General features: G+C 36.4%; 3 protein-coding genes, 2 long non-coding RNA genes and 1 pseudogene across 5 annotated transcripts in view; 1 reads left to right on the forward strand and 5 right to left on the reverse strand.

Annotated features, from left to right (window-relative positions):
• Positions 1-429, reverse strand: part of LOC148802631 (uncharacterized) — a 1,176-nt gene extending 747 nt beyond the window's left edge. The window contains exon 1 of the long non-coding RNA XR_016082819.1: positions 1-429. This exon is cut by the window's left edge and continues 196 nt beyond it. This is a non-coding gene — a long non-coding RNA (uncharacterized LOC148802631).
• A 19,679-nt stretch (positions 430-20,108) lies between these two features.
• On the reverse strand, positions 20,109-21,062 carry LOC148802632 (uncharacterized). Its single transcript, XM_088897951.1, has one exon. It carries the CDS (start codon positions 21,060-21,062, stop codon positions 20,109-20,111), a length of 954 nt encoding a protein of 317 aa, XP_088754077.1.
• A 4,466-nt stretch (positions 21,063-25,528) lies between these two features.
• Positions 25,529-26,258, forward strand: LOC148802633 (uncharacterized). The gene is made up of 2 exons (XM_088897952.1): positions 25,529-25,624; positions 25,755-26,258. The coding sequence occupies exons 1-2, from the start codon at positions 25,529-25,531 to the stop codon at positions 26,256-26,258; spliced, it is 600 nt and encodes a 199-aa protein (XP_088754078.1).
• Positions 26,259-28,635: 2,377 nt separating this feature from the next.
• Positions 28,636-30,595, reverse strand: LOC104611201 (plasmodesmata-located protein 8 pseudogene; annotated as a pseudogene).
• A 206-nt stretch (positions 30,596-30,801) lies between these two features.
• On the reverse strand, positions 30,802-32,105 carry LOC148802634 (uncharacterized). Its single transcript, XR_016083000.1, has 2 exons — positions 31,814-32,105; positions 30,802-31,725 (listed from the first exon to the last, which is right to left on the reverse strand). It is a non-coding gene; the product is annotated as an uncharacterized LOC148802634 (long non-coding RNA).
• Positions 32,106-36,522: 4,417 nt separating this feature from the next.
• LOC104611112 (uncharacterized) lies at positions 36,523-48,364 on the reverse strand. The gene is made up of 6 exons (XM_010278038.2): positions 48,231-48,364; positions 47,839-47,914; positions 44,712-44,846; positions 37,282-37,355; positions 37,084-37,170; positions 36,523-36,992 (listed from the first exon to the last, which is right to left on the reverse strand). Exons 3-6 carry the CDS (start codon positions 44,824-44,826, stop codon positions 36,735-36,737), a joined length of 534 nt encoding a protein of 177 aa, XP_010276340.1. The 5' UTR covers positions 44,827-44,846; positions 47,839-47,914; positions 48,231-48,364; the 3' UTR covers positions 36,523-36,734.
• Between the last annotated feature and the right edge of the window lie 14,619 nt (positions 48,365-62,983).

Raw genomic sequence — 62,983 nt, forward strand, 5'->3', positions numbered from 1 at the left:
GTATAAATTTATTAGTGGTCAGAGATCAAAACCCATCTTCACCGTCTGGTTTAGCTGAAGGGATTGTTGACTGACCCACTCCTCACCAATCAGAAATAAGCGTGTTTTTGAAAAGTCAAAAGTGATGTCTCAGTCTAAGTCTTGTGGTCAGCAGATTGGAAGTTCTTGATGATTTGACGATTTCAATTTTGATCCAAGAGTAAGAAAAAGCTACCAGATCAATATGTCCGAATCATGTAAATATATGCAATCTCTTGTTGTTCTTTCTCTCTCTCTCTCTTTTTTTTTTGTTATTTTGTATTTTCTGTTATAATGGTTATTTTGTTTTTTCTCATTCAAGTAAGGTTGTGATAACAGATCAGATCAGGTCTATTATTAAAAAAACTTCAAATCAGGTCTAATGTTCCATGTGGTTAAGATAGGAAAGGATTAAGGTAAACTAACGATTATCATCGTATACTACTTTGGAGTAGTGATACTTATTATGTGCTTGGCTTCGTGTGCGTTTATGGATAGGTTGTTTATTTGTATTTTTTTTATGTTAAACATTTTTTTATATTTTTTTATTTTAAATGTTTTCCGTTTTTGTTAATACTCATTAAAGCGTGCCACATCAGTATTTGGTTTTAAGAAATGTTGGGACATTGGGGGAAACAAGAATTTGACGTTTCCCCCTTTATGTACAAAAATCAAAGAGTTTTAATTTTTTGTCATTTATTTGATAAACAGTGAAACCAAAGGGTTATTTTATTTTGCTTTATCTGCATTAAACACCATGTGGCAGCAATTTTTCAATAAAAGCTTACAAAATCAAACACAACTTTAGTCTCCTAAACTTTCATTTGTCACAAAGACCCCTGAATTTTTAGATACTAACCCTTTGCCCTTATTGACAAAAGAAGTACAATTATTCCGATGGAATTATACACCAGTCAATTTAAAGTTACAGACGGTGTAAATGAAAGTGGGATTATCAATGCAATGTTTAGGTGGTTTCTTTTTTAAGTTATAGTTTACGTCATGTTTTTAAAAGGTAAAGTATCTTTTATTAAAAAAGAAAATAAAAAGAATATAGAAGAAGTACACAATGAAACAAAGCCATCCAATCCCAAAGGAATCTGCTTTTTTTGGCAAAGCTCCAAACTTTACACCAGGTGGTGGAGGAGCTTATTAATAAAATCATTATAATTATAAAAACATGAGAGGACATAGCCCACCATGCCCCAAACCCAAGATACAAAATATCTCATCCTGCTCAAATCCACCCAAAAAAGAAAAATACAATTAACCATACCAAGGTATTAGCAATCCAATGCAATCATCAAGGGCAAGAGCTTTGGCCTCTCTATATATATGTGGTGGAAAGAAATTCTCATATGTGAGGCAATTTGCATAATTTCTTGACATTCATAGCAAATTTTGAATTGAACTGGTAATATTGGTTTTTTGAAAATCGATAATCGGAATTGAATTGAAACTAATCGGTTCAATTAATTGTCAGCTCAGTTTGTCGGCTTTTTGGTTTTTAGTTTTTAAAATATAAATATATAATAAAAATTGTAAATATATATAAAATATTATATTTTAAATAATAAAAAATAAAAAATAAAAAATATATATAATATACATAAATATGTATAAAATATATAGAAATATATATATATATGCTGATTGGTTTGATTAATTGTCGATTTTTATATTGATTAACCGAAACTGAATCGATACCTTCAACTTTTTAAAAATAACAAATCAAAACCGAACCGATCGATTGAATTAATTGATTTTTCAGTTCGGTTTCAATCAGTTCAGTTTTTCGATTTGTTTTGCTCACCCCCTATATTCCAGGGGGCGGTTTTCCTTCGTCAATTATAGAAATAATGACTTGATTATCACATTTCACCGTTATGCTCGTCTCATTTAAATTCAAGCAAAGGGTGAGACCTTCATGGATTGCTTTTATTTCAGTCTGGATAGACGTGCACTGACCATAGAAGGAGAAGAAACCTTCTATAATAATTCCTTGGCTATCACGAATAATCCCTCCTCTACAGGCCCATCGGTGTTAAGCTTCAAACACTCTTGAGAAGGGAGAATCCATTTCACCCATTTTATCTTTTTGTGAACAATTGTTTTTATAGGCAGGTGAAGACAAAAAACCCATCTTGTATCAAAGTCTACAATTTTAGGATCTGGGAGCAGACTATTTAGATCAACAATCCAAGTTTGTATTAAAGAAATCTACTTACACCCCAAACAACACAAGGACCAAAACCAAACACGACAAAAGCTCACGAGGAAAATTGGAACTAGATCCTTGATTAGAACCTAAACACCAAAAGCCTAAAGCTAGAGAATACCCCAAAAAACCAGAAATAAAGGCCCACAAGTTAATCAGCTGAACTGTTTCTTCCTTTGCCTTTTCAGCCCCTTCCCCTGATCCTGCAAATAGGGGTGGTCATGAGTCGAGCTTTTTATGAGCTATTCGAGCTCGGCTCAATTCGATTTAAATCAAGCTTCGAGCCTGATATATAGGCTTATTTGTTAATCGAGTCGAGCTCAAGCCTAGTGAGCTCAAGCCTGATATATCAGGTTCACGCGAGCCTGATATAAATATATAAATATATAAATATGTATAAAAAATAATTTTTATTGTATATAATAATATTTTTATTTTTTTATGTATAATAGTAAATAATTTTTATTTGTTTATATGTAAAACAAAATAAAATAAAATTATATGTATAATTTTTATTTTTTAGAAAAAACTTGACTTGTAGTCAAGTTCGAACCGAGCTTGAGATCAAGTCTCTAGCTCGAATTGAGATTGAACTCGAGCTCAGTCAAGCCTAACACAATTTTAGCGAGTTAGTCTCGAATAGCCGAATATCTGGCTTGGCTCGAATCCACCCCTAGCTGTGAGTGCCTTAGAATGGTGGAGTAGCCATCGGACGAAGGTCATAACAATGAGCAAAGTTTAACTGAACACTTTAGCTATTTAGCGGCCTATGGAACCAATGATAAGGTTCCATGGCAATATTAAATACATGGTGCCCACATCTTTGATAGTGGGGCCCATGAATTTATTACTAGCATGGAACCTCATCATTGATTCCACAACCCGTTGAATAACTAAAGTGTTCAACTAATCCAAATTCCATAACAATCCCTTAACAGCTTGGATTTTCTACTCCCGATCGGCAACACCGAAGGTGTAGTAGAGACATCTAACCAAGAAGATTCTATCTCCATCTCTGTTTCCATCTTGAGGCACCTATGGTTACATGGGGTGTAAGCCTTCACTTCTCTTGCGAGTGAAGATCTAAACCAGTCTCTTAACTGGGGTTCTCGCTGCACTATATAGTTTACATCAATTATACTCCATCCAAATGGGTACAAACCCAGAGGGTAGCACGGATACTTAAAAATGTTTAACAAGCACAAATAAGTCAAATGAGAATTTCGTTTGAAGTTAAAACCAGCATAATACTAACGAAAGGGGCAAAATATTGGAATTTAAAAGTTCAGGGGTTCTTTGTCACAGATGAAAGCTCACGAGTCTAAATGTAGTTGAACTTATTCACGCAACTTTGTTCTGATTAATCAATAAACCAAAATCCTAACTAAAATTATTTAAATTGAGCAACCCATGAAACCTTTGGAAGAAAGCAACTGATATGAAAAAAAAAAAAAAGATTTCCACTAGGATAACTGAAATAATGACGCTTAGCAAAGTAAAACGAAGCTTACAGAACTGTTGATCCATGAATAGAGGAGGCAATAAGAGCGAGAAACGCAGATGCTTTTTGCAAGAATTGTTCATGGAAAAAGACAAGGTTAAAGAATTGTAGTTTGGTGCTTGGTGGGGCTCAATTGCCTGGTCACCTGGAATCTATATTCCCTAGATGTTGACCAAAACTAACATTTCACACTAATTCTAAGATGGCGCTCAAAACCAAACAAGAACGACTCTCAGGTCGATTCGAGTATATATCATGTTTCTTTAGGAGGCGTTCTTTTTTTTTCGATTTTGAGAGGGGGAAAGTTGGTCAATGGAATTTTGGTTTTCACTGATCAAGAATCCTATGTTCTTTTTTTATATTTATGTGGGGACTAGGGAAAGTTTATTTTCCTGGGTATCATCTCCTAGGTGGGTAAATAACACTTGATTGAGACAAAAATGTTTTTTTTTTTAATAATAGATTTTTATGGCTAAAATGGTCATTGCCTTATTTACATGAGAAATAAAAGAACATGGATAAATACACTTACCCGGATAAGTGTTTCCTAAGAAAAACTTACCCAAGTAACTATGTTTACTCGGGTAAATAACTTACCGAAAAGCAAATGGGGCCTTATTGTTTTTTATATTACCAAAGATGCTAATGAGGATGATTTGGGAATTCATGAGCTGTCTTGGCCGAGGGTCTCACTTGTAAGCATAAAAAAGATGTCAAAGGCTAGCTCTAGGGTGTAAACCAAGCTAGGGGCGTTGATTCTGACTATTAAGTATACGTTTGGCATGAATGCTGCAGATACAACACCTTGCTGATGTGTGCGTTGGAAGCACCATTTTCTAAGAAAACAGTGTCTTTTTTTTTTTCTGTTTGAAAACATTGTTGCTAGGTAGGACGTTTCCTGGAACAACAACAACACTTTCTGTTTGGTACCAGTGTTCCATGTCTATTTTCAGCATTGGTACCCATTATAGGAAGTCCACATCACTACCACATCACGTCCTCATTGGTAGCAACGTGCTACAATTTGAGAAAATACCAAATTCGGCATTGCTCCAAACCACGCCTTTTTGATTTTTAAGGCATGGCTTGGAGCACTATTTTTATGGAAAAACAATTCCAAACAAACAGGCGTTTCCTAGAGCACCGTTTTTTCCGAAGTGGCATTTCCTGGAGCAACGACGTTGATGCCAAACAGATGCTAAGTTAGCTAAAGTGAGCCGAGGTGTCCTAGTGAGCAAATAAGAGCAAGAGAGGAAGAGTGCATAAGAGAAATACTTATAATGGCTCCAATTTTTAGGCAAGGCTACATTAATGGTGGTGTTATGGTTATCTTGTAACGGCACCACATGTAGGTGTTTGGCATCGTTGTTGAGAACACAACACTGTTTCTAGGAGAAAACAATACTTATTTTTTGTTTGGAAACAATACTACTACATAGGCTGTTTTTTGGGAAAACAACATTGGTTTTGTATGGTACTAATGCTATAGAATCATTTTTAGCATTGGTCTATATTATCCAATGTCCAAGATGATGTCACATTGATGCCATATCATTGCACCACCGGTAGCACGAGTTGTTTTATGATAAAACATTGAATTTGGCATTTCTTTATACCACATTTCCCGATTTCCAATGCATGGTCTGGAGCAACTTTTTTTCTGGAAAATAGTACCAAACAAAAGGTCATTTTCTGAAGCACTGGTTTTTTTGATGATGTGGCACCTACATGGCACCATTCTCTGAGAAAACGATATGAATGCCAAACATCGACTATGATGGTGTTTGGTTCCATAGGCATTTATTCAATAAACACTACCACATAAACACCATTTCAATAGCTCCCCTCTCATGCTCTTTCTTATGCATTGAGAATGATAAAAGTGGATTTCATTTTTTGTACACACCTACTGTTTAGGAAAATTATTTTTTAAAACTTTCACAGATTAATAGTGGCATGCCTAATTGTTATAAACGGTTGTAGTTATTACTTTTCTCCATTTTATAAACAAATAAATTACTCTTGCATTTAGTGAGCTAAAGGGCTCGGCCTTGGTTGTAATGCCTCGGCATGGGTCCCGTCATTGAGGCCATTGGTGAAATATCGAAAATACCCCCTCGAGTCCTATGAAAAGATAAGGAATTAAGGATACCCTCTGTGGACCGAGGTGACTACATGTGAGATGCAGATTGGTGTGGATGATATTTGCTGTATCCACTTTCTTTGGTACTGTAATTGCTTATTAATTGCGGTATCAACGATTACATCTACTTATTCAAATTTCAAACAAGCTAGAGTGCAGTTCTCCTAATAATACATGCAGCTAAGAGAAAACAGTTGAATAAATGAGGAAAATTATTCTCATAAAGCAGAGAATAGAATCTCATCAATTCACTGCAACTCAACTGTCATCCCTACTTCGTGATGATCCATCTGCTTGCTAATCGCAGCGTGAGCTTCCTCACTGCTAGCTGCTTCCCTCGATAATAGCGTTATGCTGGGAAGGGTTGCCTTTATCTATCTCCGGCTTGTTGGGTTTGGCCATGAGAACACTGTTCGTCTGAGGAGGGTCACCTTTACTTATCGGCGGTGCAGACCTGGAAAGAATATTGATCCCGGACGATTTGCCGGAACCTGTTTTCTTTGTCACCTTTTTGGCCATGAGAGTGGAGTTGGTCTGAGGGGGATCGCCTCTGTCGATTGGTGGCTTCCTGGGTCTCTTCCTCCTGTCAAAACAATGAGAAAAAGCAAGCTGATCAGAACAAAAGACTAGTTTTAATGATTCATATTCAGAAAACTAAACGTTTAGAATAATAAACTTACCTAAGTAGAGAGCTTTGTTGATTTGTGGTTTTCAGGTTTGGCATTTGAGACGGGTTTCTGGTAATCACAATTGGAGCCGTGAGAGGGAGTACTCTTGTCTGCGTGCACAGTGATGATGATGATTGATCGTCTTAATTTCAAAGTCTTGCCGGGTGCTAGCTTCTCAATCAGGTAGAGTTATATATAGATGAATAATGGGTTCTTCGAGTCAGTGAAACCGTGTTTGATTAATTGATTCTACTTTCTGTTTCGATGTATTGGAGTTTGTGGGCTTGAAATTTGATTCAAGACTGGAGTTACAGAGTCAATTCAAAGAAGGAGAAAAGGTTGATTTGGACAAACTAGTGGAAGAGATGAATCAGTCTAACACCCTGCAACTTGCATATAAAGTAATAAAACGACAAATGATGAGAATTTGCAATTCATTAGAGAGTTTTTGATTTGGTGACGTTCATCATGATCAGTTGTTTTTTATTAATTAATAAAAGTTAATCTATCTGGACTTGGTAATTTATTAATGCTGACTAATCCATGTCGTAAAATGATAGGTTTTTAATATAATGGTGGAATTTTAACGGTCATAACGGTGGACCTAAAAGTGTAAATTGGGGCGGCAGATTGGTCCGACACGATCATCTGGGCCGTGCTGGGCATGGAGTTTTAAGTTTATAGGCGGATAGACTGTCAATGAATCGAGACTAGGGCATGGGGTTTTAGGTCCATAAGCCGGGTTAAACTGTCAATGAATCGAGACTGGGTCGAAACAGGGTAAAATCAGTTCGAACTGACAAGAAATGTCAAGGTCCTAGAAATGAAGGGTGTAATTTTAGATTCAAAACCGACCCAATCAGTTCTTGGGTCTATTTAGTCTAATCTGATCGACCAAATGATAATAAACTTGCTGAAAATGCTATATATTTATATTATATATGTATATAATATCAATATATATTTATCTAACAAATGTGATGAACGAAATCAAATATTGGAACATACAGTTTTTTTCATTATTTTAAAATATCTGTGTGTGTGAGAGTGAAAGGATATGGCATTTCTACAACGCATACCGGTACGGGATATGGTATTAGGCTAAATCCAATCCTCCTCGACCCAAATATTGTTAGAAAGCATATGAATTCTATCTAATTGTTAAATTTAACAATATTTTAAATTTTATGTGTGAAGAATAATTGATAGTTTGTGTTTTTATATGTCTAATTAATCAATGATTGGAAATTTGGTTGTTTGTTTATATAATTTTACTTATTTATTGGTTATATATAGAAAGAAATAATAAGAAATTATATATTTATAGGGTCGAGGAAAGTTTTGCATTTTCATGTGCAAGAGGATTTGAATTCTTAAAATCCAACCCGCTACGAGTTATGGAAAAAGTATGGGTTGAGAGGTTTAGGGAGGCAAGTAGGACACAGTTGATATGTCACATGCCATGTACTTTATTCTTTCTGATGTTACCGAAGATGATAGAGAGGATGATTTGAGAATTTCTGAGATATCTTGGCCAAGGTCCCACTTATAAGCACCAAAAGATGTCAAAGTCTAACTCCAGGGTGTGAACCTAGGGGCCAGAGACTTAGACGGTTAACTTAACCAAGGTAACGAGGGAGCCAAGGTGCCAATGTGAGCAAACAAGAGCAAGGGAGTGAGAAAGCAAGAATACATAAGAGAATATGGTCATCAGTCCCAATTTATAGATGAGGCTCCATTCATGATGACATTATGCTCAAAGTGTAACGGCTCCAAATGTTGGGTCGATGTTAGGCTTATAAATGGTATTCGAAAATTTAAATTAGTTCTAGCGGGAACCCATGTGAGCACAAGATTTGTCAAGGAAAAGTGAAACAATGAAAACTAATAATCATATTAATAAATAGTTATTTTTTCATATCTGTTAGTGTTTTATTTTTTATTTTATTTTATTAATCATTAAATATTATAATTAAATTAATCTATAAATTAACTTGTTTAGTCATAATTAAATTAATTTAAGTCCAAGCTCAAGGTTTAAGATTATGAAATAAATCCTCATCTCCAATATTTCTACCCCCATCCTTGGTTGGATATCATTATCAATCCCCATCCCTACCAAACCAATACCCATCCTCAATTCCATCGGGTTAGGGAAGTTGAGTATCCGATGGGATGGGGAACATTGCCGTCCCTATTCACATTTAAATCTTATTAATTGGTTAATTGTCATGAAACTATAATTCAAAACCTAAAAAATTAAATTAAATTTTAGCAAATTTTTATCTAGAAACTATTAAAATTTAAGAAAATTAATAAAAATTAGTAGTTTATAAAATAATAATAAAAAGTAAAAAAATACTAAAAAAATAAAATAAACCATTTGTGTTCCATATAAAGCTATAAAATTTAATTAAAACATTAAAATTAATAATGACCTAATTATAAATGTCTTACGACTCCTACTCAGGGATGATCATTTATAACTTAGCCTACACCTGACTAAACCAACAAATTTTTTGGCTCAAGCAACTATTTTCTTCTGAGCTAGGTATAGCTTAAATCTACCTGAACCCCATACAATGTAGATAGTAGGATCATAAACGGATTGGATTTTGATTAGAACCAACTGCATCCGCATCCGAATTCGATTATGAAATCTATATCCACATTTGCATCTTCACATTTAATCTGCAACCATCTTATTGTGTTTAAAATGACAATAAAAATAAAAAAGTTAAAAAAAACAATTATTTTTAAAAGTATATATGTATAATAAATGTATATAAGTATAAAATATTATTTTTGGTTCATTTGGAGTTGGAATTGGAATCAACTAACCGTTTTTTATTTTATTAGTACTTTTTAATTTTAATTTTATTAGTATTTAATATTTAATATCTTAGTATTTAGAATGAATATTTTATATTAATATTTCATTTATAATTATTAATATTTTTATTTTTATTTTATTATTTATTTATTACTTAGTTAGTAGTAATATTATTATAACAAATTATTATTAATAATTAATTAATATCATTGTTTTCTATTATTATTTTAGTAATACTTTATTATAGTACTATTATTTTATCATTATCTTATTATTAAGGTAATAATATTTATTATTATGTTAATATTACAGTTTTAGGGGTTTTGAATCATGAGTTCTTTACTCCCTAAGGGTGGCCTAAAATACCCAAACGTCCTTACATCACCCATCTCTCTCTTTAATAATATAAATGCTCTCTCTCTCTCTCTCTCACACACACACACACACACATTAATACTCTTTCTTAATTGTTTCTCTTTTGTAATATAATCTCTCTCTAGCTATCCCTGTTTCTCTCTCTCTTTAATAATATAATATCTTGGTAATAGTGTGCAACTTTAAATATTAATGATATACAACTTTGTTAATGGCATAATTATTATTATTTTATATTTTAAAACAAAAATAAGAAAAAATACAAAAAAGGAGAAAATATATAAATTTATAATAAATTGTTATTTTATTATTTTTATAATTTTATAATTCTTATTATTAATTATCCTATTAATATTAATTATACTAATTTTTATAAATGGCCATCCCTAAGTACAAATTAATACTAACTTTTAATAGTTGCTAGTTAAGAACTTGCTAAATTTTAATATTTGTATTAACTTTAGCAACTTTTATTAATTATAGTTATTAGGTTTCAAATTATATAATAATAATAATAATAGTAATAATAATAATAATAATAATAATAATAATAATAATAATAATAATAATAATAATAATAATAATAATAATAATAATAATAATAATAATAATAATAATTGTTGTTGTTGTTGTTGTTGTTGTATGTCGTGTGTCACACTTTACAGGTTTCTAGATAGACTCGTTTGGCTTGTTTTCTTCATATTAGTGATAAAATAGGTTCTACATTTTAAAATTTTATTAACTTTTTATTTTTATTTCAACTTTAACAGGCCTTCTATTTTATATAAGTCTCTTGTGTAGTATGGGCACTATGCATAATAAAGGTCTCAACTCATAAAAATTATTAATCTTAATAATATTAATTAATTAATTAAAAATATATTAATATAAAGTTATCTAATAAAATAAAAATGAATAACAAAACAAAGTACAACATTAGAACATGGGTTCTATTTGCAATATATCAAACCCATATTTCAATCATAATATGGTTAAAACTATCAATTAGTATTATTAGTATTTAAATTTCTTATTTTTATTATTGTTTATTAAGTTTGGTTTTTAAGTGAAATTGAAATGTTTTTAATTTTATTGATGGGATTTTATTTAAATTTCTTATTGAGTTTGATTTTTATCAGTGTTTTTAATTTTTACTAAGTTTTGTTAATATTTACTAGTTTTAAGTGGAAGTTTAGTGGATTTTTAAATTAATTTTTTTAAATAATATTTTCTTTTGTTGTTTGATGTTTTATCATTTAACCTCAACCTATTTATATTATTTGACTTATTAATATTTTACTTTATTATATTGTATTTGTATTATCATTCTCTCTATTAGTCTATTCAAAATAAACAATGATTACTTATATTTTTAAAACAAAAGAAAATAGGGAAAATGCAAAAAAAAAGAGAGATTTTTGGACTGCAATCCCCCTCAGAAATATTTTTTGCAGCCCCCTCCTAGTCTACTAGTAGCCCCCCTATAAACCACATCCAACCCATGAATTTGGCATCAATCCATGGGCAGGGTTCAGTCCACCCCTAGGAAATCCTAGCTTCACCTAGAGGTGGACTGAAAGATAAAACAATATTCATTTCACTGCAGAGCCTAACCCCAATGCAGATTTCTGAGTTCGATGCTGAGCTATAAACATTCAAAATGTCAAAAAGCCCCACTTTATACACCAATGCTTGCTCGTGAATTGGCATCAATGCCGAGACTGTACTTTGGTCTCTAGGCCTAGAAATTCTGACTTGGGCTGAACTAAATTTTAAATTTTAAAGATGGTTAAAAAATAAAATAATATTCATTTCATTCTCTTGATTGAGTCTTGAATCTCACCATCTCTCATCTCTCTCGTTTTCTCACTTTCAACTTCAAGTTTCAAACCTTAACCTAGTTAAAGAATAAATAAAGGATAGAAAACTAAACTGATTGAGAATGATCCGATGGGGTAAAGAACCATTCGAACCTAGTGTATTTATAGATGAAGAAGTACAGTTTGAGTACAATACTTAGTTGGAGAGAGTCAGATAACATTGAACTCTATCAGATAAAGTTTATCCTATGTTTGAACTCTATCTAATAGGATTTATCTTAATCTAGATAGAGTTAGATGTATAGATGGAGATCTATCTGATGATGTGGCAGTAGGGTTATCCTCAATACGCCCCCTCAAGTGAATGGGCATTGGGAGCACATGCAGTTTGTGCATAATGGATGAAAACCGAGGAGAAGCCAACAGTTTGGTGAAGATGTTAGCTAGCTGATCCAATGATTGAACGTGGTGAAGTTGGAGAGACTTCTTGAGAAGATGACCCCGCAGGAAGTGAAAATCAACTTCCAAGCATGAAAGATCGGATGAGCAACAAGATAACATGCTTTGACATTATCATAGTAAAGTGATGGAGCTGATGGAAGTCGGATTCCGAGATCCTTTAAGAGAGATTGCAACCAAATTAATTCGGTAGCAATAATTGCAAGAGACCTGAACTCTGCTTCTGTACTTGATCTAGCAATTTTCTGCTGCTTTTTAGCACTCCAGCTCACTAGATGAGAACCAAGATAAGCATAGTAGCTACTAGAGGACCGACAGTCATTAGGGCACCCAGCCCAATCAACATCGAAGAAAGCCATTAAACTGGAAGTGGACTGAGAGGAAAAGAATAAAGTGTGATCTAGGGTATACTTGAGATACCAAAGAATACGCTTAACTGCCACCCAATGTTCATCTGTGGGATTATGTAAGAACTGACAAGCCTTGTTAACTACAAAATTGATGTCAGGGTGAGTGAGAGTGAGATACTGCAACCCTCCCACAATACTCCTGTACTAAGACAGGTTAGAGAGAGGTGACCCATGAAGTGTAGAAAGTTTAACACTCACCGCCATAGGAGTAGAGAGAGTGTTTCGCACCATCAAGACCAGCACGATGAAAAAGATCAATAACATACCGGTGTTGATAGAGATAAAGTTCAGTGTGATCCCTATGAGCTTCAATACCCAAAAAATAGTGTAGGTCACCAAGGTCCTTGAGTTGAAACATTTGACTTAGTTTGGTAATCACAGATTTGATAATATCCGAGGAAGTGTCGGTGAGTATAACATCATCCACATACAATAACAAGTATATACGGTGAGCACCATGAAAATAAATAAAAGAGAGGGATCACATCTAGAAGTACGAAGTCCCAGTTCAACTTCAACAATCTTAGAGCTAAGGCATGAGAACCAAGCTCGAGGAGCCTATCGATGCCCACAGAGGGCTTTGGATAACTTACACACATGATTGGGCCGATCTGCATCCTCAAAGCCCTCAGGCTGTTGCATATAAATGTTCTCAGTGACAAGACCATTGAGAAAGGCATTATCGAAGTCTAGTTTTCGAATAACCCACTGATGGAGAACTACAAGGGAGAGGATAGTACGAATGGTGGTGGTTTAACAATTGGGCTAAAAGTGTCAGAAAAATCCACGCCCAGGATTTGCGTAAAACCCTGAACAATAAGCCGAACTTTATAGTGATCTACAGATCTATTGGGTTTCTGTTTGATCTTATACACCCATTTAGAACTGACCACATTCATCGGAGAAAGATATGGAACGAGATCCCAAGTCTTGTTCTGAACAAGAGCTTGAAACTCTTTGGACATCACATCACACCAATGATGATGTTTAGAGGCTTGGGAATAAGTTATGGGTTCATATTCAGTAGCAGCAACAAAAGCAATATAGCAAAGGGGAAGATGGTATCGAGTAGCCAGAGAGGCTTCAGAGCGCATGGACCTGGTAACCATAGTATGAGTGCGTCAAACTGGAGCAGAAGCAGGTTGTGTGGAGTCCAACAGATCCTGAACCAACCAAGTCCGAGGTCGGGTGTGGGGAAGTTCATCTGAAGTAGAAGTAAGGCCAACACTTTCAACCACATTATTATTGCTGGTATCTGATCTGGATACGTCAGTCCCGGAAGGCATCTAAGATGACGTCGGAGCTGCAGGAATAGATTCTGGAGATGATATCGGTGGTGGCAACCCAAGAAACAATTCTTCATAAAAAATAACATGGCGACAAATGTAGAGTCGACCTGCCTTGATATCATAGCAGTGATAACTCTTGTGAGAGGAGTTGTACCCCAAAAACATGCAGAGAGAGGATTTGTACTCCACTTTATGTCTATTGTACGGTCATAAGAAAGGATAACATGCATAGCCAAAGGTGCGAAGCAGAGAATAATCTAGTGTGTGTTGAAACATAATTTCATATGGTGACTTGCCTTGAAGAGTCAGAGAAGGGATGCGGTTAATCAAGAAAACCGCAGTTTCAACTGCACTAGACCAAAATTTTGGGAAAGAAAGGCGGCGGCCAGTAAGGTGAGTGTGGCTGAGAGTCAAGATATTGTGAAAGTCTCTGGTATTCCCCTCCCCAATCAGATTGTACATATTTAAATTTTTTATCAAATAAAAGTTCAATATGCCGTTTAAATTTGAGAAAAATATCAAATACATCAGATTTTCGTCACATAGGGAAAATCCAAGAAAATTTAGAAAAGGCATAAAAAATTAACACATAATATTTAAAACCACTATTTGACTCAACCAGGGCTGGCCCCAATACATCTAAATAAATCAGTTCTAAAGGATGTTTGTAAGAGGATGACGAACTAGGGAGGGGAAGACGATGGCTTTTTCCTAACTGACATTAATGACAAACTGAAAAATTAAACGAACCATTGTAGGGAAGACCAAACTGAGACAACACTTACCGAACTACCTTAATTGAAGGATGCCCAAGCCGATGATGCTAAACTCAAACTGATGTTTTCTTGCCAAGAAACGCAATACTTCTGGAGGATGAAGAAATGGATGCTGGAGTAGGAAATTGATAGAGTCCACCTTTACTAGGCTCGCGGAGTAGAACTCTACCCGTATGGTCCTTCAAGAGAAAATAAGAAGGATGAAATTCAAAGACAACATTGTTATCTTTGGTAAATTTGCTGACAGAAAGCAGATTCTTTATAATGGAGGGAACATGATAAATATCCTCAAGATAAAATTTATTGTCATTATAAGAAATAATTGAAGAACCAATATTTTTTTTATTTCTAAACTTGCGCCATTACCAACTTTCACATGGTCAGACTCTCCATAGTCTGATCGAATCTACAGATTGTCTAGAGTGGACGTGATATGGTGTGTTTCTCCAGAGTCTAGATACTAGGCCATATCAAATTGTGATGAAGAACTAGTGTGAAAAGCAATAGCTGGATCAGGAGTAGGGTTCTAAGCAAGCTGTTGATCAGGACCAAGATAGAAGATATCAAACCAACGCTTGCATTTCCAAACACCATGGCCAGGGATGTTGCATAATTGACAAATAATAGTACTCGTCCGTGACCATCATTCTGATTCCTGCGGCCGCCTCTGCCTCTTTTGCATTGTGAATTATTGCGCGACTGCTAGGAGTGCTATGAGTTATTTTTATTGCTTGAAACAAAATTGGCAAAAGCTCCATCGTCAAATTTAACATAATGATTTTCCTTGAGCCAAGATCCATGATTGAGTAATTAGCCAATAACATTAGCAATTCGTTGTCTATCAAAATCAGGTCTATTAGCAATAGCAGTAATAATTGACTCATATTCAAATCCGAGTCTGCTCAAAATACACATAACAAGATCTTGTCAACAAATAGGTTCAAAGACAACGAAAAGGTTGTCAACAATACCTTTAGCTTTCTGTATGTATTCAGAAATAGAAAGGGTACCTTTCTTGATATTCTGGAGTTGTCTCTTCAATTGTAAAATTCTAGAGCGATAGTGGGAAGCAAATGACTCCTCCAATGCACTCCAAACTTCAGAGGATGAGGACATACCTACGACCCGAGCATGTATACTCTTAGTAAGGGATGAAACGATCCGACTGAGTACTAGTTGATCCAATTGGTACCAATGGTCGAATGCTGGGTTGATAATCTTCCTTGATGGATCCTCAGGATCATCAATTTCTTTAGGAGGGGAAGGGGTTTTTCCTTCCACTATTCCCATGAGTTTGTGAGTATGGAGAGTGGGAAGAATTTGTGCACGCCATAAGAGGTAGTTGTCATTGTTCAACTTGATTGGGAGATAGTGAGAGACATTTGGAATTGATCCTGGCATACCAGTTGTAGATGCTGGTGTCAACGACCCTAAGTTGTTGATCTCTCCTCTTGTCGAGCTGTTGAATGAAGCCATGAGAATGTGGGTCTGATACCAAGTTAAAGAATAAATAAAGGATAGAAAACTAAACTAATTGCGAATGACTCGGTGGGGTAGAGAATCATTCGAACCCTGTGCATTTATAGATGAAGAAGTACAGTTTGAGTACAACACTGGAGAGAGTCAGATAACATTGAACTCTACCAGATAAAGTTTATCTTAGGTTTGAACTCTATCCGATAAGATTTGTCTTAATCTAGATAGAGTTACATCTATAGATGGAGATCTATCTGATGGCATGGTAGTATATGATGATGTGGTAGTAGGGTTATCTTCAATAAACCCTAACCCTTCCTTTTTCGCTGCGCCCGAGCAACCACCATCACCGATTCGACATTCAAATACTGGTCACCGGCCAAGTGGCCACCACCTCTGCCTCTCATAGTCTCATCCTCTACTATGTCTCTCCTTATCGGTACCTTCGCCGCCACCCGAACAACCATCATCACCGACGACAACGTTAGTGATTTAGTGCTCGAGCACCGGTCACCGACCACTACATCTCAAGTCTCATCTCATCCTCTGTTTCTTCTCTGTAACTCAGCACATTCGCCGTGCTAAAGAATAATTGCAAGGATCGTCGTTCAAAAGAATGGTAATTCTTTGCCTTTCAATGGAGCAAACTGCCCATATATATACAAATACATCAAGAATAAAAATTAGTAAGACTAAAAATTAGCAACTTCCTAAAAGTCTATATGCACAAAATTAGCAACTTCCTGAAACTCTATCTTTCTAAATATCTTACAATATCTCTATTACTCCCCCTTAAGTTGGAGCATGTAGGCCACGTATGCCTAACTTGCGAAGAAGAAAATCAAATTGTCATCGGCCAAGTGCCTTTGTCAAAATGTCTGCTAACTGATTATAAGTTCGTACATGAGCAGTCTCAATAGTCCGGTCTTGCAAGGCATCACGAACAAAGTGACAATCAACCTCTATATGTTTGGTGCACTCATGAAACACCAGATTAGCTGCAATATAAATAGCGGAACAACTATCACAATGCAATTTCATAGGTCTGGGATGTTCCACCCCAAGGTCACGTAGAACACTCTTCAACCACTTCAGTTCACACGTCGCAGCAGCCAGGGACCTGTACTCTGCTTCTACAGATGAACGTGAGACGGTATGATGCTTTTTGGTTTTCCAGGAAATAGGAGACCGTCCAAGCATCACAAAGTACGCAGTCAAAGAGCGTTGTGTCAAAGGACAACTAGCCCAGTCGGAGTCACAATAAGCATACAGTCTGAGATCACTGTTTTTGCCCAAAATGATACCCTGGCCCGAATTCCCTTTGAGGTGTCAGACCACCCGTAGAGCTGCACCCCAATGTTCTTGTCATGGTTGTTGCATAAATTGAGCCAATATATGCACAGAATAGCAAAGCTTTGGTCGTGTTATAGTAAGATAGATTAATCTCCCGACTAGACGTCGATATTTTTCTGGGTCATCAACCAACTTCCCGTTGGCCAGTGCGAGTTGATGATTTTGTTCCATGGGCAAATGAACCGGTTTAGCTCCTAGCAATCATGTTTCTGAAATAATATCTAGTGCATACTTTCGTTGACAGAGATAGATGCCCTCATCTCCTCTGGAAACTTCAATGCCAAGAAAATACTTCAGCATCCCAAAGTCCTTCATGTGAAAGCACCGACTCAGATACTGTTTGAATTGATGTATCATCTCTCCATTGTTTCTTCCCACAACAAGATCATCCACATACACCAAAACACATAGTGTAGCTCCGTCCTTATGGTAAGTGAATAAAGAATAATCTGAGTGTGATTGAGTAAATCCATACGTCTTCAAGGTCATGCCCAATTTGGAAAACCAGTTTTTGGGTGCCTGTCGTAATCCGTATAAAGATTTGCGCAAGCGACATACCTTTCCTGAATGTGAACATGAGAAACCGGGCGGCAATCACATGTACACCTCTTCTGCCAAGTCACCATGCAAAAAAGCATTATGCACATCCATCTGATGAAGCTCCCACTTTCGTGTTGCCACTACAGCAAAAAACAACCGAACAGTCACCATCTTTGCCACTGGAGCGAAAGTCTCATTATAATCTATCCCAACCTTCTGATTGTTCCCTAAAATCACCAATCTAGCCTTGTGTCTTTCGATCGTTCCATTTGAGTTATACTTGGTCTTGTACACCCAATCGCTTGCTTCCCGGGGGGCAACGGTTCAAGAGTCCAGGTGCCATTACGCTCAAGAGCTTCAATTTCCTCCTTCATTTCTTGTCTCCAATGTGGCTCACGAATTGCTTCTGAAAAATATGTGGATCTTTCCCTGCAGTTATATCTGCCAAGAACTGTCTATGTCTCAAAGAAAAATTAGTACAAGTCACATAACATGTAATAGGATAAGACACACCTGAGGAGTGGCATGATGTGGCATGATCAGCGAGGGGGTCGTTGATGCGTTGTGCTGTGTGGCATACATAGTCCTTCAACTTCTCAGGAGGACGCCTTTCCCTACATCCTCGGCCAAGGTTTTCACCTTCACTATTACTTTCCAAGTTCACGTCTCCCTCTCTCTGTTTATTAAGAACCTCACCACTCCCCCTTGCTTCCGGAGCCAAGTCTTCTTCAGGAGTTGGTTCATCATTCGAAGTATCTGCACTATCCAGCTCACGATCATCAAAGCATTGCACATCATCATTACAAATAGATGGTTGCTTGGTCACACCGGTGCTGAGTGATTCAAAGATAGCAACCTTATAAGGAAAAATATGTTTAGAGAATACAACATCACGAGATACAAAGAACTCATTTGTATCTAAGTCATAGAGTCTCCATCCTTTCTTGCCGAAAGGGTACCCAACAAATATGCACCTTCGACTTTGAGAACCAAACTTGTCTTTGTCACGCATTTGATAATGATCATGACATAAACATCCAAAAACACAAATATGTTTGTAAGTTGGTTCCTTCCCAAACAACAATTCACAATGACTCTTTCCATCAAGTAAAGGCCTTGGAGTACAGTTAATCAGATATCCTGCAGTCAACACACATTCACCCCAAAAACTCACCGGTAAATTTGCCTGAAAACGCAAAGCGCATGCAACATTCAGGATATGGCGATGCTTGCGTTCCACCCTGCCATTTTGCTGAGGTGTCCCAACACATGATGTTTGGTGAATAATGCCATGAATATCACAATAATTACTCAAGGCTATAAATTCCAACCCATTATCACTCCTTATTACCCGAACCTTACTGTCAAATTGGGTCATTACCATGGCACAAAATTTCACAATGTTAGCACTAACTTTACTCTTTTTTGCCATCAAATAAATCCACACTGCCCGTGAGTAATCATCAATGATGGTCAAAAAGTATATAGCACCACATGAAGCATGAGTACAGTATGGTCCCCAAACATCACAATGAATCAAGGCAAAAGGTGTAGAAGCTTTATTATGGCTCAAAGGAAACACATCATGGGTTTGTTTAGCTCTTAAACGAATATCACATAACTCACTGTGTGTTTCTTGACTAGCAATTTTATTTTTAAAAGTAGGAAGTAGACTAACAACTTATTTTGAGGGGTGTCCCATTCGCCTATGCCACAGTTCATATGAGTCCATCTTCGCTAGCCTGCATGCACCAGTCCTTGCCACACAACGTCAAAGATAAACCCCATCATGCTTCTCACCCGCATCAATCACTGTCCTCGAAGTGGGGTCCTACATTACACATAATTTGTCAGAAAACGTGACTGTACATTTTAATTCATCAATAAATTAAGACAGATATCAAATTGCAACTCAAGTTGGGAACATATAAAACATGTTTTAAGATCAATCTTTTCCCAAGCTGCACTTCTCCTTCTTGCAACGCCATCATATTCTTTCCATCAGGAAGTCCAACGGCACAAGGAGGAATTTCATGCATATTCTTCAATAGCTCCAAATTCCCGATCATATTGTGAGAGCATCCCAAATCTATCAACCACATGTTCTTACCCGTCAATTTCTCTGAAGTGGATTCCTTGTGTGAATTGATCATTGCCATTAGCGTTGCCCACTGTTCATCATTAAGTCCGGGAAAACCAGCTTTATCGTTGGTCCGAACAGCCGCAATTTCATGCATATCCTTGTGTCTGGACAGCATTGGCAGCCACAGTACCAGACCCTCCTCGACCCCTTCCGGTTCCTGTGCCTCGACCTCCTCGTCCCCCACGACCACCAAAGCGACCTCCTTTGCTTGCAAACCACCAATCTGGGTAGCCTACAAGCTGAAAACATTCGAGCACCTCATGTCCAGTCTTTCCACAGTGAGAGCACATCTTCTCATCCTTGTTCGTAGCTTTGGTTCTATTTCCAGTTTGGAGAGCAAATCCAACAACCTGTCCTCGTTCTTCACGTGCTCGAGCCACCGTTTTGTGTCGTTCCTCTTGCACAATTATTGCATATATTCGATTCAATGAAGGTAAAGGATCTGTACTTAAAATATTTGACCTAACAGTGCCATAAACTGCACTGTCAAGGCCCATGAGAAATTGATGAATTTTCTCCTTTTCCCACTCCAACGCTAACTCGGTTTCCGCTCCACACTTGCATCCACTACACGTGCATTGTGGGTTCTTCACATACCCAACCAACTCCTCCCACATGGTCTTCATCTTCCCATAATATGCAGATATGGTCATGCCTTCTTGTTTGCAATTGGCCAAGTCACTCTTTAATTGGTGAATTCGCAGATCATTCCCAATGGCGAACCATTCCGGAAGATCCTCCCAAAGTTCCTTTGCCGTCTCCATATAGGAGATCGTAGACCGGAGTCTAGGTTCTATGGTATTGAATATCCATGCTACCAACATGGAATTCACACTATACAAATCTTCTAATTCGTTGGAATCATCACCAGGTTTCGTCACATTACCTTCAAGAAAAGCCAATTTCTTCTTTGCCCGAAACACGTTCTTCATGGCTTTGGCCCATTCATCATAGTTATCGCCTTTCAAGATGATAGGTGTCACGACCAAGCCGGGGTTGTCCTGCGAACCAAGATAGTAAGGAGATTTCGAATCAACCATAGTGTAAGTATGGCTCTAATACTATAAAGAATAATTGCAAGGATCGTCGTTCAAAAGAATGGTAATTCTCTGCCTTTCAATAGAGCAAACTGCCCATATATATACAAATACATCAAGAATAAAAATTAGCAACTTCTAAAAGTCTATATACACAAAATTAGCAACTTCCAGCTTCCTAAAACTCCATATGGACAAAATCTTTCTAAATATCTTACAATATCTTACGATATCTTACAACAGTCACTGTGAGAGTGAGTGTTGACCAGCATCACCGGTCACCACTGTTGTGTCAGTCGCATTAGCTGAACACACCGTCGTTGCACTTGGCCCACCTCCGGATTCAAATTAATCAAATGAAATATTCGATTTAATAATTGAAATCGAATTCAAATAGGGATTTTTGATATCCATCGAATATCAAATATTCGATTTAATAGTTGTTTTAAGGATGCTAAGACCACATATATGACTCAACACTGGTCCGCACGGGTTGGTCATTGAGCTCAAAACTACACCTCTGAGGTGATCACCACATGTAAGATGAAGATTGATGTGGATGATATTTGCTATATCACTTTCTTTGGTACTGTAATTGCACTTATTAATTGCGCAGTATCAACGATTACAGCTAATTCTTCAAATTCCAAACAAACTAGAGTACAGTTCTCTTGATAATACATGCACCTTTGAAGCAGAAAAGGAGAAAACAGTTGAATAAACGAGGGAAATTCTCAAAAAGCAGGGAATAGAATCTCATCAATTAATTCACTCAACACTCAGCAACTCAACTGTCATCCCTACTTCGTGATGATCCATCGGCTTGCTAATCGCAGCGTGAGCTTCCTCACTGCTGCTTCCCTCGATAATAGCGTTATGCTGGGAAGCGTTGCCTTTATCTATCTCAGGCTTGTTGGGTTTGGCCATGAGAACACTGTTCGTCTGAGGAGGGTCACCTTTACTTATCGGCGGTGGTGCAGCCCTGGAAAGAATATTGATTCCGGAAGGTGTGCCGGAATCTGTCTTCTTTGTCACCTGTTTGGCCTTGAGAGTAGAGTTGGTCTGAGGGGGATCGCCTCTGTCGATTGGTGGCTTCCTGGGTCTCTTCCTCCTGTCAAAACAATGGGAAAGAGAGCTGATCAGAACAAAAGACCAGTTTTAATGATTCATATTTAGAAAACTGAAGTATAGAGAATAATGAACTTACGTAAGTAGAGAGCTTTGTTGATTCGTGGTTTTCAGGTTTGGCATTTGAGGCGAGTTTCTGGCCATCACCATTGGAGCCGTGAGAGGGAGTACTCTTGTCTGCATGCACAGTGATGAAGATGATCGATCGTCTTAATTTCAAAGTCTTGCTGGGTGCTAGCTTCTCAATCAGGTAGAGTTATATATAGATGAATAATGGGTTCTTTCCTGAGTCAGTGAAACCGTGTTTGATTAATTGATTCTACTTTCAAAGTCTTGTGGGCTTGAATTACAGATTAACAGAGTCAATACAAAGGAGGAGGAAAGGTTGACTTGGCCAAACTGGGGGCAAGAGATGAATCAGTCTAGCTAATATCCTGTCAGCTTGCATATAAACTGAATCCAAAAATTCATTAAAGAGTTTTTGATTGAGTGATGTTGATCATGAATTCATGATCGATTGTTTTTGGTTAATTAATGCTAATACTTAAGCTTATCTAGACTTAGTAATTTATTAATGCCTGGTCTATTGACTTGTCCATGTCGTAAAATGACAGCTTTCTATAAGGCTCCGTTTGGTTTGTGGGAAGATTTGGGTGGGATGGAAAAAAAAATAGAATCGAATGGGAAAATGTAAAAATTTAGCTTTTAATTGTTTGGTTTTATATAGGAAAATAGTAGGAACTTTTCCATCACAAAACAGAGTTCTCAGAGGTTCAATCCACAGTGGCAGAAGGTAGAAGGGCAAACCTAGCAGCGGTGGTGGTGGTGATTACCAGCAATGGTGGCGGCAGTGGTGGTGCAGTAGCGGCAATGGTTACCAGCAACGATGATGGTTACCAGAAGGGAAGGAGAAAGTGAAGATGGTGGTGGCAGAAGGTAGAAGGGAAAACCCAGCAGCGGTGGTGGCAGTGGTGGTTTCTAGAAGGGAAGGAGAAAGTGAGAAGGTGGGGCAAAGGATGAGGATGATGAAACTCGAGTTTTCTCGAGTTTTTCCACCGAGGTCGCACTATTTTGGTGTGACCCCGATTACACAATTTTGGGATCTCACATCCTAGTTTTTTCTCATCCCATCCCCCTATTTCCCTCAAGACAAATGAGAGAAAAAGAAATATTTTTAGAATATTCCCTTTTTCTCATCCCCATCCCACAAATCAAACGGAGCCTAATGGTTGAACCTTAGCGGTCACAACGGTGGACCCTAAGCCACCAACTACTGTTAGGACAGTTTGAGAAATGCGCACAAAGAACTGGTACAAAGGAATTCGAATACAATGTCTACCCACATAACATTGCAGCCACACATGGAGAACATTTCATCCTTCTACATAGTAATATGCAGGGGAGATACCACTATCTCTAACCCAAAAGGGAGCCGATGCCTCTCTGGTTCTTCCATTGGGAGATTGAATAGTAAAAGATGCATTGAAAATGAGGGTAAAAATGGCATTAAAAAAAATACCAGCCATATCAAATGTCCTTAAACATTTTGTTTGACAGTTGGGATCTGTTTGGCACAATGCTGTAAGCATGTTAAATAAGCACCTGAAAATTTTTTTATACCTGTCCTTTAAAATACCCTCACTCCATCCTTGAAAAAGTGTTAACCCGGAATCAAATCCCGCAACCAGAGCACATTGGGAAAAAGGGGTTTAGAAAAGTTATTATTAAAAAAAGAAAAAGATTAATTAAAACCCACTTTTGACATTTATCAAAATACTTATTTAATATTTAATTATACTGTGTCTACTGGATTCGATCCCTTTGTTTGACAGACAAATGTCCTGTTTGTATCATGTGGGGCCCTTTTTTAAGGTACATAAAAATTGTTTTTGAAAGTTCAAAGTATATATAATAATTCTTGAATGTATAGAATATATAAATAATTAACACTAAAAAAATAAAGACTACAAGGAGCCGGAAGGGTGTGGACCTTCTATTTATGCTGTCTTTGTTTGACTAGTGTAGTTAAAACTCTCTCATCTAGTCATCTCTTATAACGAGAAACGGCTAAGCAAAGAGCCAAAGACCAGGTCCAGGTCCAGGTCCAACGTCCAAAGTCTGTTCACACTAGTAACCAATGTTGTAATGGGACAAAAACTGGAATGCTCCATGGGTCTCGGTTTTGCCCATTATCCGGCAGTTAACAAAATAATATTTAATATATTTATTTTTAATTTTTCTTCAAAAGGTTAATATTTACGTTCAAATGTTAACATTATAAAAATTTTAATATTAAAATTAATTTAAATTATTAATATAAAATAATATTTATAAAATGTTAATACTATAAAAAATATAATGGAACAAACTAGAAAGCCCCTCCAATCTTGAGAAGAGAGAAGTTTGAGGCCCGAAAAAGTAACCAAAGGGGAAAACGTGAGAGTGAACGACGCAATGAAAGTAGGGAATGACCCCATGAGCAGAGAGGAGCAATAGAAGTGATGTTTCACTGGACCATCATCACCGTCACCGATTGGACAAGATGCCAAGTCTGGAACAACCCCCACATGAGGTTGAGTTATCTTACCTCGGGAAGAGGAAAAGTGACGATCACTACCACCGCCATCACCATCAACAACGGCGGTTGAAGCCAGAAACAGAGTTGCCGCCATCACCACCTCTCTTACTATACTTTTCTTTTTTTCCCCTTACTCCCGCTACAACTAGACCAGAAAATAGAGTTGTTCTCCCCTTGTACAATAAGCTTCATCCAGGCCCTATTTAGCATTGATTCTTCAACTCAATCGAAGCACCCTTTATGCAAGATTCTTCATTCCGTTATGCTTAGGCTAAGCCCAATTCGACTATATACATTGGCATTGTATATTTTTATACATATTTACATACAATACAAGAAATATGATTTTTAGTGGCAGCTTTGAGGTGGCAAAAAAAGGTAATTACTGTTTCCCATTTTCTTCTCTTTCTCTTTCTCTCTCTCCCCTAAGGTTCAGAATCACAGGTCTGACCATGGTTCTCTCCCTCTCTCTCTCTCTCTCTCCCCCCTCCTGACCTAACAAGTCTAAACCATGGTTCAAAACCACCAGTCCGGGTTTCCTACTAACTCAATTCTACAATCCTCTCTATTAACCCAATAAAACAATGCCATCTATACCTAAACATGTTTTAGAATCCTAACTTGTGCAAATAATTAACAGTTGTTATTGCCCTTTTGTTAGACATCTTTTCCTAAAAAAATTATTTTTCTTGTGAACGATTTCTTTGTAGTTCCTCTCACCCTCTCTTTTTTGGTGTTATTGGAATTTGTTATATTCACTGGAATGGATGACCTCAAGCATACATTTCACTACACAACCATTGAACTAGAATCAACCACGATGAATGCACAGGAGGTGATGAGAAAAAGCGAGGAATATGTAAAGCAGTTGCTTGATCTCCTGTAGCTTGCAAGAAAGAGATGAAGCACAACATCAGTTGCAGAAACTACTTAACAATGCCTTGCCATTAGGTCCAACTGAAATCTGCACTGTTTTCCCATGTGTTTAGCCTGAGAGTCCTCATTTGCAACCAAAGACGGAAAATTCAAGTGTTACTGAGTCTGATAGTCTCTCTAAAACATTCAATCACCACTCCCATGATTCCTTCAATGATGCAATTTCATCATTTGAGCTCACAAACATGAACATTGCTGATTCAAGTAACACAGGCGTGCAACATCACCCCTTTGTACAAGGATGTAACAGGTTAATCCCCATGGATATGGTATCTGCTAGAAATAGTGTTATCGTGTCTAAAGGTTCAACAGAGGTGGATCGGGCTTCTCTAGTAATTGATAATCTGGTTAAGGGAAAGCAGCTTCCCCAAAAGGGGAGACTCTTGCATGCTGTAATAGAAGCAGGACCACTGCTTCAAACAATTATCGTGGCAGGTCCTCTACCTCAGTGGCAAAATCCTCCCCCTCTTCAGCCATTAAAGGGTGTGATCCTGAAACAATTAATCGGGCTCCAGATGCCAACCCAAATTACAATGTTCAAACTTCTTCATCGGTGAATATAACAAATTTCGGCAACACCAGAAAGGAGAGGGTGAGAGGAACTACAAAGAAATCATGCACAAGTAAAAGAATTTTTTAGGAAAAGATGTCTGACGGAAGAGCAATAACAATTATTAACTATTTGCACAAGTTAGGATTCTAAAGCATGTTTAGGTATAAATGGCATTGTTTTATTGGGTTAGTAGAGAGGATTGTAGAATTGAGTTAGTAGGAAATCCGAACTGCAAAACCACATGACAGAACTTCTCTCTCTCTCCCAAATACTAGAGAAAGATCCCATTTAGTTCTCTAGAGGCAATTGATTGGTCAAGTCAGGTTTGTTGATTTTGTGTGAAAGATCAACCCAAACCGGACCCAATTATTAAATGAAAGGAAGAAAAGATCCAAATAGATTGCCCAGGCTATTCAGTTATCATCTATACAACAGCTTAGTGTTTGAAAGTTCTCTCTCTTTCTCTCATAAGATTCAGAACCATGGTTCATGGTTCAGACCACTCCTCAACCACTCTCTCCATCCCTCACTAACCTGATTAGGTAAAACAAATTATAAACCATGGTTTTGAACCCTAAATAAACTATCTAGTTTGCTTAATTGAACCATCTTGAGAGACAAGTTACGAATTCCCATCTCACCATCTAGACCCACTCTCCTGCAACAATGTTTATTTAGCAAAACTAGTTAATGTGTTCAGACATTTAAGCATACACATGCAATAAGAGTAATCAAAGACCACTCAACTTGGGAATAATAGACATCAACAATTGTATTTGGCAGTTTGAGGTGTTGGAAGCTGCAACAGAGGTCTAACATGATGTTGACCTCTATGGGATGATGATCTACCCCTCTGGTATCATGCCCCACCTCTACATGTTGATGATCTACCCCCACCCATTGCTGTTTTGTTAGCTAACTGATAAATTAACCCATTCGACCCGTAAAAACCATCATTTAACCAGACCCAGAAAGGCCACTGGTTCCTGGTTTTTATGATCCAACCATTCGTTTTGAGTCAAGAAGTCTTACAATACTGCCCAGTAACTTTAAAATTTTTTATCTAAATTAAGAGATATGATCTAACTTCACCCACCAATGGATCATTTTCTCGATTTTGTTTGAATCAATTACTTTCAAAATCTTACTTATATATACCTTAAATCTAATAAATAAAAGGTAAAAAACAAAAATAGCCTTAACTGTTTATTAAATTTTCAAACACCGCCCCGCCCTCCTGTTCCTTGCACTTGAATCACTATTTATCCGACTCTCCTACTGCACGATCCACCTCTCTGTGACTCTTTCTCTCTTCCCTTCCGACACAAATTCTTCCTTCTCAGGATTCCAATAATACAGACAATCCACCGGTCTCTGGACGAGAATCACATCGACCACCGGTCCACCTAGCTAGTAGATGTTTACGCCAAAAATAACATTTTATTAAAAATATTACTTTTATTGATATTAGGGCACAAAAGTTGCCCTTATCTGCTATAATCCCTACATATCCACATTCCAACAGTCACTGGAGCAAAGCATGTAAAACCAAGTGCAGGTCAATCCGAGTTGATATGTCCTGTCATTTGTTGTTTCTTTTTCTGTTACATCAACTCATCGGCGAAAGCACACACATAGGGGTGCTCAGCCTTTTTTTAACCGAACCAATAATACCGATTTTTGGAAAGCTGGTAACCAAAACTAAATCGAAATCAATCGGTTAACCATCGGTTCGGTTTATCAGTTTTTCGGTTTTTTATTTTTATAATATATATTATAAAAACATATATAAATATATATAATATTATATTTTAAAAAATAAATAATATATCATATATTATAAATATATATTTATATATATATAACTCATATTTATTAATTTATAATCTATAAAAAATATTAAATATATAATATACATAAATATATATATAATATATAGAAATATATGTATATTGGTCTATTCGGTTAACCGTCGGTTTTCTAAATTAGTTAACCAAAATCGAACCTGTACCTTCGATTTTTTAAAACACCAAACCGACCGGTTCAATTAACCAATTTTTTGGTTTGGTTTTTCAGTTTTTTTTCTCACCCCAACCATCCATCACCTTCTTAGGGCTTACCAACTTATCTGTTGTATATTTTTAAGGTAAATTATAAAGATCCCCCTTGTACTTTGTTTTGCGACAAAGACCCCCTATACTATGACTGTGAGGCAAAGACCCCCTTGACCGTTAAGTCAGATAACGGAATGTGTTAAATTACCAAAATAGCTACTAAACTTCTTCTATTTTCTTTTTTTTATCCTTTTTCTTTTAAAATCTATTCAACCTATCGCTTTCCCTTTCTTCTCTTCTTTTATCCTCCCTCACCATCCTCTCTCATTATCTCCCAAGTCTCCTAAATGAAAGGACAGAAGAAATCCATTTGTCATCTTCCCTTTCTTCTCTTCTCTCTGTATTTAATCTCGTCTTTATAGCCATACTGACCACATGCTTTTTGCAGATGACGATGAACAGAGCGAGTGCAGCCAGTACTCCAACGATTATTGCCACTGTCTTTGCGATTTGGTGGAGGTATTTGTAGGCAACCATAAAAAGCAAAAGTAGTAAGTGGAATTTTTCTACAATTAAGCAAGTCTACTTGATGCCTTTCTCTCTCATCCGTTGGTTTGTTGAGGTGCGATGAGAAAGCCAAAAAAGAAAACATTTTCATCAGAGAAAAGGAAATGCAGACACATATGCGTATCTTTAAGAAACACTACTTAATTATTTCGATATTTGGATGAAAGTGGAGGAGCTAATTACTGCCTTGAACTTTATAAAAGAAAGTCAGTGGTAACCCTTCAAACATAGTTCTCTAAGCTTTTTCTCTGGAAATGGCTGCTCTTGCTGAACATATATCCTTGGTAGTTGTTACTTGGTAGTTAGACTTAGTAGCTTAAGATTGTTGAGCTATTTTAGTTCACTGCGTAGTGGATATGACCTTATTGATCATCGACTGAAGCTTAGCCGCTTCTACGTCTAGTGGTACTAATGTCTCTCTCTGTCTCTGTGAGATTTTTCTGAGATTTCTACTTAACACACTCACAAGCAAGAAAATACAAGGAAAAATGCAAAAAAAGTAATACGAAATTATGAATTGCACTTGAAGGGGAACCATAGTAGCCAGAGGCCCAGTATCGAGCATAGCACTGGGCCAAGTAGACATCGGCTACTGATGCCGACCCGCATGCATTCTTCAGCTTCCCGACGGTTTCCGAAAGACATGAAGAACAATCGGCAGAACTCAGATCCCCCAAACACTGAGCAAAACCCTCCAGACCCCAGGCTGCTAACTTGAAAACCATTTGCTCCCTGCAAATCAGCAAGAACATCGTCCCTGCGCTTAAAGAACTCAACATCATTACTAGAATCGCGACTGCATTTTTTGTATACTAGTGTCATGTCGAGTTTCCCCAAGAAGTTGGCATTGTCGTATCTTAGAAAGCACCCTTCTAACTGTAAACTAGCTGCTATTGAGTAAGGGCACACCAAACTAATCTGGCTAACGGCATTTTGGACACACCACGAACAGTCACTTGTCTTCAAATCACCTCTGCATTGGTATAGCCCATAGACCGCTGCATCCACCGGCATTGAGGTGCCATTTGCCACTGTAAAGCTGTTATAAGCAGACTGAGAGGCTGATATTGCAATGGAAGACAGTAGGGAGTTGAGGTTGGCTTCAAAGGGTGAGCTGGGTTGGTGTTTGTCTGGAGAGCAGCCCCCATAGATGAAAGTATGAGGATTACCGCCTCACGATCCCATTCCTATATCGGGATTACTGCCGCTCCCTAGATGAAAGTATGAGCAGCCGTCATGAGGTCGGAGAAGATGAACAATATTTTTCTCATCCAAAATAGTTATTACAAGGGTAGCATGGGGATTAAAAAATATTGCAATGGCCTTTCTGGACGAAAGGCTTACGGAAGAGGGTCTTTGTCTCATGGTCATAGTATAAGGGGGGTCTTTGTCGCAAAACAAAGTATAGGGGGGTCTTTGTAATTTACCCCTATTTTTATTTTCAAGCAAATCGTAAATTTGAAAGTGGAAAATGAATTTAAATCTCGAGGAGACTTGACTTCTCTCTTATTAATTACTTAGGGTCCATTTGGTTCATAGTTAGAATTGGAATTAGAATCGGAATAGGATTGGTCTATTTGATTTAGACAAAAATTGGAATCAAAATTGGGATATAAGGGAGGGGAGGGAATAACCACTCTCATGGGCATTATTTTTTTGGATTTTGAGAGGGAGAAAATTAGTCAATGAGATTTTGATTACTATTGACCAGGAAACCCATGTTAAGTGGGTAAATAATTTTCCTAGGTATGAAGAAAGTTGCCAACACTTGAATAGGACAAAAATGCCCCTTTTAATAATGGATGTATTTGTACTAAAATGATCATTGCCTTATTTACATGGAAAATAAAAGAACACGGGTAAATTCACTAACCTGATAAATCTTTCTTAGAAAACACTTACCCAGGTAAATGCCAGGTAATTAACTTAACTAAAAGTTGAAATTATGATTTTAATTCCACCCAACTAAACAGTTGAAATTATAATTCTGATTCTAGCTAGACTTCTATTGCCATGAACCAAATAGACCCTTATTACAAATGAAGAAAATGTAGTTTACTAAATAAAAAGAAAATTCTCATAAAGAGAATAATGTAGTTTACTAAATGAAGAAAATTCTCATAAAGCAAAGCTAAAAAAAAAAAAAATGCCAATCCATTTGCTATCTATTTATGTTTCTCACTTCCTTCCTGGCTGCTTCCACTGTTTCCCTTGATAGTAGTCTTCTGGGTTGTTGTTGTTTTCTTCCTGGCTACTTCCACAGCTTCACTCTTTTCATTGATAATACCTTTCTGACTTGTTGCATTCTTTTTGGGCGCCTTACTGCTTACCGAAGAAGAGTCACCTTTACTGGATGCTTTGTCGTTTCCCAACAACAACGTTCCTTGTTTGATGGTAGCATTCTGCGGCTCATCGTTACGTTTATTACTGGATGGTTTATTGTTTTCCAATAACGGCGTTCCCTGTATGGTAGCATTCTGCGGCTTATCACTCCGACCTGTTGCGTTCTTCTTGGATACCTTGATATCATCCTTCAGCTTGTTGCAATTGCCCTTGCCCATGAAAACACGTACGATTTGTCTGAGGACTGAGGATCTCTTCTACTTTTCTCCGGGTTCGCTGGTGATGGTGAATCCTTGTCCCAGGTAAGAATATAATACTACTTCTCTCCAAAGGTTTGCCGGAATATATCTTCTTCCACTCCTGATATTGGCCTTTATTGGATCGTTTTGCATGCCGCTATCTAGCTATGGTTTGCTCCTTGGGAGTAGTGCAACTTTTTTGTTGATCTGTAGGGGCCGATCACCTTTTTATCTGCTGGTGGCTTCTTAGATCTCTTATAGACGATTCCTTTAATTTGTCAAAACAATGAGAAAGCTAACTGATCGATGATCAGAACCAAAAGAAAAAAAAAAAAAACTAGATTTAATGAACTTACATAAGTAGAGCCCTTCGTTGATTCCTAGCTTTAAGATCGATTGGGCATTTGAGACGAGTTTGTGGTCACCATTTTAAACCATGAGAGGGAGGAGTCTTGGGCTTTTGGCTACACAGTGATCATCTTTCAGTGTCTTGTAGGATGCTTATATATGCCTCAATCAAGCAGATATATAAATAGATGAATGGGTTCTTCCTAATCGGTGAAACCAGGTTCGATTTGAAGAGTTGATTTAGAAAACTGGGGGCAAGACCAGTCCCAGTCGGTATAAATTAGTCCGGTGTCATGTCAACTTGCATATAAACTGAATCGAAATGACAATTTAATTTGCACTTCTTTAGAAAGCTTTTCAATTTGGTGGTTGGTGTTCCATCGTGACATCGTCATCAATTGTTTCTTGTTAATCAACACTATATTTTAAAGTTATCTACACTTCGATAATTTATTAATGGCAATGGCTGGTCCATTGACTTTTTCTGTTTTTTCATAAACGTCTGTTGACTTCTTCATGCATGCCGTCATAATGCCGCGTTTGGCCACTTTGGAGACCTGGGATTAAAATTAAAAAAAAAAAAAAAAACTATAACAACAAAATTAAACTAAATTAAAATTTTGTTGTATTGTAATTAAACTCTCCATCAGGGAATTACTGAATTAGAATTTTCTTGTTTGGCATTTGGGTGTGCAAATGGAATTTATGTAAATGAAGAAGCCCGGTCGTAATGGTACTAATACCATCCATCACCAAATATGGTTTTAAAAAACGCCAAACAAGTAAAGATTTAGGCTTCATTTGGCACATTTTTTTCGTGTGTGCTGTCGGCTTTTTAGAAATTCGGCAGCCCACGTTTTGGTCATTTCCCATTTGGTTGGATAAAAGTCTAGTCATCAAAAGCCACAGCCTCGAAAATACATAGAAAACCCATTTCAGGCTATTTTTGGGAAGCTCCAAATAGAGCTTTTCACCTTTTTTCAACTCGTCTTCATGAGAAAAAACACGCCTTAACCAAACGATTTTCAAGCTATTAAGATCTTAATGCAAAAGCTCACGTCATCTTTTGGCTGTCAGGTCTACCTGAATATCTTCTAAAAAAGGACTTCCCAAACGTCACCTTAGAAATGAGAAGCCGGAAGTGTGGTCCTTCTGTGCTTGTCTTTGCTTGGCCAGCTACAATTATAACTCTCATCTTTGATAATGAGAAACAGCTTAAGAAACTAAGCAAGACTAGGTCCACATCCAGAGTCTATCAACACTAGTAACTAGGGGTGAAAATGGGTCGATTCAGTTCGATTCCATGGAAAAACCTGGAACCTACCCTATAAGGGTCGGTTCTAAGTTTTTGGATCCAGAACCTGCCCTGTGAAGGTTAGTTCCAAGGTCTACCCATGGAACCTGTTATTTGTTTACTTTTCCCTTTAAAAAAAGCATATTCTTTAAAAACTTGAATTTTAATAAGGAAAAATTCCTAGTTAGTACCCAGAACTTTAGGGGTTGTGTCAATTCAATCCCCAAACTTCAAAGTGTGTCTACGCGGTACCTCAAACTTTTAGAATGTGTCTAATAGGTCCTTATCATTAATAATCCATCAGTTAATTTGAAAATGTCAAGATTGCCCACCAGGTGTCATCTAATTTTCTTTATCTACCACTTCCACATAAAATAATTTAAACTTGAAATCTTGATTCCAATAAACTATGTTGTTGTTCCACCTTGATTCCAAGAAATATTGTTTTCCAGCTTGTAGAATGATAAATTACCAATAACCAACGATGAATCTGTGGTTAATGAAGTCAAATTCAAACACAAATAAATTCTAAAATAAGCAAAAAGAAACTAAGTTATACCATTGTGATGCAACATTAACAATCAACAGAACCTTTCCCTTGTAAATGCTAAGATCAACATCATTTCCCCTTGCATCCTAGTTGATATAGGAAGGTTGTAGCAACTATTCAAGATGGATTTTAGAATATACAGGAAATTTTCATCAGCTACATAAAATTTAAAAAAATAATAAAGAATATACAAGAAACTGTAGCAATGGGGGTTTCAGCCATTGCTGGAACTTGGTCAATTCCCAAGCGGTTGATTTGTTCAAATCTGTTCTTGGCACTATCTTCAGTTCCTAGAACTATCATAGCAATGGTGCAGCTCTTCAGTCTCAAGGTAGAAGACAATAAACAATGTCTTCTTGCAAGGGTAGTTTTGATGTTTTAAAAGTTTTAAGTGGCACATGTCATCACATGATATAGAGAACTGACAGGTTGTTAATAGCAGGGACCTATTAGACACATTCTAAAAGTTCAGGATATTGTGTAAACATGTTCAGGATACTGCATAGACATGTTTTGAAGTTTGGGGACTGACTTGACACAACCCCTAAAGTTCAGGGTAGTGATCAGGAATTTTCCCTTTTAATAAGTATAATATATATAGTAAACTTATGTTATCTTTGTTGATTAAATTGAGTAAGTTAATATGTAGAATATATCATTATATGGCTCAAAACTTATAATTAAAATTTAAATTTTGTAAACATTACCTTTTACATTAACTACTATACGCATTCAAATATTAACATGAAAACAAATGATCGAATCACTTTAAGTAACTCAATGGTCAAGTGAGACCATGGCATTTGTAACTATTTATTCGGTTCAAATTTTTACATCCCTAAAGTATTTTTGGATTTATTTCAAGGCAAGTTTGGTTCCAAGGCAGATTCCACCAAAGCCAACCAAGACCAATTCATCAGGCCGGTTCAAATAAGATAAACCCATAGACCCTAGAATACCCAACTTTTTTTCATTTATCCCAATAACAAGACCAGACCTCACCCATGGATGAGACCAGATTCAGTCCTCACACTGTGCTTACAGTCTTTTAGAACCATACATTGGAAACATTTCCAAATTTATATATTTTATTCATGGGGGGATATTTCCATTGCACAAATGTAATAGATCTTGTAAATACAGATCGACCAGCAAAGCATTGGGTGGATCAACTACATCGCTGCAGTCTAAGGCATGCTAGATCTGACTTTTTATCTATAAATTGTGTACATATTAATAGAAAGCACAACCAAGCTGCCCATCTTTTTGCTTACATGTCATGCATGGGGCAGTTATGTATCCAATATGACTCTAGACGATCTTCTCATGTAGCTCTTTCTACAATCAGTTAATGAAGATCTCTTTCTTTTGCAAAAAAAAAAAAAAATGTAATTGGCATCGGAATAATATATTCTTCCCGCTTGTTTGGTTCAAACAGGAGGAATGGAATAAGATCAGTTAGGATAGATTTTCATTCCTAGAGAAAGAATAAATGGCCATTCTCTTGAATGAGGGAATGCCATTCCACCAGGAATGGAAATAGGATTCCAATTCTGATTTCATATCCCTATTCCTGCAAAACAAATAAATCCTAAGTATTTGCTTGCTCATTTGAGACTGTCATACGGGTACAACTTGGGTGCCCCCAACCCAAAATTTTATAGGGATAAGTGGACTGCAATCTAACTCAGAAATCTGAAATTGCAACCCCCTCCTAGTCTGTTAGTAGCTCCCCCCTACAAACCGCATCCTGCCCGTGAATTTGGCATCAATCCACAGGCAGAATTCATCTGACCTGTACGGTGGGGGTCAGACTTCTGAGGTGGATTGAATTATAAAATCCCCAATTTTATACATAAACTGATTTTTATTTTTCCAGATGTGACCAAACCTAACCATTAGGTAGCCCAATCCTAACCCAACTCTAGGCCAGCCTGAACCCAGATTATGCATGCCTATGAACAAAATACAATATTCTTATTTGATGGTTTAAATAATTGATGCTAAATAGGTTTAGGACCATTTTATAATTACATTGAACCTAACGAGCCTGCCAGAACCCGACCGAGTGGACTGACCAACCCAAGTCTATTCCATCCTCCAAAGCCCAACTCAAGTGTCAAATTTTAGTTTAGACTGGGCCTCGATTGGGTAAATTGGACTTGAACTTGGGTTCGCTTCGTATTCAGGCATTAGGCCCAAGTCTTCAAGTTGGGCTTGGATTGACCTTAACTGCCTAGTCTGCCTTTTCTCTACTCCTGATTGGATTAATTATTAAGGTACCTAACACAGGAGTGTGAGCCATTGTGAAAATGGTTACCTACCACCAGAGTGAAAACTGCCTAAAGTGAAGCCGCTGAGACATCGATTACAGAAGCATAGTCGTATGTTACAGTTCTAAATGGTTGAAGTGCTTGATTTAACAATGTTTTGAACATAAAGGGGCAAAATTGGTACTACAAGAAGGCATATATAAGTAGTTTAGAAGAAGGCATATATAAGTAGTTTAGAAGGCATATATAAGGCAAAATTGGTACTACAGCTCTAAGCGTTTTGGGATTATTTTATGTCCTGTGGAGCTAGTTTAGAAGAATGCATATATAAGTAGTTTTTCAAACTGCAGGGTTATATATATGGATTGGGCTATGATGCTAGAAAGACATCATATCTGAAAAACTTGTGACCAATCAACCAGTATCATAAACGTTTTAACCAATTAGATGATATTTAACAAAATTCACAGGTGGGTAATGATTGGTCAAAGCTCTTCGGGTACTATGTTTTTCCGGCATCATAGATTTTCCCTAATTAACCATTTTTTCATTTTCCAAACGAAGTTTATCCAGACAGAGGCACCACGATGGGGATCTGAATTTAAGAATAATGAACTAGGTAATCCTATCCCTATTTTCTTTGTTCTCTTCTACGATCGTTTTTTCTGATATTCAAAAGATTCATTAGGTGTCATACAACCAAACAAAAGAAAAGGACATTGAGTGTTAAATGGTTCAAGAGTAAAACTACAAAGAAAAAAAAAATCCCCTTCAGTGAATGGTTATACACTTGCACATGTTCCCAATGGTGTTTACCTGCGCTTTTTCCCCCTCTGCTTCTTCCCTCCTTTGTTCTTTCCAGACTGTTTTCTCTTTTTTCCTTCAGTGAAAACATCTGTCTGATTATCTCTGTCTCTAGATGTAGCAGGCCGCAATAGATGCTTCACATCCAATACACCGTTCCTAAAATAGCCCTCACTTGACTTCAGCACCCTGTCCTCTGTCTTGCGCTTCTCGGCTGCTTTATTAGCATTTACATGGTTATGTCCAAAGCGTCCAAGAACCATGCCCTGATACATGAACAAATTTCAGCACCACAGTTTTGAAATGGTTATTACTTACTAGAGAACAAGAGACAATCTCATGAACCACATCAGTCACCTCTTGAAGCATTTTCTGTTCTCTTTCCTTTTGTTTCTTCATGGTCAATCTTGCTACACTTAGTGGTATTCTGTGTTTCTTTTGAGGCTGTGCCAACGAGAAAACTTAAATAAGACAATGCAATCGCATCGCAGACTTTGGCTATAGGTTTATAATGGCAGGAATGAATGGGAAATTGGAAATACACAAAATTGTCACCTTTCCGCCCAACTGCTCAGCTACCCTCCGATTCTCCATTTGTTTCCTCTCTTTCCAGGTCATGTCAGAGGTAACTAAACCAATAAAAAGTTGCAAGTGAATATTTGAAAAAAAAAAAAAAAAATAGAAAGGCATGCTGCTTTTTTGATAAGAGTAATAGAAGGCATACTGCTGAAGAATGTGCAAAAATGTGACATTAGCATAAATAAATGAAGACGCAAGCATGATGCCCTTTTCCATTTATTTAATTGTAGACTAAATCAATGGTCAATCAAGTAAAGTTATTGAGGCAATGCCTAGGTGACAAGAATTTTCTTTGTTTATCTTTCTGGTGGTGGTGGTGGGGGAGGATCAACATATGCCTTGCCCTGTATTTCAAAATAAGTGTAACAATTATAGGCCTAGTGTAGCTAAACCATATCATATTGTATAAAATTTGGTAAAGGAGTGTAAAGGGAATCCTTAAAAATAAAATAACTGCTTGCTGATCAAAAAATAGAATAAAATGACCACTGACAAGCAATAGTAAAATCTTGGGCTGACACGCATGAAAAAGTGGGTTCTAGTTGGATGGCATCTATTTCCATGTTAAAATGCCAGACAGAAAATCTGTATCAAATTAATCCATACAAAGTCCCCAAACAGTCCAAGTTCTCCTAGAAATTTTGTGCAAATTTCAATGCATCCTATTCGATGCCATAGGAAGACAAAAGTGACGAATTCTGTTTTCCTTTTTCTTTCTTCCTTGCAAATGATGCATTGTGAACAACTTGTTAATCATCAATGACAGATTTAACCAAGTCAAAGCAGTGGAAGGCAAACTTAGGTATTACTCTTCTTTTGTTAGAAACTTTCTGATGTAATTCATATTTTTAAGGGTGGTGATTTAAGGTTCCCTTAGTGCCCAGAAGCAGTAGCTGCAGTAGGGGTGATCATTTCTAAATTCTAACCCAGCCAACAAATTTCCAGGCCTGGACCTGGGTTTTGTGTTCAGGATTGGCCTGGGCCTACTGAAGTATGGGTGATCATATGTGTGTTTTTGCGTTTATTAACTTCAGACCCTGTTTTTCTTGTAACAAATCCCTTTGGAATGTAAGACTAGTCATCAGTCCAAGTTCAGCCTGGTATCATGCGTTTCAAAATAAAAAAGGATGGATAGTATTCTTACTGCAGATCACTTGAACAAAAGGGGATTCTAGATGGCAAGTATTGATTATATGTGAACAGAAAATGAAGACATCAAGCACTTCATATCTCTTATAGTGTGGATGTAGTTAACATTTGAAGAAAAGTACAGAAATATTGAGAGGATGTGTGCTTATATTTCACCAATGATAGTCATCTGGGTGTTAATTCAACAGTAATTTTCAGAAGTCTCAAGAAATTCTTTTGGGTCGAATTTCTGGTCTACTTTAAAGATGAGTCTGTTCTTGTTATTAGAAAGTTTAAGTAGTAGGTGTTTTGGTTTCTTGTTTTTGCTTGGGTATGAAAAGCTTTGTACTGTCCATTTATGATGTCATTGTCTCCTTTTTGTTTTTTGGTGAAGCCTTATCACCTCCCTCCTTTGAGGGACTCTTGCATTCTGTTTTCTTCTTAATAACATTTGCTTTTGTTTTATTATCAAAAAAGGTAAGACCTTGACCTCAAACCATTAGTGCTGATAATCATGGTTGCATCCAATGAGTACTCATTGATATTGATATAAGGTTGCAAGGTGTCACTGTTATGCAATCTTTACCTGTACCAGTTCCCTTGGTTTATCAAGTTCAACTTAATGCTTTTGTCAATAGCAAGGCCTCCTCAACATGACTAATCTGAGGGATAACCAGAAGACATAATTCCTTTTTTTCCTTCATAGAGGTTATCTCCAGCCAAAAGACAACTTCCAATTTCCAAATGCTCCAATAAAATGGATCAAATGCTACTGCTATCAAAAACAGATAAAACAGTACTGGGACTAAAGCTAATGGGTCGCTAATTATTATGGAACAAATAGTTGAAAATAAACTTATAAATGTATCAAACAGAAACACGCAAGAAAGGAACTAGAAAGGAACTAAAATAGAGAAGAAATAAATCAGGGACAAGGAAATGAAAGATTAATAAAAAATAAGGGCCATGACATAATATTTTCTATTGATAGGGATAATGGTTTTTAGGTCCACCTAGGGAGAGAAGACCACCTATCAATTAAATTACATAGGAATCTGAAATATTCATCGTAAATGGATGAGATGGGCAAAATCATCTAATTAACAGCACACTCGTATACTCTCAAATGACATTGAGCCACCAAACTCACGACACTTTCTCATACATAGGAATCTGAAATATTCATCGTAAATGGATGAGATGGGCAAAATCATCTAATTAACAGCACACTCGTATACTCTCAAATGACATTGAGCCACCAAACTCACGACACTTTCTCACCTAATAGAAAGTCACCTGACATCACAGGGATCACCATGAGAGATTGCATTTTTTTATCAGTATGAGAGGTTGCTTTTTTTTTATAGATAGTATGAGAGATTGCTTTTTAAGAAGGTGATGATTGCAAACTTGAAACAACTCTGTTCACAAATGAGACTTGCTAATGCAGATCTAAAATCTAAATCTGTACAAGGATAAATTGCACAAGCATCTTGCAATTTCCCCAGCCGTAATTTGTTCCCTTTTTGGCAAGAAATTTATGACCAGAAAAGAAAAAAAGAGAAATACACAATCTGACACCATCCCCAAAGACATGCACCCAACAACCACTATCAGTAAAACTAAATATGGCTAGCAATGGTTCAGTTCAAGTCTGCCCAACCCGTTCACAGCCCTACTTAAACCTGAACCTTCACAATAAGAAGAGGATAAACCTTTAGGAACATTACCCACTTGAGCAATATGTGCAAGGATAAGTTTCCCCTCCTCAAAGGAACATTACCACATACTCTTTCTTTGCCCAATGCCCACTTGAGCAATCTTAATGAGATTATCACTCCTCTTTCCTAAGGGAACCACTTAAGCCGCTGCCATCTCATCAGCAAAAGTGCTTCTCTTTCCCAGGGAATCTCTAGAATGTATAAGAAACTTTATTTCCTTCCTCAAATCTTGATTTGAACATTGATCTTTGAAGAAAATACATAGTCAACCTCATCTATTGACAATATGTCATCCTAGTCTTCTTTTCTCCTTTGATACTCAATTCCTCAGTTAACAACTCAAACTCCCCTCTTCTAGTGTATATATCTTCCAACTAGTGACAAATGCACTCAGGGCCCTCCAAAATAGGGGTGTTAATGCCCCTATTTATACAGTTATTGCTGTTATATGCCAAGAGTGGGATAGGGTGGGTTATTGCTATCCCAATTAGTCAAGTCATTACACAGTTATACCCATGTATCTTAATATTGTTAGTTAGAAATACAAGGACTTTTTGGTGGCAATACCTAACCTAATTAGAGCAAATGATGGATCCATCGAATCCTTGGTACATTTTGATGAGGGTGAAACCGTACCAGTTCCCTGCTGACAGTGATAGCTCAGACAGAGATAGATGAGATCAGCAGGTCGGATCTGCAAGAAGAAACACGTCAGAGAGCCCGGGGGATGACTCAGGCGAGGGACTCCAACGGTCAAGTTAGCACCGAGCTGACAAGGTAGAAAGAGAGCTAATGAGCAGGGAATCAGAGCAGAGTAAGTACGCAAAAAAGTGAATGTACTTTTGAGGGTGAAGGGTCACCATATAGACCTCGAGGCCCGATGTAGCGTGCCTAACACGTTGGGAGATGCTAAGGTTTATCCGCCCATTGTTTACGGTGAACGCATGCACAACGTTGTGTTCGCCCTTATCTGGTTCCCCATGAAGCGAAGGGAACCGCGTGCCACTGCCATATGGGCTTCATGTCCGCATGCGTTTCAGAGGCGTTAAGTGATGTACACAGATAAGGGAGAACGTGCCACATAGGTCGGAGTGATCCTACAGTCAACGTGATCCCCTAGATCGTGGGTTGCACAAGTCGGAGGGGTAGGTCGTGCTCATGGAATCCAATGGGCGTACATAATGTTTTAAAAGCGCAAGGCGCAAAAAAAGGCATACGGGCCGATTGGTGCCCAAGGTGCAAGGCACAAGGCGAGGCACACACCTTTTTGAAGTAAGGCACAAAAATACAAAAAAAAAAGCTAAAAAATTAAAAAAAATCAAAATGCAAAAAATACCAAAAATATTAAACACAATATTAATAAAAAAATATAAACTTAAGTTTTAAAATAAATGTTTTAAAAAACCTACTATCTAAAATTAAAATACATAAACATAACATGTAAAGCATATTCAAATGAAAATTTAAAAATAAAATCAAACATATAAAATCAAATATATAATATATATTTTATATATTTTATATATTTATATATAATATATTATTTATTATATAAATTATAATTATATAATAATATATAGTATATAATATATTAATAAAATAAACAATTTTTTTCAATTTTATTATACTATTTTATTTAATTATTGTATATATAAGCAATTGTATACATCAAAATTCATATAAAATTAAAATTTTAAGTTTTTTTTCATTTTTTTTAAAATAAATAACTATGGCCGATGCACGGCCCGGCCTGACCCACGGGCCAGACCAGCCCGACTCGGGCCGTAGGCCGTGCCGAGTCGACCCCCCAAAATATCCCGGGGGAGGGAAGCATGGCCTGTGGGCCGCACACGAGTTGTGCCATGCTGGCCCAGCACTGCCTGTTTTACACCTCTAGGTGCACACCTAGGCACACTAAGCATGCGCCTTTTGAAAGGGTTGCACCTAGGACCTAGGCAAGGCGCATACCCTAAAATTCGCCTTGCCTGTGCGCCTAGGCTCATGCAACCTAAACAAGTCAGGGACTTGTTTAGGTTGCATGAGCCGATCTGTTGAGGAGCGTTCAAGCAAGGTCATACCAGGTATGATGCCAAAGTGTCCTAAGATGATTCTTGGCCACCATGTGGCAGCTCGTGATTGAAGGGTCATTTTACCCCTCATCACATTTGTTTCTCATTTTCTTGTTCCCACTTCCATCTACTAATGGTACAACACTTAACATTGAATGTGTCCATCCTCTTCCATCTATGAAAGGCTAACAAAGAACCTTGTTAAATGGTTAGTTCCTAACCCCTAAATTTTTTATAGTCTTTCTTTATTCTTAATAGTTGAATTCTGGTTTCTCCCCCTCGTGATTCATCTATGATTCTAAAGGGAAAGCCACTCACCATTCATAGATGGAAGTGAGAAATGTAGAATTTGGCAATTTTGTAAGAATCCTGCCTATATCGATTTGTTGAACAATGCTGCTAGAGTTATAATTGGGTTAGCAAAAGAAAAAATTCAAGTGGCTGACAAAAGACATGGAAGTAAAAGTAAATCGGGTTAAGAGATGTGCAAACTCCTTTTGCTAGAGTTGAGGCACACCGCCCATGCATCAAAAATCCAACCATAATTTTGTTAAATGCTTCGTTGCATTGAAGTGATTGAACATGTATGTTGTCTATGACCATATAAAATGGAACCCACTTCCACAAGAGACTACAACATCATGTGGACCTCTTATCTTCTCTGTCCACTAAAAAAACCATGTGTAATGCTTGTGCCTTCTGCTTGTTTCTGAAACATAAACATGAGCATATGGATGCAAAAAATGAAAAAAAAAAAAAAAAAAAAAAAACACCTGATAGGCTGATACTCATCCCAATAGGTCATCATTTAAATTGTAGAATCATAGTTCAACAGTCTAATTTTAAGATCATTAGTTACAATCAGATGATGGAACAATAGCAGGTCCACAAAAGATACTTCAATTGCCTTCCCCAAATTCACCCATCTCACCTTTTCTCTTTCCTTCTAGAATGAAAACCCCCTATTCTTTGATTTACCCCCTCATCCTTTTTTTTTTCTTAGAAGAGGTAACTACAAATATATTAATTCACAAAAGAATAAGGGATATACTTGAGGGGATTTATAAGAATGCACAAGTAAGAACAAGCACTCAGGCAGCCGATCCCTAATAAAATAGCAAGTTGGAAATCAGCTATGACCATATGGAGGACCCTACTAACCCCATATTTGGCTAAACTGCCTGCTTTTGGAATTTCATCTTTTGGTGTCCAACTAATCTGAACTGCTCTTCCAGTGGTTGATTCTCTTATTTCATTCAAGAGATGTGCTAGTCTCCAGGGTCCCCTTCCAACCATTAAGCTCCATCTGATTACATTGGCTGAATTACCTTCAATAGTTAAAGAGGGTAACTAGAAGAAAGAAGGTTGAGAAATCTACCTCTTAGAGCTTCAAAGGAATACTTGTTGCTGTCAAGGGCTATCCCTTTTTCTTTCTTCACATATGCCCCATGTTATTGCATGAATGATGACCTTGTAGACTAACCAACTCCAAGAAGAAATTCCAGAGTTGTCAACATGATGCAGTCATGAAGATATGGCACTGGTTTAGGTATTTCCCTTTCAGAAGGTTGCAAGAATTTATGCTTCACCAAAAGGGCCTCCAATATGATGGAGATACTCCATGGAACAGTGGAGAACCAAACTCTTTTCTCTACAATAGCACTATCATTTCAGTTCCCTTTAATGGAAAGAAAGAAGGATTTTTCCATGAATAAGCCAGAAGAGGAATCCATCCTATCCCTGACAATTTTAAAAGATGACCTTTAACGCATCTTGTCATCTGTTTCAGTGTTGTATTTGGGTAACTTAGATCTCCATTGCCTCTGTGGACATAATCCATGCTTCCAACAAAATGGAGTCCGAGATATTGCCACCTTACTCCATTCCATCATCCAAATAGCAACCACTGTAGCTTTCCCTCATATGCTCGATCTCTCACAAAAACAACCTTTTTAGTTAATAATCACCATATTCTTCCACTATCAAGAGACCAATCCCTTGAACCACTAGCTTTGAGCCCATCTTTGCATCTCTTTTTTGCCTTTTACTCTACTACTCGGTTTAATCCATGCTATGCTCCTTTTAAGAACCCCATGATTAACTTCATAGTCTGCTAATTGCAACTAGAATAGTAGGAAATCAATTACTAATTTCAGATCCTTACTCCAAAATTCACTTCCCCCTCTTTCTATACCCATAAGAACATTGGTTTTTCATTATTCTATGCAAAATCTAAATAAAAAAATAACATTTCATGAACAAACAGATAATTCTACTAATTTTAAATTGTGTAAATAAGTAAACGAATAAGAATATATACTTCTCTTCATAAAAGTTAGCAATTTTACTGAGTGCATACACACAAAAAAAAGAATATGGGTTGATTCAGTTATCTAAATCTGGAGAATATAAAACATTTACTGTACAAATGAAAAAGCAAAAAACACAGTAAAGAAACAGGGAATCAAGGAAGAAGGTAGTTTAGTACCCAAGTACTCGACGTCCTTCATTATCTGCCTAAAGTCTGGTCTTTGGTCTGCCGAATCCGTAGCAATTGAGGAGGATGATCCTCCTTTAAATGTTGATTTCTTCCTCTTATTCATCTTCACCAGGTTCAATTTAACTGCCAAAGAAAACACAATAAATAAAGACAACGAAAATCAGAAGAGCACTAAACAATTAATAACGTGATACTACCAATCTTGAACTTCAAGAGAGAGCAAATCAGGGGGGAAAAACATCAAGAGAGAGAACAAGTGTTTGCAGCTACCTCAACTTCCAGTGCCCTCCAAAACTGAATGAAGGGCAGAAATGCGTCAGAAGTAAAGAGTAAAGAAGCGAGAAGAAAGCAATAAATGGAGGGCAGGAGGATTGACCGAACAAATCTGCTTCGACCTACTGATTATATGTCGAACCCAAGCTGGTATGTCCCACAGGAAAAAAAAAAAAAAAAAAAAAAAAAACTACTTTTAGCGAGTTCACCCGCCCAAGAGAGAGAGAGAGAGGAGTGCAGTTAGGGGTGGCAAATGGGTAGGTTGGGTTGGGTTGAATACCAACCCACCCATATTGACACATCAACCCACTATGACCCATTATAAATCTTTAATTCCTTCAATTTTTTTAAATTTTTCTATCAAATACCACACAACCAAGTTGGGCCAACCCGTATACCCAAAAAATCAATTTTAAGAGATTTTTGTTCTCATAACCGTCATGTTGCAAATACAGACGGGGTCAACCCGTATATCCAAAAAGGAATGGTTTTAAGAGAAATGCATTGTTCTCATAACTGCCATGTGGCATATATGAGTTGTGTCAGCCAGTATACTTGGAGATCAATTTTAAGATAAACACATTGTTCTCATAACTGCCACGTAGCAGATACGGGTCAGATCAAGCCGTATACCCGGGAAAAAAAAACAATTTTAAGACTAAGAGAAATTCTTTGTTCTCATAACTATGATGTGGAATATATGGGTTGGGTCAACCCGTATACCCAAAATTTGCAAAAGAAAAAAAAAAACAATAATTTTTCAGAAATGCGGAAAATTTGCAAAAACAAAATGCAGGGATTTTGCAAAAATACAGAAAATTGCAGAAAAAATAAAGAAAAGTTACAGAAAATGCAAAAAAATACATAAAAGTTGTAGAAAGAAAATTCAGAAATGCGGAAATTTTGCAGAAAATTACAAAACACCCAGAAATTTTGCAAAAATGAAGAAAGTGCAAAATTTTGCAGAAAATACAGAAAATGTAAAAAATCCAGTAAATTGTAGAAAATCCAGAAATCCAGAAAATTACAGAAATTGAAGAAAATCCAAAAAATTGTAGAAAGTGCAGAAAATCCAAAAATTTGCAAAAATGGAGAAAAACACAGAAATTTTGTAAAAAAAAAATCCACAAAGGAAAATGCAAAATATATATATATATAGAAAATGAAAAAAAAAATCTTATTTTGTTATCTCTACCTGTAGAAGATACATTATTACCTTTATAAACTTTATTATCCTACATTTCGTCTTCTTTTTGAATTTGTTTTTATATGGAAGCCTTCTATATTTCTAATTGAACCTTTTATGCTGGTAGAGGAGAAGAGCTAGGGTGTCATTTTTGCTAAACTCACATCCATCAGACACTTTTGTGCATTACAATGTTGAATAGTCATTTGACTACAATTGATTGCTTTTCTTTGTCTAATTCTATAAACAGAAACATTTGCTTAATGATAGGGTGATAAATCATTCACCTATAGATATATTGCAAGACTAGAGGTATGGGAAACTATTCCTTGGAAGAAGCTTCAAGTTGGAGATTATATTTTTCTTTTTCTGTTTCATTTTTTAGAATGATAATGGAAACTATTAATTAAAGAATAAGGCCATGAATAATATAGACACATCTAAGATAAAACAGCTACAAGAGAAGCAAAGTACAATGCTAAAGTAAGACTGAAATAATCTGTTCTACCTACCTTAAATTAAAGAGAAGCCCTTTTAATTCTTTGTCTTAGCTGAAGGATCTGCTAGAGTGTTAGCCAATCTAGGGTCTAGGAACCAAAAGATCTGGACTTTCTATGAAATGGCAAAGAATCAAGCATCCAGCTAACTATGGTCTAGGAATTATCTTAACCTGACAATATCCCAAAATGCCCATCAGCTTCAACATTAACAAGCTAGTATTTATATAGCATGAACCATGTTTCTGTATTATGTTAGATTTGAATACAAAGGAGAGCATTGCCACTGTGGTTTCTGAAGTCCCCCTCCCTCCCTCCTTCCCCTCCCTCTTAACAAGCTAATGACCTACTCCCACTATTACCCACATAGTCATCTACCACAGGTGAATTACTTCCAGGAGAACCAATTGGAGAACCTAGATCAGATTTTGACATTTTTTTCCAGCTGTCACACTGGCAAACAAATTCATTCCAAGTCATCACCTGCTGTCGTAGTTGCTTAGTTAGGCCACCAAACCTGCACCACCGCATTATCCTTTTCACAATTCCTGGCATAGATTGCCACAGAACTAGCTTTTTGGATGATTTTCTAACAGCATTTGCTTTTCTTCTCTGCATGCACTTAACGTGTATACTACGAGTTGCCTTGATGAATTTACATACTGATTTGCTCTCCTTCTCTTATATGTACTCTTACTCCAGGATCATAAAAACAAAAAGATTATAGTGTGTGATGAGAAGATGAAGACCATATTTGGAGGGAGAGAGAATGGGGAGTTTCTTGATACCTCAGGGTTGATTAATCCTCATTTCCAATGTTCAGAGAACCGGACCAGGCATTGACCCGGCAAAGGCAGAGGTTCACGGGTTATAGGTCCGACTGGGTTCAAACTGTGCTGATGTAATAAATATATATATATAATAAATAAAATTTCAAAAAAAAATTACCGAATATGAAGGAAAATTGATCCAAAATAGAAATAAGTCAAGAACACTTCAAACCTTCAATTCAAAAATTATAATGCATACATGATAAAGTAAAACTGATTTCAATTTTCAGCTATTTTAGTATTGCATTATCAGTATCACAAATCACAATTCTAAATTCAATTTCAATTTTCAGCTATTTGAAAGGGCTTAGACAATTAGGTAAGCTAACCTGCAAGACTGAACAACTAGTTGGAGACTCCACTTGGTGGAAAGTGAAAGCCTGAAGGAATGATCAAATTCCAAACCTGAAGCAAAAATCAAGTTGTAATTTCATGAGTAATTAAATAATGAAGTTCAATAATTAAAAAAATATGCATTAAATTTTTAAAATTTAAGTGTAACTAAACTGTAAACTAGCTAATCAGTAATGAACAAAGAAAAAGAAACGTTGCAGGTTCGGAATTTAGAAATCAATGGAATAAGAAGAAGAAGAAGAGTTAGAGGTGGTGGTGGAGGAGGTGGAGGAGGAGGAGGAGGAGGAGAGGAACCGGCCCTCAGAGTTGGAGGGAGAGGGGCGCGGTGAACAGAGTCCACCGCGGGAAGAAGAAGAAGAGAGAGAACCTATTGGCGGCGACGGTAATGGCGTCGGTGGAGCTGGAGGTGGTCAGGTCAGGTGGTATTAGGTTAGGTTTTGCCGTTTTGAACAATGGTTTTGAGGTTTTCGAATTTGGGATTTGATTGGATTTGGACCTAAGGTCCTGTTTGGCCCAATTTAACATTTTTTGTCTTTTTGTACTAAATATGAAAATGAAAAAAAACAGCCGGTTATACAAAGCCAGGACCGGTTTTACGTTTCGCCGGTTGAACCGGCCAGGTGACCGATTATTCCCGTTTTTTTAAATACCAGTTTTGGGGTATATCCGGACCAGCCAGGGGCTGGGTCACAGTTCACTGGCCGGTCTGGTCCGGTTTACAGAACATTGCTCATTTCCTCTAGTGGAGGTCAACTTTGCAGGGAGAGAAAATTCAGAAAATGCTTATTACAAAAAACAAGTGTTTCATCTAGGTTGTGTTCGGCATGGTTTTTAAAAACGAACCGGTGACTGAACCAGTTAGGGTTCCGATTACCGTTTAACTCGAACGGTCGGCCCATTCTGACGAAAAAAATTAAAAATTTGAAAAATGGTCAAAATTGTTCGAACGGTTCAAACAGTTAACCGGACGGTTTAGCGGTTTGCTGACCAAAATCAACGGTCTTGGGGGGAAAGCGGTTTTGGAGGAAAACGGAACCAGTCAGGTCAGGTGACCGGTTCTCGGTTTTTCCGGTCCGACCATCCAGTCCGGTCCAGTTTTGAAAACAATGGTGTTCGGTACCATTGCCACTTCTACATGCAACATTTTAGGTTGGTCAATACAAATTTTATGATAATATATTTTTTCTACCATAAATGCTTTGAATTATCAAAACAGCATTTGATTCCATAGAAGTTTCTTCAGGAATTTCCACCATAAATGCCAACACCCAATTCAATGCCTATATTTTTTTAGTGAAAGTAGTTATTTGATGATGTGACAAAACAATTTATCAAAAAAAAATGCATTGACCAACCTAAAATGTTGCAAGAAGTGGCAATGGTACCAAACACAACCTTAATTATTAAGGTAGTTCTCTAGGTACACATTAAGAGCCATAGTAAAGCTTTTTCTCTTGCTTCCTTAGCGAGTAGACATATGAATGCAAATTAACCATTGTCAATCTACATAAGCTCATACAAATTAACCATTAAAGGCTTGTTGCTTGCAAATGATAACATTTTAATAAACTATTAAGGTTTAAAAATCAAAGCCAGAGATCATAGAGGAGTGATTTAGAATCTCGAAATTTCAAAATAAGTTTAACTGAGAAAGAGTGTAGGAGGTGTAAGGCTAGGTGTTGGAGCGGTCTCTTTGAAAGACGAAGAGAGGCCTTGGGTGTGGGGGAAAGATGAAGGTCTTGAGGTTAAGGATCTGGGAGAGTTTTTGGGATACTCGGGAGTATTGGGTAACAAATGCTTAGGATTGGATGATTTTCAATACGAGGAGGATCCCTATTTATAAAGAGGATCTCTTGAGATCCTAAAAGGTAGGATATGGGGATATTTAATTCGTTGTCAATTATTGGATGCGCTATTGGGGTATCAACACGTGTCTCATAAGGATCTTCTCAATGATTGGCTTTCATGATCCTTGAGATCCCTCATTACTCATGTGCGCTACTACCTTTTTGCGCGCTATAACTAATCCTATGTGGTGTTGGTGACGTCACCATTCGATGGTTGGCGCTTCGCCGATTCTACATGGCGGTTTACAAGGTCCTTTGTTGTTGTGGGTCTGCGTGCCTCTAGGCATATGCGGGCCTCGTCGTAGGCTTGGCCTGCATCCCTTCTGACCCATCGTCATGAGTGGGCTCGCAGGTTGTGAGATCATCGTACGCATTAACGGGCGTAGCTTCACCGCACACACAGGTGAGCTTGTGACCCTCGGATGGGTACGGATGTGGTTTCTTTAGGTTCGGGCGCTGACTAGATTCGGTGAAGCACGGGTTTATCACGGTATTATGGTATCTGCTACCAGTTCATCGCAGGGGTGATGGCATGTCGCGGGTTCATCACAACATGGGGATTGATTGTGAATTGCTTGCATGTGCTTCTGTGGTGTTAATCATGATGTTTGGATATCCGCTAAGGGTCTGAGTAAGCGGTACTTACCTACAAAGAGCATTTAGTATCAGCAAGTTGTATATACAATGGTGTCAACAAGCATACATTGAAGAAACACCGGAAGGAAGAAAGAAAATTTGTTGATGATGTTGAAACACCGACGACTAGCAACGTTGAAGCTTGTTTTGGCGATTTGAACAAATTCTAAACGGAGAGTAGAAGAACACCACGACGTTGACGCTGGTGCTAGTGAGAAGCTTGTTTTGGTGACGTTGAAGTTGGTCGCCGGCAATGTTGCAGCAAATGAACCTTGGCAGAGTGAAAATGAATCTATGTCAGAGAGTTTGAGAAGGAGAAAAACCTTCTTGGTTACTTTCAAACCCTAAAACAGACATTCAATTCCTCAATTGATGCACCCTTGACCCAACCCACACCCTTCATCCTCAATGGGTACCCACGATCCAACCCCACTCTCACCATTTTCCCCTGACCCTAATGGGTCATTCAACCCATATTGACTGGCCACTAACAAGGTGGATATTGGTGGGTTGGATGGGTCAAAATTGCCAGTCCTAGGTGCAAGGGATCATAAAAATATGAAAAACTAAGACCAGTAATTCGAACCAAAAAAATCTATTGGTTCCATTTCGGTTTTCATTATGCAAATTTTTTATTTTTCGGTTTGGTTTTGGTTCACCTATTAAAAAACCGCAATTAAATAGATGGATATATATATAATATATAAAATATAAATATTTATAATATATTATATTGTAAATATACAATGGAATCAAGCAACTGGTCTAACCAGTCAATAGGTAATTAATTGATTCGATTAATCAGTTCCAATTCGGTTTCAAATATATGCACATGGTTTGGTCATGAGCACTCCAACAAAGAGAGAGAGAGAGAGAGAGAGAGGATTATATCAACCACTAACCAAAATCCAACCCAACACAATAATATATATAGTCATCAAACTTGCATTCAACCTAAGGTTCAAAATATCTTGTGTGCATCGGTACTTAAAATGGTATGATTTTATGTTTTTTTTTTCAAATTTTGATTTTTGAACCTATTTCTAATAATATTTTTCATTAAATAGAGGGTGTTCTTGAAATACCTATAAATAGGCATATTGTCAAGTCATTGATAAGATATGATACATCTGATATAGGGCATCACACATCAAAATTTTGAACCTTGATTCAACCTGATGCCAACCTAACTACAACGTTTCAATTGCATATTTAAGGAACTACTTCAAAGGTGATTGGAGACATTGGAGGAATTTCAAAGGCATACTCATGCCTCACTTCCACCTTGTGTGTAACGCAAAGAAGGTTGCATAAACTTGTTATCTATGCAAGGTACCTATCGATTAGTTGATAAAGCTTTCAGCTGATTGTAACAGAGACTTGGGATCGAATCTTGTCTTGTTATCTATGCAAGGTGCCTACCGGTTAGTTGATAAAGCTTCTAGTTGATTGTAACGGAGACTTGGGATCGAATCCTGTCTACACCTGGGTTGAGGGTTTTGGGTTTGGTAGAAATGATCTACCATCATTTCTTGATAGAATGCAATTATAACGAGTAAAAAAACTTCCTTTGAGTCATCTTATTAACCTTTTAGCTGCCAATTTTATTTCCCAGTGAGAATGTTTTTTAGCCATATTATTGCTCTTAAGGTTGTGTTTGCATTTGATTTAAAAGAGAAAAATAAGAAAAGTAAAAGAAATGAAGGAAAATCTGAACACAACCTAAAATTACATGGTGCATCATAGGCAAGTGCAAGCGGAATAACAACATCAGCAACAATACCAAGGTCCCGAATTGGCATTTTGCACTGCTTTATGTCTAGGCCTTTGGGCGAGGCCCATTTGAAATTTTGATAAAAGTTTTTTCCAAGCCCACCCAAGTTGCACAATTAGGATGGGATGTAGTACGAGTTTTATGCAATGAAAAAAAGCATATTCGTAGGGATGGAAATTTCCCCCATCCCTACCAGGTAGCCAACCTATCCGATCCAATAGGGTTGGAGATGTGGATTAATAGGGATCCCGACCAAGGTCAAGGTCAGGGATGGCTATTAATGGCATCCCCTATTTTAAAATTTTCCTTCAAGTAAAATATATTTTTTAAAAAATATTGTTAATTAAAAATTTTAGGGCTTCAGGTCTCTACGGGAAATCCATCTCAGTTGGGGATTAGAGATGGAGGACAATTTTTATCCCCAATAGGGATTGGAGTTAGGGACGGGGAATGTGATCCCCTCCTCGAACCCACCCCATTGCCATTATGTCAACTAATTGCAATAGAGAAGATAAATATTGATTCGCATTGTTTGCAATGGTATTTGTGAAAAATGGGATCAACAAAACTTCATTTACTGATTGATTCCAAATGTGGTATGGTTTTTAAAACATCAGTACATGGTCGTCATCAACATGCAATGGTGCAACTTTGTGTGCCTTATTCATATGAATTAATAGCTTAAGAGATGTGCATAGTAGATCGAGACTGTAGTTGATAAGCTTAAGACGACTGGACCTCACATGGACTCTTCAATTGGCCATTGGAATCATTCACATTTATACTATTATTAAAAGTGTGAAACTTTTGTTTGGCTAAAATACCCTAATTTTTTAATTTGGCCCCTCTCTAAATGTAAGTATAGAATTGTAATTTGAACAATTACTTTTACTCTCATTTTAAGTCTCATTTTTAAGGTATTAATTTCCTTTAATATTTATTGAATCCTATGCTTGACTAAAATACCCCTATTTTTAAATTTGGCCTCTCTTTAATTGTGAGGGCACAAGATTTGAACTATTACATTTTCCCTCATTCAACTCCCTCTCATTAAGTCTTGTATTTAGGGTATTAACTTTCATTCTTTCATTGAATCATATTCTAATTAATCATATTAAAGAAAATAAGTGTGACAAAAAATAATTATTTTTATTGGTGATAGAAATAAGATACAAATGTAAAACCAACTGAAAAATGGAGTTGTTTTCCTATTTGGTGGAGAATCAACAATTCAACATTTCGGGTCAAATATGTCAACCCTTGATATCATAATTAAATAATAATAACAATAATTAAAAAATGAAAATACATCAAAGTATAAAAAATACAAAAAAAAAATTGTAGAAAACATTTTGGCACATCTCTAATGTCATATATTCATCATATTAGACAAAAATAAGTGTGACAAATAAGAATAATTTTTATAAATATAGGAATATAAAAGTATTAAAAAGTTTGGAAACATATTATTTGCCATCGTCATAAAAAAATTACCATGTGCAAAGCACATGCACATTTATTGGTGGCCAAAAGTACCCATATACACTTGATCCAATGTTATCAAAAGAAGATGTCATCTTTTTGTATACTTAGGGGATGTTCGCCATGCCTTACATTTTAAAAACAGAAACAATCATCGCATCATCAAAACAATTAGGGATGTAATTTGGGTTGGCCTAAGTTAACATTTTACACAATTTTGGGCTCGGCCTTCAAGCTAGGCCCATTCAAATTTTGACAAAATCCCAATCTGAGTATGCCCAAGTTGCACCCCTAAAAACAGTGTTCCACAACATGATTGTGGAACTTGGGCGGGCTTAACCCGAACCCGGCCCGACCCAACTTGATTTTTTTCACAAGTTGGGTCGGATTTTTTGGGCCTTGAGTTGGGCCTGGACTTGAAAAGGCAAGTTTTTATATTTTTTGGGTTGGGCTCGGGTTGAGGTCTTGGGTAACCCAAGTCCGGTCCGATGTGTTGTACATATTTTATAAATTATAATATATATGTATATATATGTGTATAGTGTACATAGTTGAATCAATGAATTGTATGTTATTATGTTGACTTAATGGTAGTTGTTTAATTAGTAAATTACTAATTTAGTATTAGGTGCCACGTGCCAATGCCATTGCTCATTAGTCATTACTCATTAATTAGTTTATTTTTCTAAACACAATTTCCCTCTTTGTGTCTTTGAGACTTTGAAGTTTCAACTTCTTTTAATTCAAATGGCATTATGGCAACATGAATTAAGGAAACCCAAAAGTCCAAAACAAGTGAAAACCTCTTAAAAATCTACAACACTAATACTAAAGTCTCCTCTTGGAGTCTTGGTTCACAAATCACAACTCACAAGTACTCTCCTCTCCCTCCCGTATTCAAAATTTCAAATTGATTTAAGTTCTAACATTGTTGTAGCTATTGGCCTGTAGCCAAAATCATTGTTAGACTGCTTTGTATCTTGAAGAGAAATTCTTGTTTTTTATTATTCTGGGTAGCACCACAATCTAGTAATTATCCAATATCTTTTCTTCCTACAAACACCTACAGGCCATTGTTTTTTTTTTGTTACATCTCGTAAACATTGTTGGTGAAGCAAAGACAAGAAGGTATATATCATATCGGCATCCTTGTTATGTTTTTCTTTTTTTTAGTTTATCTTATTTCTACCATGCATGGGTTCATGATGGACTATATTTTATTTTATGTTTTAATTTTCTGTAGGGTACATCTTTATACTTGGTCTCCAATCTTCATGAATATGTTAACAATGGATGGAAACAATGAGAAAACTCCAACTCCAATTTCTAACAATGCAACAGGAAATGTTACTCCAAAGGTAGATTCAAAACGTAAAAAGCAAAACAAATATGGATCTGATGTTTGGGAACATTTTAAAAAAAGTCCAAAACCTCATGGTTTAAAGCCTAATTGTGTAGCATGCAAATATTGTCATAAAAACCTTGCATGTGCTAGTGCAAATGGTACTAGCACACTTAAAAGACATCTTCAAAAATGTAAAAGGTATCCTTACAGCAATAATGATTCAAAGCAACAAGTCCTTTCATTTGGGTATGATGCAAATCCTGACCATGTGGTTTGGAAACTTGATCAAGATTTAGGTCGAAGAGAGCTAGCTAAAATGATAATTTTTTATGACCTACCATTCAGTTTTGTGGAGCACGAGGGTTTTAAGAATTTTGTTAAATCTATTCAACCTAGATTTTAGATTGTCTCAGACCACTATAACCAAGGATTGCATGAATTTATATATAAGTGAGAGAGAAAAACTGAAAGAAGAAATAACAAGTTCATCACGAGTATGTTTGATCATTGACCTTTAGACTTCTATCCAAAATCTTGGATATATGTGCCTCACTGCTCATTATATTGATAAGGATTGGAAGTTGCAGAAAAAGTATTAATTTTTGTGTTGTTCCAACTCCACACACCGATGAGGTCATTGCACATGCAATTGAGTTGTGTTTGATATCTTGGGGTTTAGAAAATTTTGGAACTATAACAGTAGATGATGCATCTTCAAATGACATTGCAGTTCAGACTTTGAGAAGGAAATTTAGTAAGAAAAAATGACCTCTTGTTAGATGATGAATTCTTTCATGTACGATGTGCGACCCATATTTTGAATCTCATTGTGAACAAAGGGTTAGATGAGATTCAAAATTCAATATGTTGTATTCGTGATAGTGTCAAGTATATTAGAAGTTCACCGTCACGTTTGCAACAATTCAGAAAATGTGTGAAGGAAAAGAGAATAAAAAATAAGAAATCAATTTGTTTGGATATTTGTACTCGATGGAACTTTACTTACTTTATGCTTGAAGCTTCTTTAGAGTTCCAAAAGGCATTTGAGTGCCTAGAAGAGCAAGATGTGCATTTTTTTTTTAAAATTGGGACCTCCCATGGAAGAAGATTGGAAAAAGGGTATGAGGTTGTGTAGATTCTTAGAGACCTTTTATGATGCTACAAATCATTTGTTAGGGTCTAATTATGTTACAGCTAGCTCTTATTTTCATGAATTTATTGGCATTGAACAATGTTTGAAGCAATATGGAAAAAGTGAAGATCTTTTATTGCATGAAATGGCCAAGCAAATGAAAGAAAATTTTGACAAATATTGGGGTGATATTGATAATATTAACATGTTTTTTATCATTGTAGTGATTTTGGATCCTTGTAATAAGTTGGGTTATGTGAGATTTTGCTATTTGGGAATTTATGAAGATGTTAACAAGGTGAATCAGATTATGGATAAAATTAAATGTACAATGGAAAAACTTTTTCAGCAATATAAAGACATGGATTCATCTTTTGTCTTAGCAATTGAACCTTCACAAGAAGTTTGTAATGGTGGAGTAGAGGGATCTATTAAATCATCTAAATCTTTTAAGAGAGAATATCATATGAATGAAGAAACAGTTGTGAAATCAAAACTGGACCGTTACTTAGAAGATGCACTAGAAGAAGAGAGCTCAAGTTTTGATATTTTGATTTGGTGGAAATTGAATAGTCACAAATATTGTGTGCATTCTCAAATGGCAAAAGATATCTTAGCTATTCCTATATCAACCGTTGCTTTAGAGTTCGCCTTTAGTGTAGGGGGTAGAGTGTTTGACCAATTTCGTAGTTCATTAACACTAAAGATTGTTGAGTCATTGATCTGTACCCAAGATTAGTTAAGAGGTCCATCAAACCCAATTCAAATTGAGGAAAAACTAGAAGTTCTTGAGGAGATAGAGACAGGTACTTCGGTTTCTACTTATTTTATTATATTCTCCTTTTGTTTTATTAATATAAACTTATAAACTAAATTTCCTTTTCCTTTTTAATAGCCTTGACAGATGAAATTGGTGCTTCATCCGGTTTGTTCTATTAATGTCTAATGTTACTACATAATGAATGCTTGAGGTGATTAGAATTTTAAACACATATTGCTATATCCATCTAAATATTATTACTTCTTTACTAAATTTATAAGTTCATTAATTTGTTTTCAGAACAAGAAGTTGGATGGATTTTGGAAGATCTTGGTCTGTTGTTGGAGTTATTTTGAGATATATTAAACCATGTAGCTAAAGAATTTTTAATGATCTGACTCTTTTATTGTTTTGTGGACTACTTAATTGATTTTAAATTTGAATGGTTATATATTTTTACTTGGAAGTTAACTTTAAGGAAACTTATTACTTAATGGTTGTATGGCAATTCAAGTTTGGCCCAGGCTTTGGGCTGATTAATTTTTAGTTTGGGGCTTTGGGCTGATTAACCAATCCAAGTTTGGCTCGGGCTTGGGCCCAACCCAAGTGCTTAAAATTTTAGTGTGGGATGGGCTTGGGTTGGATAATTCGGGCTTGATCTCAGGCTCGGGTTTTAGGTCCAATTCTTAGGGTTGGGCCTGCCTTGAACTAAAACCCAGCCCAGCCCGCCCGACTTGCACCCCTATTGTCAATTGATTGGTTTTGAGTTGGACCTGTCCAAATCAAAATCAACTTGGATAGATTGGACAGACCAATAAGATATATTGAATTGGACCAATCCAGACTTAAACGGTCCAAAGTATTTATTGGGACTTATATCGAATTTGGTCAAATTGAACCAATATTCGGTCCATTGATAGAAGATAAGAATACGGGTGTCAATAGATTAGATTTCGGTTGGAATCAATCAAAATTAAAACCAATTTGAACAAATTGAACGGTCGATAAATTAAATTGGACTGGTCTAAGATGGTCATTGGATTTTGGCTCTCCTACATGATTCATTTTGTAAGTGTTTGGCATCGATGCTGTGAATATGACACTATTTTCTCAAAAAATGGTGTTGTATATGTGTGAGCTTATTTTTTGTTTAAAATCTGTGCTGTCAAGTAGGACGTTTTCTTGTAAAACAACACCGCCTTTTGTTTGGTACCCGTGTTCTATATCCGTTTTCAGTATTGGTACCCATTATCCAATGCTTCTATTGTATATATACTATCTTACATCCAACTTCAAATACCGTCTCAATTATAAAATAACATATAAAAAAGAAATTCAGAAAATTATGAAGAAATTGGCAAAAAAATCAGAAAATTACAAACAACTCATGGAAAATTGCAAAGAAATGCATAAAACCACAAAAAATGCATAAATAGTAACTTGCATAAATTCATAAAATTACAATAAAATTGGTAGAAAACAAATTCACAAAATAATAAAAAATACATAAAATTGAAGGAACTTGCATGGAAATTCATAAACTAATATAGAAAAATTCTAGACAAATGGAAAAATATAGAAGAAAGTAGGAAAATCAGAAAATTGAATGATACGGTGCATTGTGATGCACTATATCAATTCAAAAATAACCTACGCCTTCCCGATTTCCAAGGCATGGGTCTGGGGCAATGTTTTTTTGTTTTGGAAAAACAGAACCAAACATTTCACCATTTTCTAGGGCAACTCTTTTTCTGATGTGGCACTGTTTTCTGGGGCAGCAACATCGATGCCAAACACCGCTTTTGTTTTTAGTTTTGACACCCAGTAATTTTACTGTTATAACAGTTAGTTTTTGTTAAAAAAAAAAAGATAAGACCAATACAACCAAGAGAAAATGTATGAAAGAAGTAAGCTTTTCCATTGTAAAGGTAAATGAAGCATTGCTGAATCCAGTACCAAGCCACGAAACATTTTGTGATTAGGTTTGAAGCAAACTTTTAAGTCCAGCATGAAGCACCAGCATAACCAAGAGAACATGGAAAGAAGAAACAAGGAAAGAGAGAATATGAAAAGAAGATTAGTACCATGTAATTTGGGATATTAATATTTAAGATATTAAAACAATCAAAGTAAATATATGATAGTGAAAATTCCAGATTAGTACCATGTAATTTGGGTTTAGTGTTATTTTGGTTCCCAAACTTTAAAATGCAACAATTTAATATCCGAAATTTTAAAATGTGCTAATTTAGTATTTGCCATTAACCAACCTGTTAACCATCCATTAAGTGACATTTGAAAAGACAAAAATATCATTTGAGTGTTATCTAATTCTCTTTATCAACCATCTAAACGTTGACAAAAAATGAAGTCCCAAATCCTTGCCTCTTCTGTTCAAGAAAGTTGGAGTCACCAGAATGCCCACGGAGATATAACCCCAACTTTCTTGAATAGAAGAGGCAAAGGATTTGAGACTGTTTATTTTTATCAACATGTGGATAGTTGATAAAGAAATTTAGATGAGACTCAAAGGGCATTTGTGTATTTTCAAATGCCACTTAATGGCTGGTTAACAGATTGGTACTGGATTGACACATTTTGAAAGTTCGGGTACTGAATTGTCGCATTTTAAAGTTCGAAGACCAATGTGGCACTAAGCCCAAAGTACAGATTACTAATTGGGAATTTTCTCTATATGATATGATGTCTTCAACATGGTTGGTTGATATTTTAATCTAACATGCAATAGATATTAGTAAATGCATCATATTTGGTCTCTAAATTTTAGTCATATTTGGAAAACAAATTAGGTTTTAGTTATGGTAACCCAACCAAGACCCAGAAATTTCGGACATGAAATTTTTAAATTCCTATACTTCATGTGAAATTTCAGATTTTTGTATAAAACATATAAGATAAGTAAATACAAATATAACATTTTAGAATGAAAGAAATTTATCCAAAAAAATCACTTGAAGTTTTGTTTTTTTTTAACTTCATTTTGGGGGTGTTGCCAAGTAACCAGATCTACTACCCATAAGATGCTACAGCCACACATCTAAGGATATGTTTCATAATTGTATGTGGTCATCATTAATGGAGATTGATTCTGTCTTGATGTGTGACTGTAGTCTCTTGTGGGTAGTGAATTTGGACAAGTTCACCAATATGTATGATTTTGCTGATGTGGCAGTTTTTGTTTTGAAAAAACAAAATCAATCGAAACGGGATCTGCTCCTCACACTTGGGTGCCTCACATGCACATCCACCATGCATTGGGAATATCTCCCGTGAATAATAATTTATAAGTACGGGAGATGTTCCCAATGCATAGTAGGATGTGTGTGTGAGGTGTGTGTGAGGCACCCTACGTGAGGAGCAGATTCGGTGTCAAACATCCCCTTGAATTTTGGTTCTGAATTGTACAAATTATTGACATTTAAAACCCTGTTCAACAATTTAGCATACTCTTCTTGTCTTTTTTTACACAATTGGGATTTTAGATGTCTTCCTAATTAGAAACTAGTAGCAAAATCTATATGCTTTGATGGTGATAAGGAGATTACATTATTGGTATTAGGTTCAAAGTATCAATACATCCCTATGTATCGGTAGGGGCGTATCGGTACAAAAAAAACAACCGGTTAATGTTTGTTATTATTTTTTTCTAAACTTGATTTTTGGAAATGTTTTTTAAGTCTTTTTCTATTGAAATTAATGGGGTCCTGAAACACCTATAAATAGGTGTATCTAGACCAAAAGATACGATACAATACGCCCAATACGGGGTGTATCATATCAATACTTTGAACCTTCCTATTAACTAGGGCTGCAAATATATGGCATTTGTCAAAATCAAGGTTTGTGCCGGGAGCTTCCTGATACGCCCCTATAGGGGTTGTATCGGGTCATACCATGGTTCAGAAGACAGTTGGGACTTAAGCTGACCCCTCTGAACCAGTTTTGAAAAAAAAAAACTAAAATAAAATAAAGTACCGATACATGCCAATAAAAAAAAGTACCAACATATCGGCCTGTGTCGATACTTTGAACCTTGGTCAAAATCCATATTCAATCCCATTAAGGGTGATCTGAATTCAATCATCTATAATTGGATCATATATAAATCCACCCCTATCTATATATGATTCAATCGACTTAAATATGTGTACTTAAAATATGCATTGTACTCACAAAGTTGATTTTGAATGTTGTGTTTTTACTAAAACTATCATATGTTTAAGCTATGCAAGCAACTTTCAATTAGTTTTATTCATGAAATATAAACAAAACAAATTTGGATATACATGAATCTCATTTAATTCAATATATTTGCGGCGTTTATGTTCATCAATATCAATGTTTTGCTTTTTAAAACAAAAACAACTGTCATATCAGAAAAAAATAATACATTTTTATTAATGTGCCCCTTATTTTTATTTTAGGAAATTCAACCATTCACATTGGCAAATACCTCCTAAATTAATTGCTAAAATAATAATGTACAAAAGAGATGGATAAGTGATGCAAGTTTCTTAGATGATGAAAATTCAATATATTTTTTTAAGGGTTTGGTGGCATTTGATCACTGCCAAGATAGGAATCAGAAGCACGTGTTAAAAAAGATTCCAAATTAAAAACAAAATAGTGAGAGTAGTTATCTAACCAGTAATTATCTAAACTCGACCAACTTAATTTGTTAAATGCTGAAATACAAGCATGGGGGTGATTATCTAACCAGTGAAAATTTTATCACATAACAATACTACACCCAAATGTAAACCATTTTTTTAGTGTTGAAATCCCTTTCTATTTTTGCAATCCATGATTTCTCCACCTATTTCAGGAGTTATATCAAATATCCAATTCTTGAAATGGTGTTTGAGGGGTGATTCTCATGGAAAGCAAATTTAAATTGCATTACTTTAATGCCCATTCCACCCCTCCATTGGAAATTAAGACATGAAGCTTAGTAGATGAGGAGCTGAATATGCTGGATGACTCAGTTAGCAAGGTTTCTAACTGGTTGTAGCGGAGACTTAGGATTGATCATAGCTCACCTAGGTTGGATGGCCATGACCATAAGAGACAGACTTCCCTATAGGTGTAAATCAAGGTTTTAAATATCAACAGGCATATTGACTTGTGTCGGTGCTTTTTTTATGTTTTATTTTTTTTTTCAAAATCGATTCAAAGGGGTTAGTTTAAGTCTCGGTTACCCTTTAAACCATGGTTTGACTCGATACAACCCCTGTAGGAGCGTATTGGGAAGCTACTGGCATGATACGCATCGATACTTTGAACCTTGGTGTAAATAGTATCAAAAAATCCAAATTAGAACTAGAGCTTAGGGCTAGGAGAAGTGACTAACTGTGCCAAGTAGAAGTGGTTTGTTACACATGGGCGGGGCTGAAAGAGCACAGGGTAAACCAAAAGGGACATGGGTACATGTAGTAAAAAATGAATTAAGCACTAATAATTTAACAGTGAATATGACTTTAAATAGAATGAATGAATTGATAAAGCATGGATGATGATGATGATGATGACGATAAGGTTCAACATAATTGATTTGAATTTTGTAATTGGTTGGATACTTGGATTTAAATATCACATTCACATACTGTTTACTTGAATAAAATTTGGACATGACATAATTTGATTTAAATATTCGAATTGGGTATACATATATTATTTAGGTAATTAATACATAATATTATATAAATAATTTATATTTATATACTTTATATAAATGAAATCTTTATAGTATATATATCATATTTAATTACCTAAAACAATCAATTAGTTCAATTCAAATTCAAAACAAATCTTCGATAAAATAATCAAGTTTGAATTCAGCTTTTATTTTTCAATTTATGTCGGATTTAAACTCTCTAATGGAATTTAAATTCGAATATTGCTTGATTTGATTCAAATTCGTTCCATTTTTTACAACCCCCACCTCCCCCTTGTTCACAATCACCCATATTGACAATGCAATAGATGCATGACCACTGTTGCATTACCGCCCAAAGTGGCTCCCATTTTCTTCCATGTAGGGAATCTTTTCTGGAATAAATAAAAAAAAAAAAACAAAACACATACACTAAGGTTATGTTTGGTTTGAAGGAAAAACTAGGGAAA

Source organism: Nelumbo nucifera, chromosome 2, assembly GCF_055504915.1.
Source record: "Nelumbo nucifera cultivar China Antique chromosome 2, China Antique-T2T, whole genome shotgun sequence".
Classification (NCBI taxonomy): domain Eukaryota; kingdom Viridiplantae; phylum Streptophyta; class Magnoliopsida; order Proteales; family Nelumbonaceae; genus Nelumbo; species Nelumbo nucifera.

What these genes read in the sequence shown, in the direction of transcription:
- LOC104611112 (XM_010278038.2), bottom strand. Translation starts at nt 44,826, where the DNA reads ATGAATAAGAGGAAGAAATCAACATTTAAAGGAGGATCATCCTCCTCA. An exon ending in GAAGGACGTCGAGTACTTGG is followed by an intron (nt 37,356 to 44,711) that starts GTACTAAACTAC and finishes TTATTGGTTTAG; the next exon opens with TTACCTCTGACATGACCTGG. An exon ending in CTGAGCAGTTGGGCGGAAAG is followed by an intron (nt 37,171 to 37,281) that starts GTGACAATTTTG and finishes TCGTTGGCACAG; the next exon opens with CCTCAAAAGAAACACAGAAT.
- LOC148802633 (XM_088897952.1), top strand. Translation starts at nt 25,529, where the DNA reads ATGGATGACCTCAAGCATACATTTCACTACACAACCATTGAACTAGAA. An exon ending in TGAGAAAAAGCGAGGAATAT is followed by an intron (nt 25,625 to 25,754) that starts GTAAAGCAGTTG and finishes CCATGTGTTTAG; the next exon opens with CCTGAGAGTCCTCATTTGCA.
- LOC148802632 (XM_088897951.1), bottom strand. Translation starts at nt 21,062, where the DNA reads ATGGTTGATTCGAAATCTCCTTACTATCTTGGTTCGCAGGACAACCCC.